We start from the raw sequence: 67,514 nt of genomic DNA on the forward strand, positions 1-67,514 counted from the left end.
CAAAGAAAGAGAAAAACACACGCGATATAGTACACAAAGGGGAGAAACCATAAAAAATACAGACACACAAATAAAGACAGAAGCTGAGAGAGGAGGGAGCCGGCACCTGGAAAGCAAGATGTTAACAGCTGCAGAGGGGGTGGGGGAAGCAGAAGAGCTGAGGGAGGGGAGGAGGAAACAAAGGCCAAGGAACCAGAGAGCTCAGGACCAGACCCCTCCCAGCATGTGTCTTCAGGCTGTCCCTGACTTCAAGCAGGAGGGTTTTGAGTGAAAGCATTTGTGAGCTTTCTGTCTTTACCTCCCCTACCCCTGCTAGCGGAAGAGCCCCCCAGTCCCGCGTGGCAGGCTCATCACACCAGCTGACCCCTCTGCTTTTGTCTGGCTTGCCCCCATGCCCCTCCACAGGTCACCCTCAAGGCTTGGGGAGCAGCGTGACATGTCCGCAGGCTGTAATGGGCTCCCGTCTGCAAGCACGCATGACATGGGCAGCAGCCCTCCACACCAGGGCTCCCGCTTCCTTCCAAAGGTGGAGGCTGCCTGGGGGGCCTCTTACTCTAACAGAGCGCATGCCCCGTGGCAGCCCACCTAAGCACAGACCCCCTGCACTCGGTCCTCCATTTTCCCCAGGCTGCCGGTGCTGCATCCATCCCACTAGCTCTGCAGCCCTTTAGTGGAGACAAAAGGAAGGCAAAACAGCCGGGCTCCAGACTCCTCCAGCACACTGAGAGGCAACAGTCCTGGGAGAAGAGTTATGAGCGATGATGAGCTCACCTGAATGAGTGCCATGCAGACGTCCCCCCTGACACACTGGAGGGAAACAAAAACCAAGACACAGTTGTTTTAGGAGTGGGAGCGTGGGTGTCAAAACCCTGGAGCTGCGCCTTGCGCAGGCTCTAGGCAGAGACAAAGTGGCGTGAGGGTGAGAGAACTAGGAAAGGGAAGGGAAGGGGGCAAACAGTCCCAGGCTTCAGAGGTGGGAAATAAATAATGTCCAGAAGGGGCTGGCTCTGAAGTGGACCAAATGGCTCTCCTGTCCCATGTTTATGGGGTCATGGACCATTAAACCAGCCAACCTACAGATGTCTTCATAAGACTTTACGAGATTAGACTGGGGAGACCCTATAACTCAGCAGCAAGAAGGGAAAATAAGAGGGGAAATTGCAGACAAGAGATGTGGGAAAGGGCTCAGCCTTCAGGGATGTTCTATCTCGGTGGGAGCAGGTCTATGTTCTGGGACCCCTCTGCCTTCCTCACGGCTCTTCTGTGAGAGTTTCTGCCTGTGTCCATGAGATTTAAAACTGCACCAGGCTTTTACCAATTAGTAAGTTACTTATATATTTCCCTCTTAATCCAACTTCCAGTTGCTCCCCTCTGCCACCCCATGCAGACACATCACGTTCCTGACCCACAATCAACAGATCATCAGAGAAATAGTTTCTTTGGTATTTGTGAAGCAAACCAGAAAAGATAATAAAATAGCTCTATTTGCAAGCTCACATATACCGGGATTTTTAAGCCTGATTTAGATTGTCAGTGTGGTTTTCCACAAATTCTAATGACCAGGAGCTGACTCTTCCGGGGTCTCTGGGTTACTGAAGGTTAGTATTTATTCTCTGAGCCCCTGGCAGCAGAGAGGAGTGCAGAGACCAGGAAGGCACAGTCTGACCAGGTTAAGGAACAGACTAGGAACAGGAAACACGGTCTCTTACTACCTCAGGTTTGCGCCACCCTGTGGCAAGTCAGAGACCAACAACTGTTAGAAGAAAGCCCTTGTTCTGGAAGTCTCAGGGCTCTTTCAGAAAGGCACATGTGACAACTGGCTGACATTCCAGGGACCAAATTAAGGAAGGGTGTCAGACCCACATTTTCAAACCACCACTCAGGATCCGTATTTGAAAAGCAACCATTTATTAGAACCAATACAAGAGTATGAAAAGAGGGAAAAGAGGAGGGTGGAAGGGGGGGAGAGAATGAGGTCTGCATCAATGTCAGTTGTGGAAACACATAAATTGCCTACTTTTAAACATTTACATTTAAAAGGCGAACATATATATATATCACTTACCCTAAAAAAAATTAAAAAATGAAAAGCCGACATGTTTGGCTGAACTAAAACCAAGAAACACAACCAAAACTCCCCCACAAACCAAAAAGGTCCATAGAGAATTCAATTTCCCATTTTTCCACTTAGAAATCTGGCTACTAAATGTGATGTGTTTTGCTATTCAGGATGGGGCAGAGTACGCAAAGATGCCCAGCCTCTCAGTCTCTCTCCCATCCCATCCTGTGGGAAAGGGCGGCAAGGCTGCTGGGCCATGGGTAAATCAACTCCTGGCTACTTGGCAGGAAGTCAGACTGTGCTCTCTCCATCCTCCAGAACACCACAGAACTACCTGGTGCCACCAGAGCTGGGGAACAGAGCAAGTCCATAAAGCACGGAGAACCAGAATGTGACTGCAGCAAGGGGCCAGGACCTTGTGCTTTTGAATGGGTTACACGTCTAGGGCCAAAGAGAAGGAAAGGAAAAAGAGCCCTGTTGGGAAGAGGAGCTGGCTGAGCCCACATTTGGGCAAATAGGAATAAGTGTCCAAACTTTTCCCAAACCAGAGGGAAAAACAGGTCAAAGTCAGGTTCAGATTGTGGACACTGAGAAAAGATGACAAATGAGTACAGTTAAGTTGGATGAAGCTTTAAGAGTGTTAAACATCTCTCTAGAAAAAAATTTTCCCAAGGTGGCTCTTTTTTGGTAGGGGAAGGAGAAAGTGGTTATGTTTATTGAGCCAGCTTGTTCCTATGGAGAGGCAAGGGGTGCAGTGACTCAGTTTGGTGGGGGTAGGGGGAGGACATGATAAAAGCAATGATATAAATTAAGCCCACTGTATTCACTTTGCTCCTGAGACAGCTGAAGTCTGTTCCAATCCCATGGGGAATGGGACCTTAATTCCCAACCTGCAGAAAGAAACAAGCAGTAGCATCCCTGCCTCATAGTTCCCTAATCCAATGCTCTTGGGTCTGAAACAGCCTCTCTTCGTGGATGCAAGACATGGAAAATACTAAGTGCCTTCCCCCGTAACATCCTATGTCTGGACTATCAAGACTCCAACATTCACAAAAACACTGTCAACATCTGAACTAGCAGCTTTGATGAGGGGTGGGGGGCAGAGAACTTGCCGAGGTCACTAGGAGTTCCAACCTTGGGACAGCTCAGTGAGGAAAGCCTATGTCAGGTCTAGACTTTAGACTTCGGCTAAAGTATTCTACCAACTTTGATTTACAATGCCTCACAACACCCCTGTGAGGTAGGTCAGTATCATCAACCCCATTTGACAGATGGGGAACTGAGGCATTGAAAGGAGTGACTTGCCCAAGGTCAGCCATTATGAGTCAGATGAGGTTGGCACACATAGTCAGCATCCACTCAACTCTTGTTTCACTCCCTAGGGCACCCTACTTCTTGGAGTGCATGTGCAAGCAAAAGGAAGTCAGCAGGTACACGTCACTCTGCAAATTAGAGGAACTCAACCAACCCATGAGTATTAACACAGGGCCTATGATTTATCTGGCATAATGTAAGGAACACTGGAAACACAGACTGCTTCTAAAAATCATGTGTTAATGGATGTTTTGCAAATAAAATTACATTTTAAGCATTAAGGGCATGAATTCTTCTGTAAAGAAATACTTTATCATAAGAGGTGAGGGAGTAAGTCATACTGATTTTCCAAAGTTCTATACTGAGTAACTCCTATTCCTAAGCCCTAAAATCCAAGAACAAGACCTCATTTGAGCAAGAACCTTTGTCCCCAGTGGTGGTCTTGGTAGTGCTCTAAGCTGCAAGGTCGGAGGAGGGGGCTCAAGGTTAGCAACCAGCAATGGTGGCCGCAGCACTCTGTCCAGGCTAAGCCAGGCGGCAGGATCTGGCCACCAGACACCCTCTTGCTGCCGCCTGTTCCCCCCCTCAACGCCCACAAGGCAGCATCTTTCCAGCCTTTCTGCGCCAGCCCAACTGCAGGAGTTGGCAGGATCTTCATGAATGGTTCTGGAGAATAAGGATATAAAAAGTGACCCCTAGTTTTCCATTCAGAGAGAGGGGATGAAGTGTTCTCTAAAACTAGTTGTAAGACTCTTGTAATATTCTTTAACATCCCGACAGGCGCGTAACTCTTGGATGAAATCAAGCTTGAAAGAAAGAACACCTTCCCCACCTCTGAACTTACAACTGGACTTCGGTAGTAATCATTATGACCCTTCTCCTAAAACTAGGGGGAAAAAACTAAAACCACAGTCAGTCCTAGCTTAGAATCACATCCTAAAGCTACCAGAAACTGCAACACACGGACTTGAGCTTTAAAAGCCCTGTGACACAATCTTCTCAGGTCTCCTTGAAGAACCTCCAGGCAGGAAGCCCCTCTCTTCCTCTGTACCCCCTCGCAATAGCCAGAGCAGCACAACTCTACATACATCAGAAAGTCAAAGAATGATTTGCCAACACACAGTATAATGCCCGCCAGGGATGCTCTCATTCCAGGAAGGACCAACTATCCCGAGACCTAAATATTAACCTTTTTTCACTGACTGCTGATCACAATGGACAAGTCCAGGTGAGGATAACGTTCAAGACATTAAAATAACAAAGACTGTTCAAGTTCAGTCTGTTTGGAATTCCTCAAAAAGTGTGATGAATTAGCCACTGGAACATAGATCAACTGAGGGTCACACCTGCCAATGCCAGGGGACATCTCTCTCTGACACACTCTGACACACACACACACACACACAAACAGAATGGCAAGATAAAAAGTTCATTGCATTCAATTTAGCCTAATTTCTTGATAATAGTTTCCTATTAGATTTTCCGATTAATACTGATGGCTCTTACCTAGGCTGTGATAATTAGGTTTTGATCTATTGTGACATTAATGATCACAATCAGTTGACTTTGAAATTGTCTTAATTAATGGCTCTTCCCTCTTCAGCTGCCTCCAGTGCAGGTTCTGTCCCCTCCCCCAACCATCTTGTTTTAACTCTTTTTCTTACTGATCCCAGAGACAAATACCATTAAGGATCACTTTCTTCCCATAAGCCAAGATTTTAAACTATTTTAAAACATTTCTCTGACAGAACAACAATATGAGATGATGAAATGAGGATCAGGATGAAAAGGCAAGAGAACATGCTGTCAGGACATAAAAAAAAATTTCATGCCAGAAAACAACCAAAGTCAAGCATGATGTTAAAGAGTGGCAATGACAAGCTGAAGCTAACTCTAAACAGACAAGATGAGGTAGTTTAAAATTCAAGAAATCCAGCGCAAGCACAAAGAAATTAGAATTGTTTTATGAAGCTATCCACAGAACCTTCACATTTTAACTTTCCAGAACAATTACTCTTCATTCCTGGGAATTCTGACTTCCAAAGTTAGTCAACTCTGTGGTTACACAGTTCAGAATTAAGAAACTTCTTAAAGTCAAACGTTTCTTAGCAGGGCTGGGCCTCCCTCTAGCCTTCCCTAGACTGCTTAAATCTGAAACGCCAGGGTATGTGCACTTTCAGGAGAGGTTTTCACATAGCTGACACATGACTGCCTAGAAATCACCACCTTGCAGTGCTGAATAAAACTACACTGTACACAGTAGATGCTCACGTGTTAAGACCTGCACCCCCAAGCCTTCTTTTGAGCAAATCCCTTGTCACTGAAAAGTATGTCCTCTGTTTAAGGCTTAAAGCCAACCTCATGTTAATTTTTCCAAAAGGGATGAGAAACTGAAAAAGGTGTGAGCAACTCTGATAAAATGTCCGAGAGGAATAAATGTTATAGAACCCATGATAATGTAACACCACAGAACTGTATCTGCAACACAGATAATACTTTCCACAGGCAAGGATTAACTAGACCATTAAATACTTTGGCAAAGAGCCCACAACAGGGATCAAAATGAGGGGCTCTCAATCCCCACTCACCTGTTATTTTCTCTCTAAGCAACAGCACTGCTAACCAACCTTCAGTTATCCTTATTTTCTAGAATAAAACAAGCCCTTGTTGTAGTCCATCTATGGCCAGTTAGCTCAATTCATCCAAGGTCCAGGTCTACGCCCTTGTGAACCATCACCCTCCTACTGTCCCCCCACAGAAATGTGTACCCAACTGCAGCATTTACTACACTGAACTATTAACAGTCAGTTCATCCCACATCAGTATGAAAGTTTTTTGAGGTCAGGGACTGTATCTTCTTGTACTTTGTACCTCCAAAACCAAAAAAAATGCTTGTGGAGTAAAATGAATGTTGATGCATACTAAGATGGCCGCCGTATGGACAGCTCAATACAAATCCACCACTATTAATTGGGTGGGGACACTGAATTCTGAACATATCGTATACTACTGGGTGCAAGGCTGCTAACATCTGTTTTTGAAAATGTAACTTTTATGATTAGCCAAAAAGCCAGCATGAAACTAGAATACACTGGATCGAAACCATTCGTCTCTCCACCTAGCCATAGGTATGCTTGCTTGGCCATCTGATTACAAAGGTATAGACCTCCACACTACAATTTTTCATCTTAAAACCTAAACCAAAAGGATGGAATCACAGATGCAAAATGAGCTTTTCCTTTGACCTCACTGGTGAGAAACAACTTCTACATTTCAAATCTAATGCCCTAACCCAGCCTGGGGTTCTCATGTCATTGGAAGGCAGTATTTTAGGCCCTCAAACTCAAACCCTAAGGGCAAAGACAAGTGCTCCCCAGCCCAGACACAGGATGGATTCCTCTGACTCCTACTGTACTTTCAGTGAGCTGGACTAAACACAGATCCAAAAAATGGCATGATGAAAATGCCAAGTACCTTCCAAAATGCCCTAGGATCTGACCTGAACAGCAGGAAAATGGACTGTAGGGTAGCCACAGAACAAGAATGAAGAGAGTTAAGAATAACCTAACTGTTCAAGTTATGGACACAGGACTAACCTGCATCATGAACAAAGAGCAGTACACAGATATGGCTGGGAGACAGCCAAGGACCACCTAGACTTGTATTAAGGAACCACCACAGGCTCAAATGCTCCCTTGGGCAGACTAAAACTGGACTGTGGGAGGAAAAATGATATGGCTCTCTCCAGGTTAAAAATGGGTGCTTTCATCAGGGCTGATGTACCTAACGGCTAATCCTAACATGAGGGTACTGGCCCAGTGCAGGACTCAAAAAGCAGATACAATGACCTTGGTAAACTCTGCTCTGCTACCTCCTATGGAAAGGGAGATCCTTGAACATTGATTACTAAAAGAAATTCAGCATTAGAAAGATGTTTTGGAAGAAGACTAAATAAATACAGCAAAAATGTGCTTCGAACACCATAGACCTAGATGTTTAAGAGTGCTTAGCCCATGGCTACGAACTCTTCTGAGGAGAAAGCCCCATAAGGACAGATTTCCATTTGAGTTTGCAAGGGCCAGGAGAGCTGCTCAGAACTAACAAATGCCAGAGACACAAGGCAGGCATCTGGTTTCCTTTCTTCTGAGGGCTAAAGCCAGAGCTGGCCTCTGGTTCCCTAGATTCCTACAGAAGCAGTTGTGGGTAGGCAGGGAGAAAACAACTGTTCTGGCAGCATTCAGTACAAGATCATGATTCAGTAAACTATGAACAGAAAAGATGGAGTGAAAAGTGAGATATTAAAAAGCTGACTAGTAGATGGTACTTCCTTTGCTAAAAGAAAATCACATGTTGATGAATGTTTTAAATATTACCTATAACCACAGCAAACACGTGCCCCAGCTTTTTTAGGACCAATCTCAGCACCAACTAATTCTGTTGTTTTCTTTGTTCGCATGTTGATTTTGGTCTGAAACACAGTCACTGTAGTTTACATGCCCACTGCCCCTGGGAGACACAAACCGGCTCTGTGGACAAGCTGTCATTTTCTCCACCTGCAAATCAACAGGCCCAGATTACCTCCTCGGGGGCTCTGGCCTACTTCTATCTTATTCTTGTCTATTCTAATTATATCCTTGGCTACTTGTATGACAAATCTGTTTCCTGACTATCCTTTCTTTCTTTCAGATGCCCATCAGATTAAGTACTAACCAACTGTCAATTATCTAGCACTCGATCTAGGCCTTGAATTCTTTCAGAGTAAAGAAAGATGGAGATTAAAAACTCCTACCCACTTGAGGTATGGGTTAGGAGTTCTCACCCAATCACATTACCATTCAGAAGGATTTTCCTGGGTGACTTAAACCAAAAGCTTCATTGTTCCAGTCTGTCATGTCACTGCAGCAACAGCTGTCTTCTCAACTGTGCAGTGTAATTTTTGACATAATTTATACAAGCACACAGAATTCAATCAGCAGCTGAGCAGGAAAGCAATGGTAACAAATGCTATGAATGGGTATATGATTTGCATATTATTCAGCTCATCTGTGGACTGGAGCAATCTATCCATTCCCCTGATTACTCTGAATAATCTAGAAATGGCTGACTGCTCCTGGCCAGAAAGCTATATGTTTTAAAAATCAAAAGCAACAACAAAAAAAACCCCTCAATGGCTGGTGAAATCTAGAGTTAAGGCTAGTTCAAGCATTTATTCTTAATTCCTCAGCTTTGGACTGGGACACGGATGCTCATAACCCTGCTATCTCCTTACTTTTAGTCTTGATCCTCTAGCCAACCCCCACCCCCAACTAAAAGAAAATGGCTAAAGAGAAATAGGGTATTTCTTGGGGGGAAAAGGATGGAAGGATAAGATTAGGTAATAATCTCTCAATATAATGGCAAGGCAGAAAGAAGCAAAAGGAAAATACTCTGAACAGGGACAGGTGGTTGTTGTCAACATGCTAATGCCAGGACCTGTCACTCTGAGGCGATAGTCTTCCACAGAAACGTATTTTTAAAATACAACAAAGAGTTTAAGGGTGGAAAAAGGGAAGAGCAGTAATCCTTTGGGGACTCTTGGTGGCAAATCCAAGAGTCAACAAAGCAAGAAATTTATGACTACAAACGCTATGAATATTTAAAATTGATACTGTGGCCGATGGCTCCCCTCCAAGAATTCCCCACAGATAATAATGGCATGAAGGGGAAACTTGGGTCCACTGAGAAGTGAGGGTCAGGTCTGAAGCCTCTTTGGTACCAGGAATGCTTTGGGAGGCCACAAAAGCCGGCAGGGCTGGAGGGTGCCTAGCACCTTGGCACAAGCAAGCACCAGGCAGTCACTCACACCTACATATATAGTCCAAATGTGAGAGATGGAGGAAAAAATACATATATAAGGTGATCATAAAGACAACTGTATCCTACCCCAACATCCTCGTGTACGAATAGCTAAAAATCTCCACAGTTCATAATTTGTCATTTTAGGACAGACTACACCACCTTGCAGAAGCAGAATCAGGGATTGCTATGAAACAAGGCCAAAAGTCCTGGGGCTGAGAGTGTCTTGACAAATCTGAGTGTAACATTTCAAGTTCTCCAAGGAACGGAGCTATTCTGCGAGGATGAGTGGAGACGAACAGCAGAGGGTGGCCCAGATGACCACACCAGGAACCCTGTCTTCTACTGGGTAGAGCTGAATGAGGCTGGGAAAGCCCCAACAGGTAGGCAGTTGCTACTGGCTTTTTTAAAAAGATGGGAACATCTTTTCCATCCCAACATCTCAAAACAAAAGCTAGCTGGTCATCAACAGGTTTAAGAACCAAAGCAAGAAACCAAAACTCATCATCATTGTAACAAAATCCCCCAATCTAAAAAGCAACCAACCCTGAAAAGATCAAGACTCTAAGGTGATTAAAAAGTTAAAACTCATCTTGAGGTCACAGGGAAGCAGAAGGAAGAGATGAGGGCAAAGGAAAATATTGTGGGAATTACACACAGTATGTAAATGCCTGGTCTTCACAGAGAGACACTTATCATGAATCAGACCATCAGTTATGTTACAAGAGAACCAATACCAACATTTCTCCTGTGGAGCACAGTGATAAGCACATTTTTTATGGATGTGTTTAGGATAGAAGGGGGTGGGCAGAAGGGAGAGGAGGCAGGGAGGTGAATGTATTATATACAAAGAGAAATGACAGAGACCACCCCCTCCTTTAGCTCTTTGCTGTTTCTTTCTCTTTGTTTTCCGCATCCTCCGGATATGCGTGCCACGTCAGTCTCTCTTCATAAAATGCTATCACAATCTGTGGACATTTGACATTCGCTTCTTTTGCAAGAACCAGGTCTGCTTCATCTGTGTCTTTCCTGGAAAGAGAGAATATGAGACTTAGAATGAGAGGAAGTGAGAGTGAGAGAGAATCTACCTAAACCAAAGTTTATATTGTTATGAGTTTAACCGACTTGATTTCCTCTCCGTCTTGCTCGGAGAAGGACCCTAACAGCTCAATATTTTCTAGGAGAAATTCAAGTGAATAAATTATCAGTGAGTATCATTTAACTACCACATCAGACAGAACCAGAAGTCTTCAGCTAGAACTTAGATGGAAAACATAGCAGGCTTAATCAAAAGGCTGAAAATGAAGTTATAGAAATTTTCTCCCATAATTTTGATTTGTAGGTACTGAGTGAACACAATCAAACCTACACTCAGTCCTATTGATTATGCACAGAATGTTCAATCCAGTTTCCGGATCATCTGACTGAAAGGGTCTTAACCTTCCTCATCTTGTGGCCTTTTAAACACTCATCCTTTCAGTGAGAACTATGGATTGGAATAATAAGAAAACAGAAACTCAAGTCTACAACAGTATTCACATATGGGGAAATAAGAGAGAATGTAAAATCTAGTCACTAAAGTGAAATGTAGGAATTAGCTGCAAATTTCAATTATCCAAGTTACAAAGGCTCTACTACCATATATAACAAAAAAAAATCTAGCAAATCCCTTAACCAGTATTCCAAATTGAGGGAAAAAAAAAAGTATCTTAAATTAAAATTCCACTGAGATTTGAGCAAAGACAACTACCTCCCTTTCGAGAAAACTGAGACGTTTAATTCATAGAAGTTAAGTATTATAAGTGAGGAGGAGGAGGGGAAAACACACAGCTCGGAGCAGACACTCAAATTTGGACTGTGGTGGGAAAAAAAGCTAGTTAGTATGTGAATGTAAATTGTAAGTAACACATATGGCTGAGTGGGAAAAAGAGTCAGTACAGCTCCTTATTTCTGACAGAGTATAATGATTCTTCAAATCGAGGCTTCTGGGTAATTTACCAGCAAAATTTCGATCAGATAAAATATTAAACCTTTTGATTCTACAACTTTAAAGTAAATTAGCTTCCTCAGTGGCAATGCAGCATGAAGCCTCTATTTAGAGACCGAATTTAAATCACAAGCCCAGAACACTTGGAAACAGAGAGACAGTGAGGGCCACACCATAAATCTCACCCTGTCTTTAAGAAACCCAATTGAGGGGAAGTAACTACGCTTTCCTCTAAGAGACGCCCCCTCCACCGGATGAAATAACTTACACTTTGGCTAGTATTAGTCTTAATGCTTTTTGTTGAGATTATTCTTCTCTTTAGACATTATTCAGTTGTTCTGATCCTCAGTGATGGCAGAAAGCCTCACTCAACTCCTATCTTATGGCCACAGGCTCATGGTCTGACGGTAAATGATTCAGAACTGTGTAAATAAATGGTTAGGTCATGTCTATATGTTTCCTACCTCAAAACTATCTTAGGTACTGGGGCTAAAATAATTTCGCTTAACACCAAAGCCTGAGAATGTCTTAAATCTACTTCCAACCACAATTTCTATTAATACTAACAGGTGATACTAGCCAAAGATCCTTGATAATCAAAATTCTTAGTTGGGGAATACTCCATCTTCCCTCCCTATCTTCCATACAAATTCAAGCCACCAGCAAAGAAGACAACTGTACAGTGAGGCCCAATCTCTCTCACCATTTCATTAGGAACATTAAATCGCCACAGGAATCTGTTGCCCCAATGATCTTTTCTGGTTCCAGTCCTCTCTCAAAGCCTCGAGCGATATCATTGCTCTGCTATAAACAGAAGATAAAGAAAGGTTACAGCTTAAAAAAAGAAAGCAAAACAAAAAAACTTGTTTCTCAGTTCAACAAAGCACAATCTAAGTTCATTTTTGTCACCAATTCAAAGAATTCTTACAACTTAAGAAATACAGTAGTGGGCCAGCCAGTGACAGTGATGCCAAGAAATATTTTTGTAAGAAGATGCAGTTGTTCTTCCATACTCCTTCAAGGATTAGAAGCAGCCCTTAAAACTTGTTCATAGCCCTTAAGATATTCTGGAGGCATCACCTAAGAACTCTAACTCTCTAATCTCCTTGATATTATGAACTGATACCCCTAAATTGTTGCTTCTGAGATAATAAACAAGTCCATGCTTATCTGAACTAAAGCCTTTTTCATTTTACAAACTTCAAATATACCACCTCTCAATCTTAATTTTCTTAGACATTTAATTTACCTTATCACTGACCAATATATATATATACTTTTTAACACTGACCAATATTTTTAATACTTCTTTTCACACAGTTGTCTATACTGATGAAAGAACAGAGGTAAGAATCATTCAAGGCAGTACCATAAAACAGATTTCCTTCAGAGCTCACATACTACAATACCCACACACTTGGGAGAAGAGGCCCTAGTCTGTGCTTATCCCCTCCTGATGTGGATGAGTTGTTAGCACTACAGAACAGAACTGGACAATGACTTAAAACAAACTGGCAATTTTCTTGAAGATTATTCAAAATGCAATCATGCCACTGAGACAAGGCGCAGAGTCCGATTCGGGTGTGCTGGCACTGCTAAGCACAAAACAGTGACATTTTAAACAAACCAGGTAATTTTAAAAACCTTATTATGGAACATTATGCAAACTTATCTAGTGGCAACATAAAAAAGATTTAGTAAGACTGCCCAAATGAACTAAATCTCCGATGTCTGATTTTCATAATAAAATCTCTTTGATCTGACATTCACCCTGCTTTTTTCTGAGAGATACAAAGTATTCAGGATCCAGGTGGTCCCCAAAGATACCAGAACCCACACTGGGAAGGAAATTCCATCCACGGATCAGGGGAGATACTGACTCAAAAACACAGCCTCTTTTGGGGGCGCTTAAGGGGAGGAGGTTCCCAGATGTGCACACAGCTGCTCACAGCTGGAATGCTGGCGCATGAACTGAGTCGTAAATCATAGCTGGCGGCTGAAAACAGTTTGCCACATAGAGAGGGAAGGGAAGAAAAATGTTCAAGCTGCTGAAAAGGAGCCGAGGCGAGGAAAATGCTAAAATCATCACACAGGCAGTAATCTTAAATCAGGCATAATGCCGACTAACAAATTTCTTCTGCAGTGGTCTAAAGAAAGAAATGCAATCCCCTCCTGTACCTTTAATACATACAATCACCTATCTTCCCAGCTATCTACCTGACAGCCGCCAGCACTGCTGAGAATGCTGCCAGGGGCCCCAGGTGAACATTACAAAGGACGTGTGGGGGTTGTTTTCAAGGTCAGCAGCAACAGAACCTGGCCTAGGAATGAAACTCTCTATGTTGGCTAGCAGGTCTAAAGCCAGACTGCTCCTTTTTGAAAAGGACAGAAACCTTAGGTTGAGGAAATACACACTGTATGTCACAAATGGCTAGTCACAAGTCTTCTGCTGTGCTGTTTTTTGGTCTCTTTACTTAGTTAGAAAATGAATCAAATGCAAAAAGCCAGAATACAAAGGACTAACAAAAAGGAAATAGAAAGAAAGAACCAAGTCTTAGCTCCTTAGAGAAGGCACTCTCAAATTCCTTATCAGTACACTATATCATAATGATATACACACCTCACCAGAATAGAGTGGTTTTAAAAGTAAGGTTGTAAAAAATAAAATTAATCAGGGAAACAGACAAACACAAACCTAGAGTCCACTTCCACCTGCAGCCTCCAATCTTTCACTTACTCAATTCTTTTTGGAACACTGATCTCCCATTTTCTCTATCACTTGTGTCAGTCTTTTAAAATTCTGTGCCTAGGTCCAACTCACAGAAATCTGAATTTAACCAGTCTGGGGTGAATCTTGGATACTGGGTCTTTTTAAAAATCCCCCCGCCCTACCTTGATGACTCTAATGTGTAGCCAGGGCTGAGAATGAACATTCTGGAAAGATGGGTATCAAGCAGAATGAAGATAAACAGAGATGCTTATGGCAGTGATGCTAGAAGATTCAGAAGTGGACTTGTGCTTTTATTTTATTAAACGTTAAGGGTATGATACATGCTTCACCACAAAAGTCTTCATAACCTTGAAATAAATGAAAGGAATGGAAGCTGGGAGGGGGAATGTGTGTGTCTGTGTGTGTACAAAGATGAAAAAGATACAGATGAAAAAAGAAAGGCAAGAATAGTGCTTATACGAGTTACTTAAGAATTAATGATCAGAAGAACTAAAGCAACTACATCAAATCAAAATTTCATAAGCATACTTTTCAAACTGAACAATAAAGATTCAAAGGGAAGATAAAAATTAATTTATTTAGAAAATGCAGAAATAATAGAATCAAAAGAGAATACACATGCCACTGAGCTGTATGTTTTAAAATGGTTAACTGTGGGGCGCCTCGGTGAGTTGAGCATCCGACTCTTGGTTTTGGTTCAGGTTGTGATCTCAGGATCTTGAGATCAAGCCCCACGTTGGGCTCCGTGTTCAGGTGGAGTCTGCTTTTGACTCTATCCCGTTCCCCTCTGCCCTTCCCCAATAACTTGCACACGCGCTCTCTAATAAATTTTTTTTTTAAAGATTTTATTTATTTATTCGACAGAGATCACAAGTAGGCAGAGAGGCAGACAGAGAGAAAGGGAGAAATAGGCTTCTGGCTAAGCAGAGAGCCCGATGCAGGGCTTGATCCCAGGACCTGGGATCATGACCTGAGCTGAAGGCAGAGGCTTTAACCCACTGAGCCACCCAGGCGCCCCTCTAATAAATCTTTTAAAAAATAAAAAAGTAAAAAATAAAATGGTTGTGTGTTATGTGAATTTCACATCAATTTTAAAAAAGGAATATAAAAGTTTGAAAATAAGTGCTATCTTTGAAACAAAAGGAAGAAAGACTTAGTAAACTTTTTTTTAAAAAAAGATTTTATTTATGTATTTGAGGCTTAACCCACTGAGCCACCCAGGTGCTCCAAGAAGTACTAAACTTTTTAAAGCCATTTTCTACCCTTAAAAACTTCACCAAGTCCCTCCCTTGCTAAGATAACTTAGCTGCCCATTTATGGAGAAGAGAGGGAGTAGCTGCTGTTTTACAGGGTCTTAATTTTGCCACTTTAATACAATTCAGTGAAATATACAGTACATTTCTCATTCAGCCATGAGGGGGCGCTATAGTTAATCAACACACCTCCCCGGAAGCTCTTTTGTTCAACAATTTACCTTGCAGGCCATCATTAGAACAGAAACCACCAAAATACCACTTGGGGAGTAAGGAGAGTCCAGCAAGAGGCAAAAACAATTGTGGAAAAAGCGGGGAAAGAAGCTTACCTCTCTCTTTTTTTTGGATTTGATATCATCAGCATTGTTCGAGAAATTGGATTTCCTCTTGTTACTTTCTGACTTCTCCCTGGGTTTGTTGTTTTCACCCTCCTTCATCTTCTTATACTTTTTCATAAACTCAGAAATTAGCTCAGGGCAATCCAAATTTTTCTCAGGTTCCCAAGTATTGTGCTCCCTGGGCACAAAGAATTCAAAAAAAAAAAAAAAAAAAGAAAAGAATGAGGAGGGGAAAAAAACCAGTGCTTTCTTTTAAAGAGTAGGCAAAATGAAAAACAAAACAAAACAAAAACAAAAACCTACACTTAAAAGAGATAACAAATTTGATCCTAGGAATCTTGGTAACAGAAATGAAAAAATATATCCACAAAGAAACTTGAAATTCCTTGTAGCAGCATTTCAATAGCCAAAGACAGAAAACAATTCAAATGTCCATCAATTTGTGAATGGATGAATAAATGTGGTACATTTATAAAGGAGAATACTATTCGGCAACAAAAGGTACACAATACTAATTAATACATGCCACAACATGAAAGAACCTCAAAAATAATATGCTAAGAAACCAGATACAAAAGACTATATATTGTCTGATTCCATTTATATGAAATGTAGGAAAGACACATTTAGAGACAAAATGTGGGATTGAGATTAACTATAAATGAGCTCAAGAGAATCTGGGGAAATTATGGGAGTATCTTAAACTGGAGTGTGGTAATGGTTGACAACTCTATGAATTTACTAAAATTCACTGAATTGTAAACTTTCAATGAATGAATTTTATAATATCTAAATGATACCTCAAAAGTTTTTTAAAACTCAAAATATGAATTCTGCTTTATAAAATGTGATTTCATATAATCGTCTATGCAAATCCTGAGAGAATAATGTAACAAAGCATGCATCCCCAGTTTACACTATCTTTAACATGTTACTTACATTCTGAACAAATGTCAATAAATTATTTCAAGATTGGAAGTACTGCAAGATTTTTATTAAGAAAAAAGGTAGTATAAGGGCTTAAATCATTAGAATATAGGTGAACAGTAAGAAGACGACTCAGAAGTGGGATTGGAGTACATTAATTCAATGTTGTGGAATCAAGTCTACTGTTACCAGGCAGTCAAAACACATTTTTATATTAACAAAAAACAAATATTAATATTAATATTTTAAAAAAACCGAATAACTGAATCTAACTAAACTTGAGTCAAGGGAGTCCTATTATGAGGAAAACAGTTATTATTCACAAAGTTGTTCTCTATTCCTGGCAGGGGTTTCAGAAAACCAAACTACCAACTACATTATAGGCTTATGGAATCAAATCATGAGATGTACCTCCATAGGAAAAACCAGACCAGGCATCCTCTTCACTCCTAGCCAGTGGCAGAAGTTCTTTTGGTTAAATAGTAAGGACTAGTTTATATTAAAGTATATCTGGAAATGTATCATAGAAACAGTTTCTACAATCCTTTCATTGACCTGGGTAAAAATTATTTAATGTATATATTATCCATTTAAAATATTTTGGTTTTCAAATACGGTATCTTTAGATGGGCGTGGTTTGAACACACACCATAATTAGACTCGAAGGAGAATAATGGAAAAATATGGTATTTACTCTAGATTTAAAACTTTCTGCAAAAAGAGCTTGAAAATGAGACAAGATTTATTTCAAAATCATTTGACCTAAAACTAGAAAAGCCTCTCCTTCTTGGTTCTTCAGCAAAAGGCAAAAAAACCAAAAACCCCACCTCATATAGTAACTTTCCCCCAAACCCACAAACCACATAGTTTCTTCTAGGATACCAAAAGAAATTAAGACACCAAAAGCAAGAGGTGTGCCAACACTGAACACAAGCAAGCAGACTTGGAGGGAGAGGAGCAAATCTCTATGGATAACAAGGAAAGACAGTCCTATAATGGGATAATCTTTTCCTACCATATTGGTATTGCTGCTTCTACAACAACCAATCTCCACCCAAAAGACAGCATGGTATAATTTAAAAAGAGCCTAGGCATTAGGGCCAAAGAAATCTGATACTAGGATCCTTGTGCCAGCACTTATCAGTTATGCCATCTTCGGCAAATAGCTTCGCTAACTTCCTCAACTATAAACTGAAAATACCTCTAAAGGCTGTTATGAGAATGAAAGAAAACACATGAAGTAGAAGAATCTGACCACTGCCCAACATGGAGTAGGTACTTAGTTAGCTAATGCTAACAGGGCAAAATTTGTTTTAGTCTTTTAATGAAATCCTGGGCACTTCTGAGAAAGTAAGGATAAGTGCTTTAATCCATCCACCTCAAACTTCCTTTCCCTCTTTAATCTATTAAGTTACCAGTAACTCAAATACAGACAGTCTCACGAACCTTCGAAATGACCAACAACTTCAAATGGTGATTCAATGAGCCCAATAGACACCCTTAAAATCTTTCAATGTTATTTTAATTCCTATTTCTAGGTCTCTCAAACTCATAATTTCTCAACTCTAAAGGATGTGGTGAGATCACTCCTCTTCAGAAATATGGAGGACATACTCTGATTGCTGTGCTACCCCCATTTCATGCTCTCTGTGCTAGAGATCCTAAGCATCCTGTAGTGCATGCACTGTCCCACTTAAAACGCCAAAAGTGCTCCAAATGAGAAATGCTGACTTATGTAGTAAAATAACCTTAGGTATGTTCTAAAGGCTCCTGATTCAGACCTTTGTCCAAAAGTACCATCAAAATTTAGTAACATTATATGTACTTATATGTACCATTTAGTACATATAAGTCCTACATGTTAAAGCTGTGATGTTCAATGTGCTAACTACTAGCCACATGTGGCTAACTGAACACTTGAAATATGACTAGTCTGAACTGAGATGTGCTATAAAATGTAAAATACACAAGATTTTTAAGACTCAGCATGAAAAAAGTAATGTAAAATATATTTTTATACTATTAATGTTGAAAAAGCATTTTGATACACTGTTAGATAAATTACTAAAATTTCTTTTGGGGTGCCTGGGTGGCTCAGTGGGTTAAGCCGCTGCCTCGGGCTCAGGTCATGGTCTCAGGGTCCTGGGATCGAGCCCCACATCGGGCTCTCTGCTCAGCAAGGAGCTTGCTTCCCCCTTTCTCTCTGCCTACTGTGATCTCTCTCTCTGTCAAATAAATAAATAAAATCTTTTTTAAAAAAATTTCTTTAATGTGGCCACCAGAAATGTAGAATTCCCCATGTGCCTTGCATTATATTTCTATTCCAAGCCACTCCAAGAAGCCTGTACCAGTTCCTACCAGTGCACTGGGTTCTGGAAAATCCATTCTTTGTTATCAGTCATCCTGAGGAAGAGAATTAATCAAAAACTGAGGCAAAATGTCTAACAATTACACATATTTTACCTTTCAAGCTACCTCCTCTGTGCTTCAATGTGTCTAGTTGTGTTTATTCCAAGGAAAAAGAATAATCACCTTTAGCACTTCAGCTTAAAACCAGTTATTTCCTAACAGACATTCTAGTCAATACTTCAGTATCGTTCTTAAAGCTCATTGGAAAAAAAAAAAAGGTTTTTTAAGGTCTTCAAAAAAACAGTAACAAAAAGCCAGACAGATTTTAAAGTATTAATTGCAGAAACTAGGTGGTATGTATCTGAGTGTTCAATTTCTTTTGCCTAAGCTGTAGATTTGAAATTAAAAAAATAAAAATTGGGAGGGAAAAAAATGTTGCCTCAGATTTAAGTTTCTCATTAAGAGGAGTCCTTCACTCTAGGTCACTTGTGAGATCCAAGGATCATTCTGGAAAGCTATGGGCTATGGAATGGATGACTTTTGTTTCAATGTATATATCTTAGCTTAGTTATACCCAAAAGAACACTAATAGTAGCAGTTTATACTTTTTTTAAAAGAAGATTTTATTTTTATTTTTAAGTAATCTCTACACCCATCATGGGGCTCGAATTCACAATCTCAAGATCAAGAGTCACATGCTGTACCAACTGGGCCAGCCCTAATAATAGTTTATATTTACACTGATCTTACCTGTCGGTCTCTACATATACCCAACATCTATTTCCTCTTCCTACTGTATTGAGGAGGGAAAAGATAACTAAACCAAGGTCAACCAGCTCATAAGTGGTGGAACAAGAATCTGGACCTAAGCAATCTGGCTCCTCATCTAAGCACCTAACCAATTCATTATACTATCTCTCAAAAGCATTATCATTAGAACACCAGCTCGAAGGGAGAGACTAGTTTATTGCTGTGTCTTCTGACTCTTAGGAGGGGTGCAGGTGAGGAGAGAAAAAGACGAAGATGGCAGTGGCTCATGGAGAAGGAAACCAAAGGTGTCCACCTCTGCAGAGTGCTAAGGCCTAAAGAATACACTTACTCAGAAAAGCCTTTCCATTTCAGTAGATATTCCACTTGCCCCTTAACTACACGCCTGTCTAGCACCTTCTCGACAACATACTCCTCCTCATCCTCTGAAGAAGAACTGTCAGCTGTCCGCTTGGTTTTCTTTCCCATGTTGCACGCGGTTCCACCTGAAGGACTAAGGCCACCGGGTTCCTGCAAAGAGGAAGGACAAAATGATCGAAAGCCATGCAAGGAATTAAAACTTTGTCTTTTCTTGATGGAATGCAGAGGGGATAACACAAAGTTGCCATGTACCCTTCGCTTGGGTCTTGAAGCATTCTACAGACGGTTCCTAAGAATATAAGGAGAAAATGGTCAATCCCCACTTTCCCGAAAACAACTTTTTCTTCAGCTCACAAGACCAAAATCATTATTATACACACAACTAACTCCTCTAATTTCAGATTCCAAAAGACAAGTGGTGTGGTATGTTACTCCTGGGTACCTCTATAATTGTTAACAAGCCAGGATCTCAAACAAATGCAGAAAACTACCAGTTAAATGAACAGTGACAAAATTAAAACCTTACCTTTAAGGTGAATAAGGTTCTTGATAAAAATGAAAAAAGAAAAGCCCCAAAATGTAACCTTCCCCTGCTTTGAGGATCTTGACTAGTCTCTTGGCAGCACAAAAAGGCCTGCTCAGGCATCTTTCTCCACTGTCTTCAGCGACTTGGTATATCTTTCCCTCAAACAAACTGAGCTTGTCCCTAGAGCGTCCATCAGTTCACAAAAGCAAGGCTGGCATCTCAGATACATGAAGCCTTTTTTTTCCACTTAGGGATGGTAGATAGGCAAGAACAACAACAAACATTTTTAGTCCAAAAACTAAAAAAATTCGGTAATTCTCATGGCTCAACTAATCCAAATGGTTAAGGAGGTACCTCTCTTAACTGGAGTTGACTTTGGGCCAAAGGAAGAAGAGGAGGAAAAAGAAGTCTGGCCCCAAACTCACATCAACACGAAGCCTCAAAACACAGAAGAACCATTCATAGGCCCAAGGAAAGCTGAAGCAGAGCAACACAAATGGAAATTGAGTTAAGCTCAGAAATATGCACACCAGGGGGTACTCAACACAGATCTAGTTTTTAAAATTCCCACATTGTTGTTTCCATAATCACTTTTAAGAATTCTTTAACCAAGTTAAATTGTGCCTACAGTCTGGATTATAACTGTTTTCTTAGCTGAACTCCATTTTCATTCTTCCGTAATTCTTAAAAGATTTTTTTTCAGCACTCTCTAAAAATATTTCCATCCTGACTAGAAGACATCTCCCAGGAACAGGGAAGGCCACTACTAATCTCAGAATTGTGTTCAAGTCAAGTAACATAAAAAGTTGCATTTATCAATTTACTTCAAGTTAGCAAAATTTAAGGAATTATTCCAAGAACATCTAGTTGGAAACCGTATCTCCAGAACCTATTAGCAATAAATAGGTCTGCCTACCCAAAAAACTGTCTGTACCCATTACTCCCCTATAAAAAAAAAAACTTAAGATTTTATTAAAGTACTTTATTCAGAAGAGGGGATGGAGGGGGAGAATGTAGATAGGAGTTTAAAAATATTTTTCCCATGAATTTAGAAGAGAGTCCTAAGCTTCAAGAAAAAAAAAAATCTTATTTATTTAAAATACAAACAGCCTCCGATCTCACCAGAGACAGGAAATGTCATATTCCAGGGAGAGTACACCACCCCCACCCCCACTCACCTTGGAATTTCCGGGAGCTGAGCAGTTTAGGTCAGAGCGCCGGGGTTAAAACCAGCCCCGGGTAAGATGCATGCAGTTAAGCATTGTGGCTATGGCCTCCCCTGCCTCACGAGGAAAAACAAGGATTTACATATGTGTTCTTCAGTTTGAGGGAGGAAAGAGGAAAATCTCCCTTTATACCTTCATGCAGAAGAGGTGCCCCAAAGGTAGAAGATGAATGGGGGTTCCCTCCTTTACCTACCGGATCGCCCCAGTTCTTTCTTTCCCTCTGGGCTAACAGGAGGGGCCTCCCCTCCCAGGTCTGGGGCTTGGCGGGCTGGCAGCTCCCCCGCCCCCACCCAGCTGCCTGGGAGCCACTGCGCAGCTGTCCCAGCCCGTTGCCATGGCAACTGGCAGCAGTACTAGACTGGGGGGGGGTGCGGAGAGGCAAATGGAAAAGTTAAAAGGCTTAACTTTCCTTTTCAGTGAAGACTGGGTGGAGAAGTTGGAAGGTACTCTCCTGGCCTCAAAGCGAAGGCATTCAGAACTCACGGGAATTGATTCTTGGGTTTTAAACCCCAAACCTGTGCTTATTGCTCTAAGAGCACCGGGAATTAATCAATAGCATTTTAAGATCATCTAACAGGATTATAGCTCAACTGGAAGGGGGAGGGGGAAAAGCTAGGTCGCTCTACAACAGGATCAGTACAAACCCCTCACCCCTAACCCAGCACAGCAGAAACACTTTAAATAAGGCCTTTTCTACCATCTGTCACTGAACAGTTAATTAAAATTGCTTGGGGGAATGCGGGATAACAGAAAGGGGGGAAGGGAAGTATTTCAAAATACTCTACAACTTTCCTTCTTTGAGGGATTATTAGATACAGAAACAGAATCCAGACACTTGAAGCACTACCAAAGAACCTATCCATTGAAATTACAAGTAGAAAAAAATGTAATCCTTAAGTAGTTTTTAAAGAGGACAGCAGTCCAGCCACAACCATTATTGTTTCATTAAAACCACTTTTGGGGGGGGGCGGTGCCTGAGTGGCTCAGTGGGTTAAGCCTTGGCCTTTGGCCGATCGGGTCATGGTCCCAGGGTCCTGGGATGGCGCCCCTCCTGGGGCTCTCTGCTCAGCGGGGGGCCTGCTTCTCCCTCTCTCTGCCTGCCTTTCTGCCTATCTGTGATCTCTGTCAAATAAAATCTAAACAAAAAACAAAAAACACTTTTTGGGGTGCCTGGGTGGCTCAGTCAGTCAGTTAAGCATCTGCCTTCGGCTCAGATCATGACTTCAGAGTCCTGGGATCAAGCTCTGCACAGGGCTCCCTTGCTCAGCGGGAAGTCTGCTTCTCTCTCTCCCTTTACTCCCCGCCCCTTATTCCAGCTACTACTCTCTGCTCTCTCAAATAAATAAAATGTTTAAAAAAAAAAACTTTCCATTAATTGTTATTGTAATATTATGAAACAAATTTTTAAATAATTACTACCCACCCAAAGCATTACTATATAGTAATTTAAAACTCCATATATCAATAATCCCTAATACTTGGAAAAAAGATTGCAATAAAGAAGAGAGCTACTTAGAGATAGCAGTCCCATAAAGTTTCTTTTCTCCTGGCCCTAAAGACCATTTTGGAGAGCTCCAAAGCCTTCCCTCTGCTTTAGGATTCTGGTCTTTAAGACAGCTTTAGGCAGTTGTCATAGGAGAGTAAGAAAAAGGGACAATCAAAAGCAAAGACCCCAACTGAGGAAAAGGTGGAGAACAGTGATTATTTTAGTTATCAAACAGAAGAAATTATAGGATATGAGAGTAGACAGTTTTTAACTACAGAAGATTTCCTCAAATTTGAATATACCTGTCAGAAAAATCTCTGGGTATTAAAAGGCCTTTTTGGACTCTTCCTAACTTTTTAATACTTTTGTAGTTAAGGGATATAAAAACAATGGAAAGGAATTAGATCAGGGTTCTCACTGTGTGATCAACTTGCCATGTATGATCTCGAGTAAATAATTTGAGACCTAACCTCAGAATCACTAAAATGGGCCAAATCCCCACTGCCTACCTCTTGGGAAACAGTGAGTTTAAATAGAGACCAAAGAGCTGGTAAGTCCCCCAAAGAGAAGCTTTTGTAAAAATATAGGGCCAAATTCAACAGCAGCAGGAAATATGTGACCTTCCAAATTCCTAAGCCGGTAAACCTTATCACATGCAGTAACTCCTGCAGCTCAAAATGTTAGTAGACAGCAAGAAAGAAGAGGGACTATCTTTGTTAACTAGGTATGGGTATGGGTAAACTAATAAAGCTTCAGAGAACAAGGTACATTCTCTCTTAAAGGCAAAATACTTAGTCTTACTCCCTAACACTCAGAAAAGCACTGGAAATGGCAATATAAAAAGACTAACAGTAATTCTGTGAAGAGATAAAGGAAAAAATGACAGCAACATTATTATTTTAGTGAAACCTTTCAGGAAAAAAAAAAAAGTGAAATCAACAAGGAAAAGGACAAAAATATTCTGGTGTCTACCCCCTTCCTAAAACATCCGGAAATAATGTCAGATCAATCTCTTCCTTTCCCCTCTTCAAGAACTGCCTAAAGGGCACTCAGCTAAGGTCCCTTTCTCTTTGGGAAATGGGTTTTGTAACAGCTGACAAATCAAATTGGGCCTGATGCCAGAAGTCAGAGTCCAACCATAATATTCTGTAAAGAATGGCACGCAACTGTCTTGTAAATCTCTGGGACAGTCACAGATCAGAAGCTGGCAAGGATGACGACATAGTTCTGATGGAATGTGTCTTATCTTAACCTTGAAGTTACAGATCTGCTCAGGAGCAGCAGTAAGAAATGAGAAATGCACTCAGACATCGGAGGGGACATAATTTTCTTTTAGACAGTGCGACCCAGTGTATTAGGGTCAAATGAAACACAAAGCCAGACGGACAATTTAAGGGCTAGAGCCTGTACCAGATAAAGCATCAAGACTGGTGGTTCACGCTGAGCTTGAGAAGGGAGCGTTCGAGTATGAGAAATGAGGCATGGCTGGCAGGATGATGGAGTGATTAAGGTAGAATCCCGATACCATGACGAAGGAAGAGAGGATGAGCCTCTGAGTGCAACCCTATCCTTGTGGAAATCTCCATAGGAAGGGGTGAGCAGCTTCTCAAGTTTCTAAAGTCTTTCAGACGTAACAGCTCTCGGCCCTTTTGTAACGACACAGAGTGACTCTCTGGTAAAGGCATCAACAACTACACATAGATTCTGGCAATTTAACTGCCCATCAGGACATGAGAAAAGAGCAGGCCCCACCAACCGTTCATATCAACGACACAAGGCAAATTTACCTTATAGGCCTCTGAGTGCTGGGCAAAAAATCCCCTAAACCAGGGATCTGGTGAGAAGTCAGCCTTGGAAAAACATCAAAGAGCACTGTGGTCAGGCACAGGCAGAACCCACATTCCAAGTCGATGACAGACTTCTTTAACAGATAAATCTTACGGGAGGGGGGTGGGAAGGAAGAGGTGAGGAAGTGAAGCAGAAAGAGGACCAAAAAACTCCACTCGCTATAAAGGTTTTTAGAAAAAATATGTAAGAAACTGTAAGTCCCCAGAAGTTAGAGAAGCCATTAGAGAAAACTGGGGCAATCCAGAACAGAGGGAATGGTTAGCTATTTCCATTGGTCAATCCTGGATTCACAGAATCGCCCACATAGGGTTTCTGGGTTCTGTTTGTCCAGTTTAGGCTCTGCTCTAGTCCCTCCAGTCACTACTTGGCAATGCCAGCTGTCTTGGTGGCTTTTCTTAGATCTTGGTGTAGCACATTTTATTTTCATCACTACTTACGAGCAAAAGTATATATACAACAAAATTCTAAATCTTTCTCTGAGCTTGCTTTGTTATTTTTAAAAAAGTAATGAAGAACCAAATGGTAAACTGCCTCACTGAACCACCCACTGAACTATCTGGAGGTGTTAGTCAGGCTAAATGTCAAAACACATCATCAGTGAGCTCTCTCTTCATTTTAGAGTTTCTTTTTTCTTCCCCCACCCCAAAGATTTTATATGTACATAATCTCTACACCCAACGTGGGGCTCAAACTTACAATCCCAGGATAAAGAGTCTCATGCTTTACCGACTGAGCCAACAAGGCACCCCTATTATAGAGTTCCAATATAAAATCTGTAAGCCCAGTAAGAAGGTAAAATTCTCCAGAAAGAAAGACTCCAGAAAGAGGGGAAAGGAGTGAGGGCATAGGCAAAGCTCCGTATCACATGTATTAATTAAATATGCTGCTGATGGGTGACTTCAGTTGGCCCAGGCTTGAGAAATTCCCATTTCTCCCCAAAGGGCTTTGGGAAAGTTAGTGGCTTAAGTGAAGATTTGATTGTCAGCTGCAGCACTGTCTTGAAGGCATCCTCTATATAGCCTTATTGTAATAAATAAAACAGATGAAAAGAAACCAAATTTACAAAACCGTTTTAATCTGGTCTGTATTCTTTGTTCTTTATGGATCTAGAAGCACCAATGATTTTAAGTTTGTAACACATTCAGCATAAAACTAAAATACCCTCCATAAAGATGTTTTCTTCCACTAGATTTATGATTTCCAAAGTATTAGCCATGTGGCATTTTAAGAAAAACACTGCATAGAGATACACATTACAGCTGTCCTGGCTGTCTCAGGTTTTGTTAAATGGGCTGATAACTATCACCCCACCTCCACCAAAAGCCCATGAGCACCCAATTCAAGAGGAGTTAAAAGCTTTTTAAATGTCTATTTAAGAGACTGGATTAAGAAAGAGTTGAGGAGGAAGATTAACTGTGGTCGTTAACACCCATATCATTAACAAGCCACATATAGACAACACAAACTTTATTAATAGAAAGGAGTGTGGAGAGAGGAACTGCTCTCCGTTTGGCTAGCACAACTCCAGTTTGTGAATCTTTAAAAATCAGGCCAAGGCACTGCCTCATCCAGTCACAGAATTATTCCGGGGCAAAGTATCCTGTTTGTTGATTATCTAAGCCTCCTGCTCCAGTGAGCAAGGGAGTAAAGGGCCTTTTGTTCTTTTAGATTAAAACATATACATTATAAATAGAGATAAAGGCTGCCTTATAAATTTTACTCAGCTGTAGTCTCCTCCAAGCTCTGATCACCATTAAAAAAAAAAAATGAATGTGTAAGATAGCAATTCTCAGAACTGCTTGAAGTTATCAGTCTAGTTCACCGGCATATTTGTAAGTAACACACAAATTCTTGATATCTCATTACAAGATCACAATCCCACAAAATAATTTTACATGGTATTTTTTTTTCCTTTATTAAAATCTACTGAATTTCTTCTCTCAAGTGTCAGTCCTCTTTAAATTTCGTTAGGCCACACCTAAACCCATCACTGGGCAAGGTTAGATATGCAATTGTTCCAAGATTTATGAGAAAGTAGAATTTGGCACCACTATGGGCAAATGTCTTCCAGATGGTGCTTTCCAACAACTCTGTCCTTGTAATGTACTGAACTCCCCTTAAGGCACCACAGTCCCAGGTGGGTGTTACTCTGACACCCACTCCTCTCTTAATTAAATGGAATAAAGCATGAACTAGTAGATCCAGTCACCTTTCATGACGAACCTGGCAATTTCACCATAAATAAATCTTAAGAAAAATGGGTTATAGCAATGTTGGAATAGTTACTATGAATCTTGGGTTCTTACATATCACTTTGGCAGAGCATATTCACAAAATATGGAAGGGTTAAAGGAGAACCGAAGTATCCACCCCCAACTAAAGTAACAGTCATATTTTTCAAACAGCCATAAAATTAAGACACGGTGCTTATCTGGCATCATCCAGCTTGCACAGATTTTGGACATCAGCAGCTTAAGGGTTACCAAGACCCCTTCAGGTTATTCTAACAAATCCTCTATTTTAAGAAAAAGCCTCTGCTATTACCAGACAATTTATACTCTCTCACAGCCTTAGTTTAGAGAAGACATTCAAGAGACATAAAAATTAATTTGCATAACCATAAACTAAAAACTCTAAAATATCTCTAATTTAACTGTTGAGATGAGATTATAATTTAAGTCAATATGCTAAAATCTGATTAATACATGCTGACAAAAAGGAGTTTTTATATAATTGGAGTTAGAAACGTATCTCAGACTGTAAAACTTCATGGAGTAAAAGCATTCCTTCAACATATGGCATAATTTTGTGCTTTGCCATTACCTTGGTATATTAGCAACATGAATTATATTGAAGTCATAGCCTACAATTTAGATAAATAAAATCAAGGCAGTATTGAACTTTTTCCCATCCATGCAACAGTATCCTTGGCAGCTCCTTGGCCATCTATTATGATCCTGACCAATTTCTCTCCGTGGCAATTTAAAAGCTGTAAAAAAATACATAATGGGTGATGACAGGAGAAACAAACCCACACTAGAAATTATTGAACCTTGTAGGTCTTTGCAAGTGTCTCTATTGACATTTAAGTGTGAGTTACTATGCCACAATATCATAAAAGTGTGTTTTACACTTCAGATATATTGATAGTTAAATGCAAAGAAAGGCCACCACCAGATTAACGGCTAAAAGGGATAGCCAATCTCAGACCACCCAGCTCTTCCACTGAGCATTCTGATGTGTTCCTTAAACCAAATAAGATGTTTCTTTTTATCCAGTTCCAACTGCAATCCTAATTTAAATCCTATGCCGAAGGGATGATTAATATTGCAGTTCTGATCCTCGTTCTGCCATATTTATTGAGGGCTTGATAAGTGTCAAGCATTGCATGGGCACAGAGTCTAACCCAGTCTTCAATTTAAGGGCTGAGGATTTTAAGTTTCTCCTTGAAGTCAGCACTGGTTAGTCCTGTCCCCAAAGGCTGTTACAAAAAAGCTACTGAAGGGGCAGCTTGTTAACAGTAGTAATATGAGGACTAGGAATAAAGAGATGTGGTCCTCTCCCAGTTTGATAACTTAAAGTTCAAACTAAACAGTTCAGTTCATCTTAACGGTGTTATTTGCCCTACTTATTTCATAGGTCTGCTGCAAAGGGAAGAAAAAAAACCTGGACAACACTTTTAAAAATATAAATGGGGTGTCTGGCTGGCTCAGTTGGTGGAGCATGTGACTCATGATCTCAGGGTTGAGTTTGAGCCCCACCTTGGGTGTAGAGATTAAGAACAAAAACTTGAGGGCGCCTGGGTGGCTCAGTGGGTTAAGCCGCTGCCTTCGGCTCAGGGCATGATCTCAGGCTCCTGGGATCGAGTCCCGCATCGGGCTCTCTGCTCAGCAGGGAGCCTGCTTCCCTCTCTGCCTGCCTCTCCATCTACTTGTGATTTCTCTCTGTCAAATAAATAAATAAAATCTTTAAAAAAAAAAAAAAAAAGAATAAAATCTTGATGGGGTGCCTGGGTGGCTCAGATGGTTAGGCGTTTGCATTCAGCTCAGGTCATGATCCCAGAGTCCTGGTATCGAGCCCCACACTGGGCTCCCTGCTCAGCGGAGAGCCTGCTTCGCCTTCTCCCTCTGCTGCTCCCATTGCTTGTGTTCCCTCTCTCGCTATCTTACTCTGTCAAATGAATAAATAAAATCTCTTAAAAAAAAAGAAAAAGAATAAAATCTTGGAGACTTTGTAGCTCAGTCTTTAAGCGGCTGCCTTTCGCTCAGGTCATGATCCCAGTGTCTTGGGATTGATACGTCGGGCTCCCTGCTCAGTGGGGAGCCTGCTTCTCCCTCTCCCACTCCCTTTGCTTGTCTCCCCTCTCTCAAGGTCTCTATCCCTCTCTGTGTCATATAAATAAATAAAATCTTAAAAAAAAAAAGGAGTAAAATCTTGGGGCGCCTTGGTGGCTCAGTTGGTTTAGCGTCTGACTCTTGATTTTGACTCAGGTCATGATCTCAGGGTCTGGGGATAGAGCCCCGAATCAGGTTCCATGCTCAGAAGGGAGTGTGCTTGAGATTCTTTCTCTCCCTCTCCCTCTGTGCTCCCCTGCCCCACAGGCTCATTCTCTCTCTAGAATAAATAAATCTTCAGGAAAAAAATCTTAAATATATAAATGTACACACACACAGAAATAGAAGCTTGCCTGATAACAGATGATGTTAAAAATAATGAATGCTGGGGCACCTGGGTGGCTCAGTGGGTTAAAGCCTCTGCCGTTGGCTCAGGTCATGATTCCAGGGTCCTGGGATTGAGCCCCACATCGGGCTCTCTGCTTAGCAGGGATCCTGCTTCCTCCTTTCTCTCTGCCTGCCTCTCTGCCTACTAGTAATCTGTCAAATAAATAAACTCTTTAAAAAAAAAAAATAATGAATGCTTTGGTAATTGTTCCTCTCTCACCTATTTTCTGGAAGTTTGTAGAATTGATATTACCTCTTCTTAAAGGAAGGGGGATGGGGAGAAGGTCCGGTGAAACCTGCCAGTGAAGCCATTCAGACCTGGAGCTTTCACTGGGGGGGGAACACTTTCAACTACAAATGTTACTTCTTTAATAAATATGGAGCTAGTGAGGTTCTGTATTTCTTCTGAAGTGAACTTTGGCAGTTTACTTTTCAAGGACGTGATTCAATTCATCTAAGACACTGAATGCACTGGCATAATTGTTCATAATAGTCCCTTAGTACTTTTTCACTGTCTCTAGGATGAGTAGTGATATTCCTTCTCTTATTCCTGATATTGGTCATTTGTGTCTCCTCCCCACCCCCAATCAGACTTGCTTGGTTTATTAATTTTATTGATCTTTTCGAAAACCAACTTTCGAAAGTTGCTCAAGTTTCGAAAGTGGCTCAGTCATTAAGCGCCTGCCTTCAACTCAGGCCATGATCCCAGGCTCCTGGGGTTGAGCCCCACATCTGGCTCCCTGTTGAACAGGGAGCCTGCTTCTCCCTCTCCCACTGTCCCTGCTTGTGTTCCCTCACTGTGTTTCTCTCTGTCAAATAAATAAATAAAATCTTTTAAAAAATTAAAAATAAATTAAAAAAAAACCCAACTTTGATTTTCATTGATTTTCTCTATTTTTGTTTTATACTTTACCAACTACCTTCTGTTTTTATCTTTAGTATTTTCTTTCTTCTGCTTAATTTGAATTTAACTTACTCTTTTTTTCCTAGGTTCTTAAGGTAGAAATGTAGGTCACTGACTAGATCTTTCTGCTTTTTATCTGAAGCATTTAATACTATAAAATTCCCTTTAAGCACTGTCTTAGTTATATCCCACAAATTTTAAGGTCATGTCATCGTTTTTATCCAGTTCAAAATCTTTCCTAATTTTGTGATGTCTTTGATCCATGGGTTACTTAGAAACGTGTTAATATAGTTATAATGTATATATTTCAATTCCACTGTTTTTCTTTCATTTATTTTCAAGTTTTATTATTAGTTATGTAAAATTTAGGGTTCTTGTGTCTTCGTGATGAATTGATCCCTTTATCATCTAACCAGGCTTTGGCTATCTGCCCTACCTACCTCATGTCTGTTAGGGGAAAAAAACAAGAAAAAAACTCTTTGGAAAGTATACGGCAAACAGAAGGTAAGATATCTGATAACAGAGGAAGTTAAAATAACTTTAATAAATTTTCTGAACTATCTGTAAGTTATATCTATGCTTGTCTCCAAGTACTCATATAAATGCAGTTTGCCAATGTTTTATCAGATCCCTAGATATAATTTATTGTTGTGAAATACTGAACAAATTAGCAGTATATTACCCTCCACAACTCCCTGTGAGGTAAGTGAGTCTTACTGATTTAGGGATGAGAAAGAAGGTACATGGAGTTCAAGGATCTGTCGCAGAAACCAAACCTAAGATAGATTTCCCAGCCTGTTGGTTGACCTCTTTAGCAGGGCACTTTATTCCGACATAATTATGCCTGCTGACTCAGATATGAACTTGCTTTATTCTAAGAAATGAAGATTATAATCAGAGAAAAACTTGAATTCAATTTGGTTCCTCCTCCTCTCCATGTAATAATAAGAGTGTACTAAAAATTTGACCTTTGAATAGTGCCTTCAACACCACCATCTCAATCCCACATTTTCTAAGTGTTGTTTCTAGCAATGGAGTATGATCGAACAGGCACTCAGTAAAGTCTGAAGAGTATGACTGCATGTGAAAAATTGTAGAACCAGCTTCACAATCTAGTTTCATGTAGAAAAATCTGTCAGTGTTTTTGACAAACTACTCTTCCTGGAAAGGAAATCCAGACTATACAGTCCACAGCCTCAGTAGGATGAGTGTGAAAAACGGCCCAACCTGTCCATTAATACCTTTTTTTTTGAAAACCACACACAATTAATAAATTTGTTACCTTATGTTAATACCCCAAGGATCTGACAGCCAACCAACAAGTCAATCAATAATCTCTCCCTCAAATCCTAGGCAAAGGCCTCCACTGGCCCAAAATACTAGAATGAGTTCTTTGCTCACATTTAAAATCACTGGCTTCAAAAAACAAACTCCAAGACAATTCAGGAGTCATTTCATCAAAGTCTTTGGTCTAGAAAGCTGTTGGCAATCACCTTTCCAATTCTTTCCATGTAAGATGAAGAAACTAGGGGTGGCGCCTGGGTGGCTCAGTGGGTTAAGCCGCTGCCTTCGGCTCAGGTCATGATCTCAGAGTCCTGGGATCGAGCCCCGCATCGGGCTCTCTGCTCAGCAGGGAGCCTGCTTCCTCCTCTCTCTCTGCCTGCCTCTCTGCCTGCTTGTGATCTCTCTCTGTCAAATAAATAAATAAAATCTTTAAAATAAATAAATAAATAAATAAATAAGATGAAGAAACTAGGGACCAAGGAGGGCAAATGGCTCAACCAAGGTTATATCAGTAGTTAATGACAGAAGAGGGAAAAGAATCTAGGTTTCCTGAGCTTTTTTCCCCACTTGCCTCTCATTTTTCAAATAACTTTTTCTTGGAGCACCTAGGTGACTCAGTCCGTTAAGCGTCCAACTCTTGATTTCAGCTCAGGTCATGATCTCAGGGTAGTAAGATAGAGCCCAGGGTCAGGTTCCACGATGGGTATGAAACTGCTTAAGATTCTCTCTCTCCCTTGCCCCTCTTCTCTCTCAAAAATAAATAAGTAACTTTTTCTTGGGGGGTGTGTGTGGCTCAATTATGTCTCCGGCTCAGGTCTTGATCCTGGGGTTGTGGGATCAAGCCCCACATCCAGCTCCAGCCTGCTTCTCCCTCTCCCTCTCCCACTAACCCCTGCTTGTGTGTGCGCTAGTGGAGTAAGTAAAATAAAATCTTTAAAAATAATTTTTTCTTGGGGCACCTGGGTGGCTCAGTGGGTTAAAACCTCTGCCTTCAGCTCAGGTCATGATCCCAGGGTCCTGGAATAGAGCCCTGCATCGGGCTCTCTGCTCAGCAAGGGGCCTGCTTTCCCCCACTCCCTCCCCCCACCTGCTTCTCTGCCTACTGTGATCTCTGTCTGTCAAATAAATAAAATCTTTTAAAAAATAATAATTTTTTCTTGAAACCAAAAAGACAAATCACTTAAAGAACTTTTTCCTTATTTTAGAAAATTTTACTTATTGGAGAGAAGGAAAGTGTGAGCACACAGTGCACAAGTGGACATGAGCTAGAGGGAGAGAATCTGAAACAGATTCCCACTCAGGACTCCTTCACAAGACTCCAGATCATGAAAACCAAGAGTCGGCAGTCTAACCGACTTTACTAAGCCAGCCAGGTGCCCTATAACTTTTTATTTTGTGAACTAGGTAAAATTTATGGATAAGGGTTAGAGAACTAGGGTGTAGTGGCCTGCATGGTGCCCCCCACAAAAGATAACCAAGTCCTAATCTCTTGAAATTATGAACATTACTTTATATGGCAAAAGATGCGAAAGGAAAAATGTATCCTAGAGTATCTGGTTGGCTCTTAAACACAATCACATCCATCCTTATGACAGGCAGAGACACAGAGAAGACAAAGAAGAGAAAGCTGGGAGAGGTGAGGCTGACAGCCACCAGAAGCTGGAAGAGGCAATTAAGGGACTCTACTTTAGGGCCTCCAGAGGGGGCTCAACACCTTTATTATAGACTTCTGACCTCCAGAATTTTAAGTATAAATACCTGTTGTTTGAAGCCACTAAGTCTGCAGTAATTTGGGCTAGCAGCCACAGGAGACTATTACACAGGGGACGTAAAATATTTTTAAAATCATAAACTGGATATATATAAACCCAATTACTGATCCAAAAAGAATTGTACTTCAAGTAACCCAAAGAATGCCTAAAACCTTTAAATCCCTCATTTCAAAGGGTAAACTGAGGCAAACAGAGAATGTAACTTACCCTACAAAATACTGGCAGATCAGGAAGACAAACTCCGCAAGGTCTAATATTTACATAGCTGCTAACAAGAACAGTGTAGGTTTTTCCCCAAACATGATAGCTGATAGAGCTCCTGGACAGACTAAACATAGGCACCAGTTGTCACTGTGGGTGTTCTGCCAACACAAGTGTAAAGTTGTCATCAGAAATGAATATGTGGCTTCGAGTAGCTTACAGAAATTCAACAAAGCTGTATCTTGGATTCTGCACAAGCCAACTCTTCTCAGGATGACCTGGACTCTTTCCCATTAGTACAATGATCAGCTAAAAGGCATCCTTTATAAGGAGGAAAGGAAAATCAAACTTTATGTCAGAGAAAAAAGATTTAATTGCTCAGAATTCAAGTTCATGAATAATGTGTAAATAGCAGCCATACTGAGTCAGTTACAAGTGGTATCTCACATTGTAATTTACTACTTTTTTTTTTTTTAAAGATTTTTATTTATTTATTTGACAGAGGGAGAAGAAGGGAGAGAAAGGGAGACAGCAAGAACAAGCAAGGGGAATGGCAGGCAAAGGAGAAGCAGGCTCCCATCTTAGTAAGGAGCCCAATGTGGGGCTCGATACCAGGAGACTGGGATCATGACCTGCGCCAAAGGCAGCCGCTTAACTGACTGAGCTACCCAGGAGCCCCTGTAATCTACTACTTTTAAAATCAATATCCACAGCACACAGCTTTAATCCAATTTCACGTAAGGTAACTGAAAATAAAAACAGACAAAGCAAGGGGTGCCTGGGTGGCTCAGTGGGTTAAAGCCTCTGCCTTCGGCTCCGGTCATGATCCCAGGGTTCTGCTCAGCAGGGAGCCTGCTTCCTCCCCTCTCTCTGCCTGCCTCTCTGCCTACCTGTGATCTGTCTGTCAAATAAATAAATATTAAAAAAAAAAAAAAAAACTACCAAAACCTTCCCAGATATATAAAAATCCAGCCTCTGCAGAGTAATGTTCTCTTTTTCCTTTTTTGCCCCAACCATTATCCTGCTCACCTACTATCCAGATAGCTGTCTACTTACTGGTTTTCAGACAGACCAGTGAAGATGTGTCCTTTAATAAACACTAATCCCTTTTAGTAAACACTAATCCTTTTAGGTTTGGCAGTAATAATATATCCTTTAAAAAAAAAAAAAAGACTTATTCATTTGAGAGAGAGAGAGAGAACATGAGCAGGGGAGAGAGGAAGGAAGAGGGGAAAGCACACTCAGCAGGGAGCCTGATGTGGGGCTCAATCCCAGGACCCCAGGATCACAACATGAGCTGAAGACAATCTGAGCCACCCAGGTGTCCCAGCAATAATATAATATATCCTTAAGTTGTAAGCACAAGTACTTGAAATTTAATTTTGTAACAAAGGCTAAACATCTGGTCCTGTTAACAGACCAGTATAAATGAACCAAACCAGGTTCTCCAAAGGCAAGTCAGTCAGTCCAAATTTAAGATTTTCAATATACCTGGGTAGCTCAGTCAGTTAAGCATTCAACTTCTGATTTTGGCTCGGGTCATGATCTCAGGGTCCTGGGATTGAGCCCCGCATCTGGATCTAAGAATTCTCTCCCTCTCCTACTCTCTGCCCCCGCCAGCCCCTGGCTCCTGCACACAAGCGTGCACATTCTCCCTCTCTCTCAAATACAGTAAATCTTTTTTTTCTTTTTAAGATTATTTATTTCACAGAGAGAGAGAGAGATCACAAGTAGGCAGTGAGGCAGACTGGGGGTGAGGGGAAGCAGGCTCCCTGCTGAGCAGAGAGCCTGATGCAGGGCTCAATCCTGGGCTTGATCCCTGGACCCAGACATCATGACCTGAGCTGAAGGCAGAGGCTTAACCCACTGAGCCACCCACGCACCTCTCAAATAAAGTAAATCTTAAGGGGAAAAAAAAAAGTTTTCAATGTGATAGTCTCAGAATATCAATGAAAAATTAACCCACTAAAATTTCCCTACCAGAGAGAAATGTTCATCAGACATATTAACTCTAACGCTGTAAGAGAATTCACAAAAAAGCAATGTGTACTTGCATACCATAGTAAACCAAGAAGCTTATGTTGAAATCTTTCAAATTAAAATAATCAAATAAAGGGTCATGGTTAATTTGTTTATAAATCCAAGGAGCTGGGGCTAGAGATGGGTGGAATCCATTCAGAGTACTCTAAGACGACATGATTTACCTATTCTTCAGATCAGTTTTCTTTTTTCCCCTATCTGTGGTCTAAACACAGCCACGAAACCACCAAAAACCGACCTGCATTTTTAAAAAAATGAAAATGTACTGTAGATGAGAAAGTACCAGACTGCTTTGCACATATATTCATATAGTGAAACTTATTTCCATATATGTACGGGGTCAATGTAAATGTGTATCTTAGCAAGGGTCAAGATCAAAAGTCTGAGACACATTTATCCAAAGAATTCCAGGAAAGGAAAGGCTTAAAGGAGGAGAAAATCTAATAAGCATCTAATGCAAAGTCCACCTCTGTCCAAAACACATTTGCCATTATTTTAGGCAGCCAAACAAACACAGGATGCAATCGTGTTTAGAGTGCAAGAAATGGTAAAAACTTAATTAAATTCTCCTTTTATCCAATGGAGTGATGATCTCTCTACTTCTGAAGAGATAACCGTTAGGATTTAGTGATCCATTTATCAAAGGCTACTTCCTAGACACTTCACCCATCTTCTCCCTCCAATTTCCAATTACTAAAATAAAAGATTTTGACAAGATAATCAACTCCAGCATCTGTCATGTTACTTATTTATTTTTATAAGTTTATTTAAGTAATTTCTACACCCAATGTGGGGCTTAAACCTATGACCCAGAGATCAAGAATCACATGTTCCTCCGCTGAGCCATGCAGGAACCCCCAGCATCTGTCACTTTAAATCAATGGTTTTCTTCTCTCTCTCTCTCTCTTTTTTTAGTTTATTTTTTTTAGTAATCTCCACACCTAACGTGAGGCTTAAAGTCACCACCCTGAGATCAAGAGTCACATGCTCCCCCAACCAAGCCAGCCAAGCACCCCTACATCAATAGTTTTCGAGTGATTTTGCACCACCACCACTGACACCCCGAGGGCATCTGGCAACGTGTAGAGGCATTCTAATAAGTCACAAATGGGGGTGAGGGAAGAGGTGAGAGGCATATATTAGCTCAAAACATCAATAATGCTGCAAGAAACCCTATAGATCAAGATTGTATTCCTTTTGAACCTAAATAAATTAGGGACAAATAACCTTAATCTAGAGTCCTTTAGTTCTTATAAACTCAGCAGAAGCAGCTGCATTATTACCATACCTACAAACAGTTTTTAATGATACGAAACTGATTTGTCCTCTTGCAAGTGTCAGAGATCACAGAAATCTCTCCTCTGTTCATTTTAAGAGCAAGTAAAATTAACTTTCTTTTGTACAATGTCACAAAGGTCTGTAATCAGAAGTGTACTTCATATATAGTTGAACTTACAGTATTTAAACATTTTTCTATTAACTTTAAGTCAGTGAACAAGAGAGCAATTTAGATTCTGACAAAGCCATCATGTAATGAAAATTTCTTTATTTTTATAAAACATCTTCAAATCAGCTCAGTGGTTGTTACCAACAGGTGATTACAATGTCTGTAAAACACTTTGAAGGAAATATAATCAAGGCAATGGAATAATCCAGGTGATGGCTGACTCCTCCTGTCCCTACCACCCTAAATACCACCCTTGTTAAGCAACTTATCAAAATTCAGGCATCCTTAAAGGAAGGGCAGAAAGAAGGTTTAGAAACTCTCTTTAAAGGTGTAAAGAAAGATATACATAGGGGGAAAGTTCCTCAAAGAAGAGACTAAGATAAAAGCATTGAGACACAAATATTGCTTATAAAGTCCTTAGCACAATGTCTCCCTAGCAAGTACTAAATACACACAAAAAAATTATCTTTAAAAATTTGTATTTTTATCCGGAGGATCACCTTAGTTCTTTGGAAAAACAGCACCTTCTCCAGGTGTAAGGATAAAAGAGAATATGAGAAGCAGGTGATTATGACTGGAAACACAAAAGCTGACTTTTTCATTTTTAGTCACAAATTACAATCCCTGAAAGACTTAAACATTAGAGATCCAACGTCCTAGATCTCAGTCTCTCCCTAAAGATAACACACTTTAGTGTGTAGACTTCCAAAACTTTTTCTATGGATTTACAAATATCTATTTGTCCGTAGAAACCTGCATCATTATGTAGATTTTTCTTGGGCGCCTTTCCACGACACTAGAGATTTATCCTTTTGGTTCAAACATTGCAAGTCAGTCGTCCTAAAGAAGTGAGTTCCCAAAGACCTATCCTGCCCCTCTCTAAACCAAAAAACTGAGGGTTGCTGGACCGGAGGGGAGGGGGGGGCTGGATGATGCACAATGGGGGAGTGTATGTGCTATGCCGAGTGCTGTGAATTGTTTAAGACTGATGAATCACACACCTGTACCCCTGAAACAAATACATTATATGATAATTTAAAAAAAAAAACCTAAAAAGTGTGAAGTGGTGAGAAGTAACGATATGGGGGGGATGCCGAATTCGAAGCAACACAGGAGCAAACTTATAGTTTCCCTACCAGAAAGCTATGTGGATGGGAGCCTAAAGACTTCGTTAGAGAAGTCACTGTGAATAAAATACGTGCCCGCCGCGCCATCACAGACATTGAATCCTCGTCACAACCCCAAATTTAAGACCTTCCTCTTCTAGAACGCTGATTGGACGACCTGCGCGAGCGCTTTCCGTAGGGTACCCGCCTACTGGCTCCAAATTTGGTCCATCCATTTAGCCGCCCGACTCCTGCATTCCCCATTAGAGTCAACCCGCTGCCTCTTGGAGGAGCCCAACCTACCGCGCGCTCCGTGCTCATTGGCTTAGGGAGACGCTGCTCAGGAGCGGAAAACCCGCCTCCCACATTCCGATGGCCCAAGGACCGATCAGTCGGCAGCTAAAAGTAGAGCCAATTGGCCCATACAGAAGCCAGTCAAACTCTCCGGCTGCAACGCTCCACAGAACTTACAGGAATAAAACATCCCGCCCCTGTTCTTCCATTGGTTGGCCGAACCCACCGCTCCCCCTTCACTAGCCCCCACCCCGCGGTCCATTCATTTCACACAATAACGGACCCAATTGGAGTCAGTTCAAGACCTAGTATGGGTAGGCAAGACTATCCGCCACTTACCCGGAATCGAGACCGATCACTCACGCTAATGTCTTCCCTGATCCTCTGTGGTGAGGCCGGACCACAAGACACCACGGCCGCCGCCTTCTGCGCAACGCCAACCGCCCGCCAAAACGGATCCTTCCTTGCGCCTGCGCGACCAATCCTGGGACTGAACCCTTTCTCCGCCCATTACGCCTGCGCAAAACGAGGCACAACTCCCGCCACTACGCAGGCGCTGTAGATTCGCCGCGTCTCCCGCCCGCCATTTCACGTGCTCCAAGCGCCAAGCGGAACTTCTTAATGCGCCTGCGTAAACTCGCCATTTTACTACACATGCGCTCAGCAGGCGGTCGTTGCAAAAAAAAAAAAAAAAGTCACCTGATAACTTCTTTCCTAATACATCGTATTAGCTGTGCTTTGTCAAGTGAGTTGAACGTAATTTCGGGCCATGAAGGATTAAAAATTTACTTAAATACTTTAGGTACATTCAAATATGAATGATGGGTTGGCGAGCCAATCACACTAGTTAAGGGTAATATTACTCGGGAACCAATGGCCCCTAAGGGGTGGAGACTACGTAGAACGCCCAAACGGATGACGTTATACAGCAATGCGGGACTACAGACCAATAGCAGGGGGAAGCTATTGTAAATATCCAATCAGAGATACTCAGGGGCGGAGTCTACCAATGCCTAAAGCGAGGAGGCGGGATAAAAAAGCGAGGCCGAAGGTAGGCTGGCAGATACGTTCGTTAGGTTACTCCTTTCTGCCTGTGGACGCCGCCGAGTAAGCATCGTTAAAGTCTCCCCTCCCACCGCCGTCATGTCTAAGTCAGAGGTGAGTAACACGCTGTCTCCAATCTCATTTTCTTCCTCGCTCCTTCCTGAGTTCTGTAGGATGTAGCCTCTTGGGTTGCTCGCGCCAGCTCCTACGGCAGTTCTTCGGTTTCTGCCAGGGCCTACCCCTCCCAAAGTTCAGGTCGCCATTTTGTCCTCGTCGTCGCCATGAGGCCGCCGTCCTGCAACATTTGGTTATCACGCCAGGCTTGCCCCTCCTGGCAAAACAGTTAGGCACATTCGATTGGTTTTGTTTTACCTCGTCACAGGGGGCGAGTTTTCTAAAGAACAGCTATAGTTCCTTGCTGGTTATGTATTTTTTTAGCCTAGTCCTTTTGTTGCGCGTGCGTCGGAGGGACAGTAGAGACGCATGCGCTCGTGGTTCCCAGCCCCCACATACGTCTCCACTAATGGGGAGAAGCACGTGGCTTGCTGTGACCCGAAGGAACAATAAGGGCTACGTAACGTTGCTGCCTAGTTTTGCGGTTCCTAACTGAAAGGTGTCTGGCGTTATAGCCCATATGTAACGAGTTTTTCCCCTGCTGCTAGTCTCCCAAAGAGCCTGAACAGCTGCGAAAGCTCTTCATCGGAGGTCTGAGCTTTGAAACAACCGATGAGAGTCTGAGGAGCCATTTTGAGCAATGGGGAACACTTACGGACTGTGTGGTAAGACTTGGGAGAGACAAAAGGCCAGTAGAACTAGTCCGTTTACTTGGACTATTTTGTTGTAATTACTGTGCTTATGAAGATTGTTAACAGGATTGTGGTTGAAAATAATTTGGCAAGGGAAGGTGTGGTTTTACCTAATTAGAAGGTACTAGTTAATTTAGATTAGATGGGTAGTGGGAAACGGGAGGACTTCGCATAAAGGGCTGAAAGAATTTATTACGTTACCCGGGATAGAAATGACCAGGGGTTCAGGGGTTTTACTGTGTATTAAATGAGTTAACATTTCAGGTAATGAGAGATCCGAACACCAAGCGCTCCAGAGGCTTTGGGTTTGTCACCTATGCCACTGTGGAGGAGGTGGATGCAGCCATGAATGCAAGGCCACACAAGGTGGATGGAAGAGTTGTGGAACCAAAGAGGGCTGTCTCAAGAGAAGTGAGTGATACTTTTTCCTGCCTCTGACGATTTAGAAGTGTGTCACTAAGTGCATTTCCCATTTGGGGTTCTTAACACACTTTAGTGATCTTTGTTAAGGTTACTTTTGCTGATACAAGAAACTTAATTGGGCTTTTTCTATTAGGATTCTCAAAGACCTGGTGCCCACTTAACTGTGAAAAAGATTTTTGTTGGTGGCATTAAAGAAGACACTGAAGAACATCATCTAAGAGATTATTTCGAACAGTATGGGAAAATCGAAGTGATTGAGATCATGACTGACCGAGGCAGTGGCAAAAAGAGGGGTTTTGCTTTTGTAACATTTGATGACCATGATTCTGTAGACAAGATTGTCAGTAAGTATCAGGGGCATGCTCTTTGCTAGGGGTTCTGAAGTCCACATTCTGTTCAAAGCCCTGAGATCGTGTTTTTTCGGTAATTTTTTAGTTCAAAAATACCATACTGTGAATGGCCACAACTGTGAAGTAAGGAAAGCGCTCTCTAAGCAAGAGATGGCTAGTGCTTCATCCAGCCAAAGAGGTGGGTTTATTTGATAATTCTTACAGACAGCTAAATAATTTAATCTGTATGACTTAAGCTTTAAAACTTATCTTTAAAGGTCGAAGTGGTTCTGGAAACTTTGGTGGTGGTCGTGGAGGTGGTTTTGGTGGGAATGACAACTTTGGTCGCGGAGGAAACTTCAGTGGTCGAGGTATGTGTGGTTATAGTTTACCACTAAGAATTAATAGTGAGCCTTGTGGTTCAGTTATCCCTAAAGTTAAATTTTATCTAAGTGTAGTTCTGGCTTCTCAACTAACCAGAAGGTTAAATCTTGAGTATAAAATTAAGGGCATAAATTGTGTATAATTTATATACTTTAAAAAGTAGTTTAAAATTCTGTTTTGTTTTGTTTTTTTTTTTTTCCAGGTGGCTTTGGTGGCAGTCGAGGTGGTGGTGGATATGGTGGCAGTGGGGATGGCTATAACGGATTTGGTAATGATGGTAAGTTTAAGGAGTATATAGGTGAACTTTCCTTTGGCAACCTTTAGACTAGGTTAGTAAACTAGTGCATGACAAGCTTAGCTCTGATAACAAACAGCATGCGGTGTGCAGGCTTTTAGGCATTACATTTGCACAGGTTTTGATTGTTGAATACTTTTGTCTTATTGAGAAGAATTGTATTCTTGTAGGTGGTTATGGAGGAGGCGGCCCTGGTTACTCTGGAGGAAGCAGAGGCTATGGAAGTGGTGGACAGGGTTATGGAAACCAGGGCAGTGGCTATGGCGGGAGTGGCAGCTATGACAGCTATAACAACGGAGGAGGCGGAGGCGGCTATGGCGGTGGTAGTGGTAGGTATCCAGTGATCCAAGTACTTGGTGCAACAGCTAGATTAGCCCTTTAGAGTTTACGCCCATAAGGGGATTTGATGCTCTTAAAAGCATTATGTGGTACAGTGCATGGTATTCTTTTTTAATGGGCTTGCTAATGCTACCTCCTCCTAGCTTTAAGCTGGGGCCGCCTCACTCCCAAGATAGATAGATGGTTAAGTGGATAGCGGTGTCTTTAATCAGAATTAGATTAGCTTCTAGCAGGATTTAATATTTCAACTCCTTTGGGATCTTAGGCACTTAGTTGATATATCCAGCATGTGTTTGTAGTGCCCTTGATAGGTAGTAGCCTTCAAAGGCTCTAGATCATCCATCTGTTAACCCCATGGTAAGTTGGGTAAACCTTCTTAAAGTGTAGTGGATTACTCAGCTGAGTGCCTTGCCCAGAAAAGGATGAAACAGATAATCAAACGTTGGAGTCATCAGTTTGGGAGGAAGGCAAGCAGAACATGCAGCTTTTTTGGCTCTGAGGACTAAATAGAATTCACAATTGCCATCTTCAAGTAGCATATAAAGGCCCTCTTCTCATTCCTAGGAAGCAACTTTGGAGGTGGTGGAAGCTATAATGATTTTGGCAATTACAACAATCAATCCTCAAATTTTGGACCCATGAAAGGAGGCAATTTTGGAGGCAGAAGCTCTGGCCCTTATGGTGGTGGAGGCCAATACTTCGCCAAACCACGAAACCAAGGTACCGTATATATGCAGTGTTGGAAGTGCTAGTTACCTGTAGCTAGTTCTAGCAAAAAATACTAATTTTTAGGTAATGTTTGTATAGTAGTTAAACACTGACAATTCAAAGCTTTTAGGTATATGCAGTCAAATTGGGAAAGTCAAGTGAGCTCAAACTCTGGAAAATATGGACATCTGTTGCCCCCAGTATAAAAAATTTTGTTGGCACTTCCAAAGATTAACAGGGACATACTCTCTTCTTAGGTGGCTATGGTGGTTCCAGCAGCAGCAGCAGCTATGGCAGTGGCAGAAGGTTTTAATTACTGCCAGGTAAGTAAACAACTTTTTATCTTACAAGTTAATTTTTGTAAATGATAATGAACCCAGTAACCCTAATGTAGCTGAGCAGTGCAAAGTAGTTAACATTATAATTGGAGTAAAATTTTGAATATTAAGTTAATATTCAGATCAGCAAAATTTGTGGGAAACAAAACTTGCTATTGGATTGTAGCCTTGAGTCTTAATATGTTTAGATTAACAACTTTATTCCATATTGTTCAACAGGAAACAAAGCTTAGCAGGAGAGGAGAGCCAGAGAAGTGACAGGGAAGCTACAGGTTACAACAGATTTGTGAACTCAGCCAAGCACAGTGGTGGCAGGGCCTAGCTGCTACAAAGAAGACATGTTTTAGACAATACTCATGTGTATGGGCAAAAAAACTCGAGGACTGTATTTGTGACTAATTGTATAACAGGTTATTTTAGTTTCTGTTCTGTGGAAAGTGTAAAGCATTCCAACAAAGGGTTTTAATGTAGATTTTTTTTTTTTTTTTTTTTGCACCCATGCTGTTGATTGCTAAATGTAATAGTCTGATCATGACGCTGAATAAATGTGTCTTTTTTTTAAATGTGCTGTGTAAAGTTAGTCTACTCTGAAGCCATCTTGGTATACTACCCCAACAGTGTGAAGTTAGAATTCCTTCAGGGTGATGCCAGGTTCCATTCGAAATTTATTTGCAACCTGCTTGGGCACAGAAGCCATTGTCTCCACAAACCTTGGTGTAGTTGAACTGACAGTTAATGTGTTGTGACCTGGAGTTCACCATTAAAAGGTCACCCAAGCAAAGTCCTGGAGTTTATTTGGTTATTAATATGATTGTTGGCACATCCTATGCAATATATCTAAATTGAATTATGGTATCAGATAAAACTATAGATGGGATTAAAGCTTGTGTATCATCCATTATCATGTGTAATCAATAAACGATTTAATATTCTCTTGAATGGAATGACAACTGTATGGATTTGGGACTGGCAGAGCTTTGGACTTCCCTACCCACTACCCCTCATAATGTTGAATGCTTCTATCACAATTCAAGTTCAAAACTCTGCCAGAGAATAGAAACCAGCTGCTGGCTAATGCCACCCCATAAGTCCACAGATTTAGAAGTGTTTGGGAGACCTTTTTAAACTGACCAGCACCAGTAAGAATATCTTATTTTTAATACAAAAATAGGCTTACATTAAAGGAAAACAGCAGTTTTACTTGGTTCTGGTGGGTGGGTCCCTAATAGAGGTTTATAGATTAACCATACTATTGAATCTGTTTGGACATTAAAATTATGGAGATGGTGAGGAACCTTATTATATTCATGTTAACTGCAGTTTTCCTTTAAATATGGTACATCACACAACCATCCTAAAATGTTAATTGTATAGAAAATGATTTTTATTTAAAGCCTTTTACAGTTACTTAATATCCACTCATTGTTATTTGTTACATAGGTTCTTTTGAGCCCTCCCTTGGTACCCTCAATTTCAGTGCCATTGTACCTGGTAGCATAGAGAATTGTTTATCACTAGGACTGTGTATTCCATCCCGTGGGTGTGTTACTTGGAAGTTTGGGGAGGCGGGTGGTGGGGGTGGAGGGGAGGTGGGTGGGAAAGCATGGTTGATAGTTCCATGAGTTTGATATTGGCTGAGTTTGCAATGGCAGGTGGAACCTTAACTATTGAGGGAGTTTGCAGATACCTCAGGATTCGTGACAATGCCTTGTAAAGATCCAGGAGAGATGTTCAGCTACTAGGAACTGCTAGCAAGTATAGCGCGAATGGCTCCGAGCTCAGACACTCTACAGCTGAGAGTAGACACTTGTGGTATGTGGAGTACAGATAAGCCAGGGACAGGCCACGGAGGGAGTGAAGTTTCAGTGACCATCGCAAGAAAGGAGGCAGACAAGAGTAAGGCACACCTGACTCTTAGGACTAGCAGTCAGAACCAGGAGGAAAGGTTTTATTGCTATGCTGGTAGGTAAGAACAGATTTTACTTCCATCCATATAGTGTTACCTAAAATCCAGTTTTCTGTTACATTTTTCTTAATGTATTGAGCCAATACTAGCCCAGTTAAGCTGAACTTGGTTTTTCTGGAGATCAGTTGCTTTAAATTGACACCCTAGACTTGGCTCCCAAATGAAGGAAGTAAACACTAATTCTTCTATGACAATATATTTTTGCCCTTTAATTTTGATTTATTTCATGCCTTCCTTTAATCCATTTCCTTAAAACAATGGCTCAAAGTAATGCATTAGAATCTTCCCCGAAACATGGTGGGAGGGAGGGTGGACCATTAATTTTGGCGGGTGGGGGGATTTACCCGGAGCTGGGACTTGGTCTCAGAAAAGCTAGTTCTAAAGGTTGTTTACTTTTCTAGGGAGGAGTCTGCTACTCCAGGCTAATCAACTCTCTTTAAAAAAACAAAACAAAAAAAAATACAAAAAAAATACAAAAAAATCAGAAACTCATCTGTCCAAATTTATGGCTAAAAGGTAAGCTTTTTATGAACTTGATCAGCAAAAGTGCTTGGTATTACCAAAGTAGAGAATGACAAGCTGCCTAAGAACCAAAAAAAAAAATGGGATCTCATAGTCTACCATTTTGCCCACAAAATACCTAAAGCGGTTGAATTCCCAGTAAACAGAATTGCAGAATCTTTCAAGTGCGTATGTAGACACTTCATAACTTTTTTCTTTCTTTCTCTCTTGCAGCAACATCCTTCCTTAATGAGGACAACCTTTATCTGAGCCACTGCCCCTCATTTTCACTGCCATGGGGTTATTAGCTGCTATGCAGCTTGAATTAATCATTCAGTTTTATGAATGGACTTTTTAATAAAATGCTTTTAACTTGGTTCTGTTTCACTTTTTTCCTTTCATGATAATGATAAATCAATTTTTTAGTGGAGTTGGAAGTCCTTCCCCTTCATTCCTTAACTTACGCTTCCTTGGATCCTTGGATCCTTCTAAATGAACAAGTAAAATAAGTATGTTAAAGGTGGGCCAATGTAAACATGTTAAAATTACAGGTTGAAATTGAGATTCAGGGGGAACAATTAGGTTGTTGGGAGTGCTTCTCCCCCCCACCCCACCTCTCCCCAAACTAAATAGTGAATGATGACTTATTTGGCCTTTAGGAATGCAAGTGGTTCTATAAACGTAGTAATACGTAAAATTTATCCCATCAGCAGCATGGTTTAGTGAAATGAAACTGGCTCTTGCTGGCCCACTTAGAAGTAAGCTGTTAACTGTTCCACAAGCCTTTATTGGCCAGCTATCTCTGGCTTCCAAAAAATCTGGAACCAGGTAAAGCTTACTGGAGGGGAAGAACAAGTTTTTCAGAAGTAACTCCAAAATTTGGGAGCTGTAATTAAATCCCCCAGCAAATGCTTGAACTTTAATCATCTTCAAGAGAAGATCCAGCCTCAATTTTCAGCTAATAGAAGGGGTAGGAAGGTGTAAATGTATATGCAGTTTCCATTGCTGTGATTTTAATTATCACATGTTGCTTGAAGTTACTAGAACAGGTTTCACGGTCATGGCTTAGAAGGAGGGCAACTCAGGCCACCAGTGTGCAAAACATTGCTGTTGAAAAAAAAATGGAGTCCTGCATCTGTCGTGTATTTTGCTACATGCTTTACAAATACAAGGTTGATGGTAAGTTATATAATTTTAGATGATTACCTGTTGCAAGTTTTTGCAACCTCTAGAATAGAACCTAGGTCATACTCCAAAGCTGTTCCACCTTTTGCTTTAGTTAGGTATTAAGTTGTTTGTATGGTCTTGACCTGCTGCAGTTTTATCTGTGGGATGGGGGCATTTTTCCCCATTTAAAATCCAGTGCCTAGAACTGTACTAGAACCTAGGTACTCAGCGTTGGGTACGGGTCAAATTTTGCCTCAGAATTACCACTTGGGAGCTTCCTTACTTAGAAGTGAAATCTTAACTGATGTCCCTTAGGTGAACAAGTTTCTGAACGGGTAATCCCAGGCACTGCCCTTCACAACTTGATTCTGCATTTTCAATTTCTCGAGAAAGTTGACAAGGCGTCTGTTTTCAGATCTATTAGGAATCAGAAGCTTTAAACTTTTCGTTCCCTAACCCAGCTTCGAGACCACATTTCTGAGAATCTTTAAGTGTAAAGACTCCATACCACTTTGATAATCATCTGCTTTTCATAGCTCACAGCTATTTGTGTAGAGCATCTATCAGAACTCGAAAGTAAGTTTTCATTGTTGGAGCTAGTAAAGTTGAGTAGAAGTGTAAATAGAAGTAAAATACCCGCAAAGAGGTAATTTGTGTTAATTCAGTCACTGGGAAGATCAGGAACCACCCAACTCCATCCAGGGAGATGAAGTAGTGTCTGAGAAGTTTGATGGGACTTCAATGTGATAAAGGATTCTAGAACTTAATGCATTCACTTCAAGAAAGTAAGAGACCTAGATCTTTGAAGATCTAGAAAAGGGATGGCCTGAAATGAAGATTGGATAGTGTGTCTAATGTAACCAAGGAGAAGAGTTCACCAAAAGGCATAACCTACTCCACAGGAGAGCAGGTTTTGCCCAGACTCGGGTATGAAGTCCCTCGAAACTAATGTCCAGTCAAATGCTCTCCAATCAAGAGCATCTCTGTCTTCTGAGAGAGCTCTGGCACATCAGGATGAGGACATCCTATATTAGTAGGCAGGAGGGAGAGAACAGAAAAAAGGCCTGGGGGCATTCTAGACTTTTCTGTGTTCCAAAGACTGACAAAGGAGAGGTCTAAACCTCAGCAACCTTGCACAGAGAGGTAGCCAGTGCTGCCAGCAATCCCTGCTCTGTAAATAATGGGCCACCAGGGAGGGTGGGCCTCCCTGGTGATTCCTCAGATCACCCATGATCTCGGGCTCTGAAAAAGGAAATAAAGGTGGTAAATCACACTGCTCAAGCCCAAATTTCTTGTGTATCTCTCATACAAAGTTGTTGGGGAAAGAAACAAGCTTGGCAGGATTCCCTTCCCGCCACTAACAAGCACTAAACTCAGTACTGAGCTTCATCACTCTCTTGAGAAGGAAGACACAGTGGAAGGCTATTTGTGTAGAGCATTTTATAGACCAAAGCTCAAACAAGAGGTGGAGGTTGGAGACCTAGGAAGCTGAATCATGGAAAAGAGATTCCAACCTCCCCTCATACACTTGTCTCAAGGCAAGCCTTACTGAATACACCTTGGGTCCTCCAAATGCCAGGTTTCCCATTGTCACCTTCTGGTCTGGAGAACCCAGCTTCTTCTGGGGAGAACATTTATCAGAAGGGAATAAAGGAAATCTCCATCACCAGTCCCACCCCTCTGGGCCAGCTTAGTCTGTGGCCTCCATCTTGGTCCCCCGGGGCACCAGGAAGATGGCCCCATCAGCAGCCTGTTGGAGAGCATACTCTTCAGGGGAGTAGCTGTTGCCCGCTTCATCCCGCAGGTGCTGGAAAATGTCACAGTACAGCTCCGTCAGCTGTTGGCGCATGACCTCCAGGGTCCTGTCAGCCTCCCCTCTGGCCCGGAGAAGTCGTTCCCGCTCACTGCCCAGCCGCTCCAGTTCCCGCTCCAACTGCACAATGGTCTCCAACTTTCTCTTGCGACAGTTCTGGGCGGCCACCTTGTTTTTGCCCCGCCGTCGGATGTCCCGGACTAAGGCCAGCTGGCTCTCCGTCAGTGGGTATCGTGCCAACAGCTCGTTAAAGTCATCTACCGGCAAGTTGACAATCTTGTCCGTCGGGAAGGGAATCTTCATAGCCAGGGCCCGACGCTCATCCCGACTCCCCGCCTCCCCCCGTGCAGTGGACTTGGCCCGCACCGGGCCTGAAGAGGGTTCTAAGGCTAAGGGGTTCTCCGCAGGTGGCAAGGCATAGTTAGGGTGGGCCAAAGAGTTGGGCATAAGTGAATAGGGGTACTCCACTGGGTACATCTCTACGTACTCACTGCGCCGCCGACCAGCCTCTGTCCCCTCCAGCTCAAGAGATTCAGCGTCACTATAGTTGAGGGATAATCCTGAGTCGGATTCTGGGTCTTCTTGGGGCTTGGGGGGCCCCGCTGGCAGACCAATGTCCAGGAGAGCCAAGGGGTCTGGGAGGGGCTCACTGAGCAGGCTCGAGAGGGTCAGTGGCTTGGAGACTGGGATGGCCATGTTGCCATAGGAGTATGAAGGCTCTGGGACCTGAGATGTGGGTGCTGGAAGCTCATAAGGTGGTGGAGGAAGGGCGAAGCCAGCATCTGGGTGAATTGAGCAGGGGCAGTAAGTTGGGGGTGGTGGGGGCCCAGGATATGGGGCTGGGGCTGGGGCCTCAAATGATGTTTCACTTGGAGCGTTTAGGCCCTGCAAGAAAAGACAAAGAGGTTTTGGAGACAGCCTGAGGGACAGAAACCAGCTCTTTCTCCAGAAGAAGCTGGGTCCTTCTGAAAGACACAGTGAGATAACAGGGGAACAGAAAAGTGCTAAAAATCATTCAAAGCTTCTTGTAAGGTTGTGGTGAAGCTATTTCAATCAGAAAGCTGCTTAAACAGGAATGGAAGTCACTGAACTCAGACTTGGGAAAGGACTATCTAAGGCTGCAACAATATAGAATCTCCTCCTCCTCAGGAGAAGTTCTTATTGGGTTGAAGTGGCACTTCTTCCTTTAGTTCCTTCAGGAAGACAAGAAGTTGTTATCTATGATGACCGCCCCCTCCCCAAACCCTTTCCTGCTGTGGTTATCTAGGGTCAAAGGGTCAAATTCAGACCCTGGCCATCCCCTGGGTTCCCAGCAGAGGGAGCTGCTGAGCAGGAGGAGGGCTCAGGGCAGATCTTGAGGACCCAGGCATTGCAACAGGGGAGAAAAGAGGGGTGGGGTCAGTGGGCAGAGCCAGGTCTGGGGGCTGAGGCACCTTGGGGAGCCAGCACAAGCTCTACCCTCTCCTCTTCAGTCCCTCTTTCCCTGCCCAGGTGCCGAGAGGAGGAGAGAACATGTTGGAAAACAGGGCCCCCAACCCACATGGAGGAGACACCATGCTCCAGCCTAGATGGGACAAAGGCATCATTGTTAGACCAACAGACACCCCTTTGTCCAACTAGCAGGAGGCGAGGACCCTGTCATAGTCTGACCCACCCCCCCTTCTCCAGGCCCCTGAATTACCGCTCTGCTACCTGAGGGAAAGGGGCCCAGCATCTGAAGACAGGGGGAGGAAATGAGGGAAGAAGATGGGCAGGATTGGAGGAGAGGAGTTCAGAAGGGAAGAAGGTGAGAAAAGAAAGGCGGGGCAGAAGGTGGGATAGAGAGATGTGAGCAGTGTGGCTGCCCAGAGAGCTTATACTCCCAGTCAGATCCTTTCTTCCCCACCACTCCTTTCCCCTGCTCTTCCACACCCTTTTCCCCTTCATATTCTGGTCTTCCTTCCAGATCTCCCTCCTACTCCAGCCCATCCTTTTCCAGTGCCTGGAACATTCCCTGCTTGCTCCAGCCCCCTGCCTCAGGTCCCAGCCAGACTCTGTATTTTTCTGCTCTTCCTTTTCCCAGGTGCCCCCGACCCTGCTCACCTGCAGCTCAGTGATGGACATGATCTCTTGCCAAGTCAACTCCATCTCACCCAGCTCCAGAGCGGGTAACTGTGTCACCCTGTTCCTGCTCTGCTGGGGAGGACACGGGGGCATCCTACTGGGCCAGGGCCTGGTCCCGGGTCCCCAAAGCCCAAAAGGCCCCAGCAACCTGTGTCAAAGGAGAAAGAGGTTTAAAAAAAGATCTAGGTTAAAGCATGTCCCGCTAGGGGCCAGCAACTTTGTCCTGCCTCCATGGAGATCTCCCAGCAGCCTCAGCTGAGAGAAGGAGAGGCTTCATGCCCTCAGCTCTGTTGTCCTCATCAACCAACTCCTTATGCTACAAAGGCTTTCCCTGCCATGTGATCTCCACCTCACCTGCTGTGGCTGTAGTCAGGTCCTTTGGGAGCCCAGTAGGTCTTTACCTACTTTTTCAGACAAGGTGCCTTCCCTTTCCCCTTCTTCTTGCTCCCCAAAACTGTATCAGCGTGCAGGGAAGAAGTCACATCTTCTGGGGTTGTTTTTCCCCCATTTTCTGGGGCAATTCTAGGGATCACTCCTGCTTTCCCCCTCGGTCCTCAGTTTTCCTCCTCTGTCTCATCCTCCAAGGTTGAGAGTAAGTACTTCGGGATCCCCAAGGAGCATGTTGTGGGAAGAGCCAAGCAGATAGCCCCTCCCCTTCTCTGAGATACGGCCCAGGCCTGGTGGCTGATAGCAGTTCTGCCTTCTCCTCCTATCCTGACTCTGGGCTCCCCTGCTTGAGCCTGATAAGAGGTTTATCAGCTGGAGGCAGCAGAGGAGGAATGGTCTCTGGAGACACTGGACCTCTGTCCTATGGCCCTACAGGGTCATCCTGGCCATACCCCAACCCAAACCACCAGGCTTCCAAGGTTCTTAAGGGCATACAACAACCATAGCAAAAGCTTATTAAGCACTGTCAAGAGCTATACTGATGTTTTACAAGAATTAGTTTGAGAATGATTTTCACAAAGATTCTATAGGGTCCATTCAGAAATTGAGACTCAACCCTATAAAGAGCCGGCATACATCTGGAATGTCTACTAGCCGACTCTGCTAGCAGGCAGCAGCCTCTCAGACACCTTCCCATCCCACTCCTGAGTCTCCAGACTCCAAGCCTCTCCTGGCGGTTCACCTCAGTCAGTTCATCCTGTGATATCTCTTTTCTTCTGGGGGAGTATCTCTTTGGAGTCTTAAAAACACAGTCCCCTTCAGCACCCCCACCCATGTTTGATCTGGGCTCTAGCTGCCAGTCAGCCACAGAGCAGCCATGTGAGGCTGGGCAAAGCTGTCACACTGCTCTGAGCTTCTGTTTCCTCATTTATAAAACTAGGGAGTTGGAGAAGTCGAACTCGAGGTCCCTTTCTGCTTGGGCAGCTTACAGTTCTCAGCAAACCCTCACCCCTGTCTTCATCTTCTCCCTTCTATCTGCCCCTCTCCTCATCCCACCTCCCTATTCCTTAATACCCATCTCCCTGCACCTGCTCCCCCAGCCTTCAACAAGAGAAGACAAGTAGATATCACAGGGACCTCCCAATATCTTCTGGCCAGACACAGCACCCCACCCCTACCATATAAGTAAAGGCAGGCAGGCTGGGAGAGGGAGACACTTAGAAAAGAACAGAGGCCAGGACTGGATGACCTCAAATTGCATGACCTTAGATCACTACAAGGATGGCCTATCACAGCTATCCAATACGAAATCCACTCTTTGACTTAATCCAAAATTAGTAAGGACTGCAAATTATCTTTTGGAAGGAGGATCTCCCTAGCTCTTGCCCCCTGCCCCTTTGTTATACTGCCATCCCTAGAGCTGGGAGCTGGTGTAGGCCCAGGAGCTTGGCCCGTGGGCAAAGTGGGTGGGGTGTTTATGTCTGCCCAGGATGCCATTTCAACACCGGAACCCCACCCTCCCCCACCCAGGTTTGGGAGGAAATTGCCCAAAGGCAAAGTGAATGGAGAAGGGGGTTAGGGGGCAGGGACAATGACTCTTGCCTCATAGTCCTTCACACCGTACCCCCCACCCCACCCCAACTTTGTCCCTCCTTGTATCTTCCTGGATCTGACTCGTAGGTGCAGTGCAAAGATCCTGCCCTAGGAGGCAGGAGACCAGGTTCTCTGGCCTTCCAAAAGCATGACTTTGGTCAAATCAGTTCCCCATTCAGTCTCTTCCATCAAATGGAGATGGGACCAGAGAAGTTCCATGCTGCAGAAGGCAGTACACGGCATCTAGCTCAGGGAGTCACAAACCTGATTATGCACCGAATTCACCTGTCGTACTTCTAAAATCACAGGCTCCTGTCAGTATCCCCGCCCCTCCAAGGCCCACTGAATTGAATTCATAAGTGCGGGTACCCAGCAAGCAGCATTTTAACAAGTGCCCTAGTGTTTCTGATGCCAGAGGCCCATCCCACCTTGAAAAATGCTAAACTAGTCCAACCATATGTATTTACAGGAAAGAACACAAAGCCAGAAAAGAGCCTGGCAAATGATCTCCAGACGCAGGCTTCAGACCCAGGCTAGGCTGGGTTCTAGGCTGTCCTGGTCTCTAAAACTAGAATATCAGCCCCTCCTCATGCACCTTTGGGACAGGGAAATGAGAATCCAGAAGGGTCCCTGTGGGAGGCAGGAGGTCGGAGAAGAGGGAGTTGATGAGAATCTCTAGATCAACTAGTTCCAACCACCTCTCTGGGGCAGTGGCAAGCTTGCACCGGGCCAAAAGGGAATAGTATGGTTTCCCCTAGATAGTCAGTGGTTGTTGGTGGTCTATACACCAGGCATAGGCCCCTCTGGACCTTAGGAGCCTACCTTTCTAAGGATGGGCCTGGGGGCCTGGGTGACTTGGACTGGGAGCTAGTGATATAGAGTAGGGAGGACGGCGTAGTCAGAATTGACTCCAACGAAACGTCACAGAGGATGCAGAAACAACAGCTCTTGGGAGACTAGAGCAGGCCTCCCTGTGTCCCTTTTGCTTTACAATAAACAGTTCCCACTTTCCAGTTTAACCTGCACTTTGAAGTCACACAGCCCTCTTCCTCCCTACCAACATGTACCAGGTAGGACTGGCGCCATCTCCAGAGGCTATAATCCATCCTCCTTACTCTGATCCTTAATCTGATGGTGCTCCCCAGAAAGCTCTTATCACAGTCTCTGAGTACTCACAGAATGACACACACGCTTTATATTCAAGAATTCAAGATGAGGACCATTTGTGGGGGTGCCTTGATGGAGAGAACGAGAGAAGGCGCTTGCCTCTGGGATCCTGTTCTGAGGTTTAGTAGGTCAACCCACCTCTCCCTGTGTCAACAGGAGCAGTGAAAAGATGGGGAAGTATCAGGGAAACCTGGGGTGTGAAGTGGCAGGTGAGCAAGCTATTTAGAAATATTAGAAACCATCCCCAAAGAGGGAGAGAGACATAGAGGTGAAATAGAGAAACAGAACAGAGGAAACCGGAAGAGAGAAGGAGAGTTGATCAGAGTGAGATTTAGTTTCCTGAGGACATACACAACTCAAACAGGTGAATGGGAACAAGGCAGAAAGGAACAAGTTTCTGTTATCCTCATTCGGTCCTAGAAACCAAACGCCAGTCATTTGGGGGTCAATGACTAGAGAATCCCAGCCCCAGCAGATCTGTTACCTCCCCTCTTCTCTTCCACTGCTACCCAGCCTCCTACTTTCCCAGCTGCTAAGATTTCCAGTCCGAAGGAACTGTACCGGGGTAGGATGCCTTGTTCTCCCTGTCAGTTCTAGTGAGCTCAAATGCCCAGGCCCAGAAGGAGCAAAGGAGGCAAGACCTCAACAGCTCTGCACCCACCATCCCATCCTTCTGCAGAGCTTCTCACCCATCCAGGTATCCAGGCATCCAGGCATCCAGGGTCTCCAGTTCCTCACCTTCCCCCAAATCCTCCCAGCTGGCCAGTCAGGGCAGCATGATGGAATTGAGTAAAGGAAAGGGGGGTACCATAGGCCTAAGATTTTGTTGGCTACCCCCCCTGGGGGGGGTCACCCTCCTGCTGAAGGGTTACTCGGGGTCACCCCCACCCCCTCAAAGGGGCCTCAGAGGATGACTGTCTGGTCCCCACCTACATACAGCCTCTCACCCAAGAATCTCAAGAGTGCTCAATAAGCCATCTAGGTTCTCTCCCAGATGAATTCCCAGAGATGTCTAATTCCCAAGCCAGGGGCAGCCAGGGAAGGCCCAAGTTCTCCTGCGGGTGTGCGGAAAGTTGGTCATTTTCTCCCTCTGCCCCTTCCACCTCCCCAGCTCGCCCGTGGGATCCCACTGAAATCTACCTCCCACCCCGCCCCTCAGGCACCTGTGGCAGGGTCCGAGCTGGGCGAGGAGAGAGATGTGGCTCCCGTTGCTGTCTCTGGGGAGGCTGGGCCTGCGCTGACACCTCCCGGGTGAGGATCCCTGCTACCTCTGGAAACAGGGGAAGGCCGCGCCCCGCCCCCGGGCCATTTCTGAGCGCCGAGTGTGGAGGCTCGGCCTGAGCACGGGGAGCGCCTGGTGGCGCACCAGCCTCCTCTCTGAAGACCTCGGCCTGAGCTCTCCGTCCTTCCTCCAGCCCTCCCCTCTCCCCGTGGCCCTCCTCTCCTCCTGCCCCTTCTGGCCAAGAGAGGAAACTTGAGCCCGGTGTGGTTTCTGCCCACACCCCGCCCCCCACCTTGCTCCCGGCCAGCGGGGGCACACATGGCTTCCAGCGCCTCTCAGCCCTCCTTCCGAGACCAGGAGTCCGGCCAGGCCTGCGTTTCTCCCTTGCATAGGATGAAATCCAACCTAGTGGCCCACTCCAAGGTGACCTCTAAACTTCATACAAGTCTAACCTCCTTCCTTCTGCCCCCTAACTCTCTTAGGGACAGGGAAACTGAGTCATAGCTGCTGAAGATAGGGACCCAATGTCTAATGTCCCAGCTGTTAAGGCAAGTGGGCTTTTAGGGCATTGCTTTTATTTAAGGAAAGCCTCCGGTCTGGGAGAGAGGGAGGGGAGCTATTTTGGGGAGGAGGGGCAGTGGCTGCTTTGATGTGTCCTTTCACCTGTAGCCTTCTCCCCTCCCCCAGCAGCCTCAGATGTCCTAGGACAAAGGCCTCTTTCTTGGCCAGGTTTGTTGTCAGTGTGTGAGGGGAGTTAGATGTGCACAGGGCACCCAGCAGCGACAGTATTCACCTCTCTTAAAGGGGGCCCTGGGTGCCCTTTGTCCTCCTTTCTTCCAGGCAGGGCATCCCAAACACAGGGCAGCCTCATCCTCTGGACGGGCCAGCACATGTCTTAGGATATCGGGTTGATCCCCCAGCACCCACAGCAGCTCTTTCTCAGAGCAGGAAGTACCCCCCAGAAGTTGCTCCATCATCCCTTGGTCTCCAATGCACAATCCAAGACCCAGGCCAAACAGATCTCTCTCCAGAGACCACAGGAGTCTTGTTTCCTTCTAGTTTCCCGTTAGTGGCTCTCAGCTGTAAGGAAAGTCCTTCCCATGTCTAGCTTCAGTCCTTACAGCTGCAGCTTAAAACTTTTTCTCTATTTTTTTCTTTGTATAATAGTTCAAGTTCTATTGGAAATAATTAAAGACAGGGAGGCAGATGGGTGTCACCCCAAGGCAGAGCTGGCACCCAACCAACATTCTCTGATAAGATCATGTTCACTGGGGGTGCCTGGGTGGCTCAGTGGGTTAAAGCCTCTGCCTTCGGCTCGGGTCATGGTCTCAGGGTCCTGGGATCGAGCCCCGCATCGGGCTCTCCGCTCAGCGGGGAACCTGCTTCCTCCTCTCTCTCTGCCTGACTACTTGTGATCTCTGTCTCTCAAATAAATAAATAAAATCTAAAAAAAAAAAAAAAAAGTTTATGTTCACTGTTAAGATACTGAAAATATTCTGTCCCAGTTCATAAAGAATAGCTGCTGGGAGTCCTCCTCCAAGTGTTCCCCGCCCTTACACCCCTACATCAGCACTACATTTCTCCCTTGGGACCTTCCACAACCAGCAACACAACCAAGCAACTCAAGAGGCAGTTTGATATGGCTTCCTGGCAGCTTGTGTCTGTGCGGGGGTTGGGAGGCTGGGGGTCAGGGGAGGATGAGGAGGTGGGTGTTGATCAACCCCCACACTACACCCATGATTAAACACTTTGGATTCTGGCTCTATTCCAGGAGATCATGATTCTATATGCATGATCCTTGTGGGACAGGAGGGGACCCATGGCTTCATGGCATGTTACCTGTGGGTTCAGAATCTCTTGATGACCTGGGCATGAATCTAGGTCACATACCTGGAATCTGGGCATTCAGATATAGCTCTCTCAGTGGCATACTTATTCGGGCCCCTCAGAGGGGATGAGGGGTGATGATAGTCACACTTGTGGCTGATTAAATAATGATATCAGGTTACAGCTGGTGAACAAACATTTACTGAATGAAAACTACCAGCTCAGGGCACTGTTGTGGCATGGCAGATACAACTGTGGATAACACAAGCCTCATCATTCATTAATCCATTCAATGAAGATTTATTGAGTGTCTACTATGTTTTATACTCCAGGAACACAAAGATGGATAAGATATAGTCTATGCCCTCACTCACAGTCTAGTTGGGGAATTACACTAATAAAGGTCAATTACACTAATAAAGGTCACCCAGAGCACCTGGGTGGCTCAGTCATTAAGCGTCTGCCTTCAGCTCAGGTCGTGATCCTGGGGTCCTCAGATAGAGCCCCACATTGGGCTCCCTCCTCAGCGGGAAGCCCTTAAAAAAATTAAGGGCTACGAAGTTGAATTTCTGCTTGATGAAATTCAGGAAAGTCTTCACAGAGGAGATGACAATTGATCTGGGCTGTGGAGAATGACTAGGGGTTCACCAGGGAGAGAGAGGAAGAAGGGTATTCCAAGCAAAGATATAAAGGCACAGAGCCATAAAACATAGGGTAATACTTTGGGTCTACTAGGGTGGGGCGTGGGGGTAGGAAGTAGTAGAAGATAAGCCCGGGAAGTTTGGGGCAAGATTGTAAAGAGTCTTGAAAGTCAAGCTAGAGAGGTTATATTTCATCTTGTAAGCAATAGGCATTTACAGAAGTGTCTGAAGCAGTTACTGCTTATTTCGGGGGGACAGACATGAGCAAGTAGGGTGAACTAAGTGAACAGACAGCCTTCACTGAGGCAGCTTGGCCAGCCAGAATTGTCTTTCCCACCTCTCTCCCACTCCCCTCCTATAGGAAAAGGCCATGACTGCCATTCCCACCCTGCATCCTGAGTCCAGAACATGCTTGATAGCCCTCAGGGGTGGGAATGGTTCCTTCAGCCTCCTCTTCTCTGATTCCTGATGTCCAGAGTCAACAGCCTTCTCTCTTCAGTCTCCTTTGTCTGATTTATGATTAGCAGGGGATTAGGTGCCTGGATGGGTTGGATAGTGCCTGTGGCTTGGCAACGCAGGATCCCTAACATTTTCCAATCCCAAGATTCTCCTGCTTTCGGCAAAGGTAGCAAACAAAATGTGGAGAAAAACATGGCAACATGTCTTGACTGTTACACCATTCTCCATTCAGGCTGCTCACCTATTCTCAAAAGTCTGACTTGTCACCTCGATCAATCCACCCTCCCCACCCTGCCCCAACGCATGTGCACACCACCACCAGCATTAGGTCAAGCCACAGGCAATGTTGCCAAACACCCCACTGGGTTATGCAACCAGCTTCCCGAGTAGGGCGGGGTGGGCAGAGGTGGAACCAGGGGAGGGCCGTGGGTCCCAGAGGGAGATGGCTGCATTGTCTGCCTGCCTGCTGGTCTGACCGCAGTGGCCCCAGGGGGCGGGGGCAGGCCTGGCCCTTTATCAGTGCCCTGCAGGGTTGCACCCGCCACCCCCTGGCTTCCTCTCTCAACAGACGGAAAGGGGAGGCAGCCACAGGAGGCAAGGGGAGGGCTGGGTGTTATCCTAGGCACCAGAGCCCGGCGGTTACCCCGGATGGATGGGGGAGGTAGAGGAGGGGGTTTGGGACCTGGGAATAGTTGAGGCCCCTCTTACTAAAGTAAACCGAGGCCCAGGTATTGGAGCCAGATCTCCTAAGCCATCTGCTGACGTTTTTCCTTGTCTTCTAGTTTGGGGAAAGATAGGATTAAAAAAAGTCTTTGAGGAAGTTGCTTTCCAGCGATAAGAATTCCTAAAGGATTTTCTCAGGAGTTGAGGGGAGACTGAGCCCCACTCTCAGACCAAAATTGCTTAGGGCTTAGGGTCCAGGGAGTAGGTAAGACTGAAGATTCCAGACTCTGACTTCTAAGAGTTGTGCCCTGCTAGCAGAGCCTAGCCCTGAACCCAAAATGGATGAAGCCTAACAGATGAGTCCAGAGTAGCCCAGAAGAAATAACCCCTGGGGCTTCATTCTAAATCTCAAAAGAGACATGGGCATGGTGTAGAGCAGAATGAGGGAGGACCAGATCCTGCATCTTGAGACCCAGGCTTGAGTCTTAACCTTTCTTGGCTATGTGGGCTTGGGTAGCCCAACCTTTCTGAGCTTTCTCTCCTCACCTGAAAAATGGAGATGATGATGATGATGATGATGATGATGATACCTATTTAGTGGTGTTGAGAAGATGACAAGAAATCTACAGGAAAGTGAGTCTATTATTATTAGGAGACGGGAGCTTCAAAGCCTGGAGGCCAGAGCCCCTCAGGGGTTTGGGGAATAAGACTAACCTATCTGGAAGCCACACTCATATGTGAGAGACACTTGGAACAGAACTGCAGCCAGCCAGTGGGCAGCCTGACTCGGGGAGACATCCAGGCCTAGGATGCAGCAGTTTGTGGGGGCGCGTGGCAGCCAGACTTCCAGGAACTAGCCCTCAGGCCATGGCTCTCCCACCAGCACTATTGGGCGGGCCCGCTTTAGCCACACAGTGGGCACAGGGCCAGCTTTCTGGGCTTCAGTCACCTTCCAGGAACCCAAACCCCTACCCCCACCTCACCCTGTTGCAATCCTCTGCAGGGCCAGAACTGCTAGGAAGCCCCACCCTCTGCTCCTTGGAGGATGAGACTTGATACATGCCTATTTTTTTTTTAACATTTTTTACAAGATTTTATTTATTTATTTGTCAGACAGTGAGAGAGAGCACAACCAGGGGGAGCGGCAGGCAGAGGGAGAAGCAGGCTCCCTGCTGAGCAAGGAGCCCAAAGCGGGACTTGTTTCCACCACCCTGGGATCATGACCTCAGCTGAAGGCAGATGCTTAACCTACTGAGCCACCTAGGCATCCCTTTAACTTTTTTTTTTTAATTAAGTAAACTCTGTGCCCAACGTGGGGCTTAAACTCACCACCCCAAGACCAAGAGCCACAGGCTCCACCCACTGAATCAACCAGATGCTTGACTATTTACTCCTTCTCACAGCCATCCTGCTCATTCCAGCTTTTTGTCTTTGATCAAGCCACTCCCCTCCACCAGAATGCTCTGCTTGGCCCTTCCTACCAACCCAAGGCAGTACGGAGTAGAAGAGAGATCTGGGTTTGAGGGTCAGCTCAACACACCACTGTGAGTTTAGGCAATTTATTTAAACCTCCTCCTGCCTCAGATTCTCCTAAATGAGCAGAATAGAGCTCCCAACACAAGTGACGGTGGGGGATCAGATGAGGATGTACGTACAGTACTTATGTGGAAAGTCCATGACTGCCAGTTCCTTATACATATCAAATAATTAATAACCTGATTTAAATTTTTTTTTTAAAGATTTTATTTATTTGACAGAGAGAGAGAAATCACAAGTAGGCAGAGAGGCAGGCAGAGAGAGAGAGGGGAGGAAGCAGGCTCCCTGCGGAGCAGAGAGCCTGACATGGGGCTCGATCCCAGGACCCCGGGATCATGACCTGAGCCGAAGGCAGAGGCTTTAACCCACTGAGCCACCCAGGCGCCCCTGATTTAAATGTTTTATTTGCAAATTGAACCATATGATTTTGTGTTTTATTATATTGCCTTGTAATAATGGTGGTATAAACTGTATTGTACAAAACTTGACTCAGGCCCTGTAACACAAAGGCTAAAAGCACAAATGTGATGGGTGCCTGGCTAGCTCGGTTGGTAAAACAGGAGACTTTTGATCTTGGAGTTGTGAGTTCAAGCCCCATACTGGGTGTAGAGATTATGTAAATACATAAAAACTTAGAAAAAAAATCTTAAAAAAAGTTTTTTTAAGAGCATGAATTTTGGAGTCAGAAATGCCTATACTCTGATACTCTGATCACTTTGAGATCACAAGCAAGTTCTTTAATCTCTCCAAGCCTAATTTTACCCACCCAGTAATTTGGGGGATAATAGCAATATTTATGTGTTATTGTGAGAAGTAAATGAGTTTAAAACCAGGTATGTGTGTTTAATTCAGTGACTCAGTGCCTGAGCTATAGTAAGCATTATTAAATGGCACATATATGGCACATCTAATATTATTATTAAAGATATTAAATTATTGCATTAAATTGTTGTTAATGAATAGGTAAACTTATTAAGAAGGATTGCATTTCATATTTTGTCTTTTTTGTGTATACCTCAAGGTGTCCAGTTCTGAGTTTAAATACTGTCACTCAATCAACAAATATTTATAGAGTATTTGCCAAATTGCTAAATTTGGAGGATACCAAGATGATTAAATTGTGATCTTTTGTCTTTAGGCACTCACAAGTCTGATGGGGCAGACACAAGTATAAACAGGTCAGTGAATATGGCCAGTGATGTGAGAATAGATAAATCAGTTTTGGGGGAGTAGAGGCCTGGGTGGCTCAGTCAGTTAAGCATCTATCTTTGGCTCAGGTCATGATCCCAGGGTCCTGAGATTAAGTCCCATCTCGGGCTCCTTGCTCAGCAGGAAGCCTGCTGCTCCCCCTGCTTGTGCTCTTTCTCTCTCTCTCTCTCTCTCTCTCCCCCTCTCTGACAAGTAAATAAATAATAAATTTTTAAAAAAGATTAAAAAACTAGTTTTGGGGGGCACCTGGGTGGCTCAGTGGGTTAAGCCGCTGCCTTCAGCTCAGGTCATGATCTCAGGTCCCTGGGATCGAGTCCCGCATTGGGCTCTCTGCTCAGCAGGGAGCCTGCTTCCCTCCCTCTGTCTCTCTGCCTGCCTCTCTGTCTACTTGTGATCTCTCTCTGTCAAATAAATAAATAAAATCTTTAAAAAAAAATTAGTTTTGGGGGAAACAAAAAAAAGAAGCAACTGTCCCTTGGAAGGCCTCAGAGAGGAGGTAACCTTTCAACTAGTCTTGAAAGATGAAAAAAATATGGATTTCCTAGGAGAAAAATGGGAGACAACATTCTGAGCAGAAGATACGATATATGTAAATGCACAGTTGTGGAGGGAAGCCCTATAAGATTTGACCAGTTATAGTGTATGAGAACCCCAATGTTGTTAAAAGAGGTTTGGGTGGAGAAGAAGTTTCCTGGACCACAGAGTAGGCCTTAGTGAGGAGGTTCAGGGCCCACTCCCCAGGGAGTCTATCTAGTTGCCTATCAAAGTTCTCAGGTAGATGGCTCCCTCCAAGTACTCTGGGGCAAGTTGGGATGTCCTACCCTGGGAAAACTTACAGGGCTTTACTGAGGTTCTTTTAGTCTCTAGGAGTGACCAACTTGGCCAAAACTGACAAGGGGGCTCTCCTCACTGTGATGAGCCTGGGCTCACCTCTGTATAGCACATGGAGACCCCAAATAAAGGGTGGAATTTTCCACATGCCTCTGGGCCCCTTCCCAAAGTCTTCTGCTTTTCAAGTTTCTTCCAAAAAGCCTATCTCCACACCAGGGCCTCATACTTGCCCTGTCAGCAGTTCTTGTCTGTGTTCTCTCTGGTTGCAGCTAAAACCACACTCATAACCTGCTTGCTGTCCCTCTGGCCATATTTTCCCCAAAGAGATCACTTGGCAGAGAATGAGACACCCACAAGGAGGAAGGTGTAGTGCTCCTGACCTCATCTTCCCTCAACTATCAGCTTTCCTTCTCCAGAAACAGAAAAAGAGCGAGATCCATATTGAGGATTGGGGGAGAGCCAGCAGCTCAGTTACCCAGACAAGAAACGAAAAGCAGACTTCATTGTTTCTTACTCCCTGGTGGGAGAAGAGGTGCAAAGAAGAAATAAGGAAAGACCAATGGTTGGAAAAGAAAAAAAATATTAGAACAATTTAGTCCAGATAAAATTCTCCATAACATCCAAGTACCTTAACTTCTGTTCATTATTTTCTGCCTTTTCTTCTCACACCCTAACACCTGTCCTCCCACGCAATTACCTCTTTTCTCTCAATAATCTTTAAACCATTGATACTATCTTTTTATTTTCTTCTTCTTCTTTTTTAAGATTATTTATTTATTTATTTGATAGAGAAAGACACTGCGAGAGAGGGAGCATAAGCAGGGGGAGTGGGAGAGCGAGAAGCAGGCTTCCTGTGAAGCAGGAAGCCAGATGCAGGGCTCCATCCCAGGACCCTGGGATCATGACTTGAGCCAAAGGCAGACACTTAACTGCCTGAGCCACCCAGGCTCCCCTTTATTTTAGTCTTTAAATAACCCACCCCCTCCCCTTATATCTAGAACTATAAATCTGTTCACTTCCTTGCCCCATTTCTCCCTCCACTGAACTTTCCTGAGGGGAAAACAATAAATTCTGGGGCTCCTGGCTGGCTCAGTCTGTAGATCATGTGACTCTTGATCCTAGGGTTGTGAGTTCAAGCCCCATGTTGAGTGTAGAGATTATTTAAGGAAATTTAAAAAAAAAAAAAAAAAAACACAGTTCTGGTTAGATCCAACAATATCGCTTCTCTGTATCTATACCTGGGCAGCTAAATATTGGTAGAGGAAATCACAGATTCTTGCTGACTAGTATCACTTAAATTTATGACCCCAAAACTCAACATTACCTAATACTACACTTCCCTGGTAAATTCTCATTTCTACTCTGCTCAAGACTTGTTTCATACCTTCTCACTTTGAAAATCTCCAACACCCACTCCCCCCCACTTCTCTGTCAGCAGATGACCTCGACTCACATTTCATTGATAAAATAGACACAGCTAAATGGATTGTCTTATTTTTCCAATACTGAATCCACTGTCTTATTTGTGTATATTTCCATATGCTCGGCCTTCTCCCTTATTGAGATGAAAGAAGTATCCCTGCAACTAAGGCCATCCCTTCTCAGTTCTGTGAAAAAATGAGAAAATTTGATTCCTCTGCGTGCATAGCTAAGTTCTGCACCACATACCGCACATCCAGTTCTGCACCACATACAGCAAGGTTGCTCTCTGTACAACTGACTCTTTGGTTCCAGGTCTGAGAAAGAGGCATGAAATAATTCAGAGGTAGGGCTGTATTACAAGATGGCTGTCCTAAGACTTCATCCAGTGGAATTCCCACCCCATTCTCTTAGATGAAAGCAGCAGCTAGATAGCCCCAGGAAGCTTCCTCTTTGTGGTCTTAAGTGTCGTCATAGTCGTATGCTGGGGAGACATTTCCTATACTTCAGAGACAATGTCAGACGGCTATTAGGTCAGAAAGATTCTACCTTCTTCTCTTGTCTCCCCACCACCTGCTTCACTGTCAGAAAGTGCCCCTACTGGGCATCTAAGAATCTTGGTGTCCTTACTAGTCATCTTGTGGAGGGGATGTGCCCGTATCTCCAGGTCATCAGCTGTGGCTGCAGACACCCTTCTGTCTGTAATTCCCCCTGTTTGTGCTGTTTCCCATTCTGTAGAAACCATCAGTGATTGCTTTAGCAAGAGGCAGAGCATGTCCTGGGCTGGGAGTTGGAGCATTTAGCACCTAACTTAGTTGAACTATGAGCAGCCCTGGGTGATGTAAGCACTTTCTAAGTCTTCGTTCCACTCTAGAATGTAAAAACAAAACAACAAAAACTCTCACTACCTCTCCTGAGTCCATGAAAGAAGACTCCTTCCAAGCCTGAGTTGACGGTAGAGCAACAAGAGATAGAAACATTGTTGAGTTTTCTTCTTTAAGAGGATCTGAGCCTCAGTTTGAATGCTGAGAAGTTGATTTTGTCCATTTAATTCACCTTAGGAGAAATCATTTATGCTGACCAAACTCAAAAGAGCATGAAATAAAAGCCATATGGTTGATTTAATGTTCCACATATACCTTATGGTGGCCTAGACAAACCTACTGACCAATCAAAATAATTGACAATTTTGCAAGTCAAATATTATAATTAGAAGGCTGTTTAGTGAACAAGCGAATTAGTTGGATTTTTTTAAATTTTTTTATTTTTTTTAAGATTTTATTCACTTGACAGAGATCACAAGCAGGCAGAGAGGCAGGCAGAGAGAGAGGAGGAAGCAGGCTCCTGCCAGGCAGAGAGCCCGATGTGGGGCTCAATCCCAGGACCCTGGGATCATGACCTGAGCCAAAGGCAGAGGCTTTAACCCACTGGGCCACCCAGGTGCCCCAAGTTGGATAATTTCAATAACTAATAGAACTACATGCATCTTCTTTATAAATATATAAGATACCTGTGTAGGCCAAACTAGGAATCTTCTTTCCTAAATGTCACTGGGGAAATACTGACTTTGTTGTTGTTGGTGGTGGTGGTGGTGGTGGTGGGGAAGGGGGAATTCTATGCAGATTATCTCCCTCTTTTGTGAAGACAAGGTACAATTCAATTGATTGAGTCTCAGCTCCAGCCAAGTTAATATAACTGATTCTGTTTATGTTCACTTCAGCCATTTTGTTATAATTGATTAGGTTAGAGTTTGATTGTGTTAGGGCTCTAGCCATTCTACTTTAAGTGATTAGGCCTGCTAGAGCTTTAGATATATTGATAGAATTATGCTTTCTTGAAGCTATAGCAGGTCATTTGCTTCTTCTACAGATGGCTAATCTTAACCATTATACTCTGACTTTTCATAATTTCACTTGTGGTACACAATCTTTTGGAGGTATTTCCCATTGTTACTAATCTGTGTTCACTATAACCCAAAGATCTGCAATGGTTTCCTAGTTGGTCTTTCTGCCCTTCATCGCTCCTGGAATCCTTCCTACACACATTGTTGTCCAACTAATTGTCTTAAAATTTCTTTCATACAGGGCGCCTGGGTGGCTCAGTGGGTTAAGCCGCTGCCTTCGGCTCGGGTCATGATCTCAGGGTCCTGGGATCGAGTCCCACATCAGGCTTTCTGCTCGGCAGGGAGCCTGCTTCCCTCTCTCTCTCTCTCTGCCCGCCTCTCCATCTACTTGTGATTTCTCTCTGGCAAATAAATAAATAAAATCTTTAATAAAAAAAAAATAATAAAATAAAATAAAATAAAATCTTTAAAAAAAAATTTCTTTCATACAACCTACAAAATAGGAGAAAATACTTGTAACTCATATGTCTGATAACGGTCTAGTATCCAGAGTATATAAGGAACTCTTAGAGCTCAACAACAAAAAGACAAGCAACCCAATTTTTAAAAAATGGATAAATGACTTAAATAGACATTAAAAAAAAAAAAGATTTACAAATGTCCAACAAGTACATAAAAAGATGCTCAGGTCATTAGTCATTAAGGAAATGCAAATCAAAACACCACTTCAAATCAACTAGGATAGTCATTAAAAAAAAAAAAAAAAAAAAAAAAAAAGGAGGGTGCCTGGGTAGCTCAGCCTTTGGCTCAGGTCATAATATTGGAGTCCTGGGATCTAGTCCCACATTGGGCTCCCTGCTCAGTGGGGAGTCTGCTTTTCCCTCTGACCCTTTCCCCTCTTATGCTCTCTCAAGTAAATAAATAATATCTTTAAAAAAAAAAAAAGAAAGAAAGAAAAACAACAAATCTTAGTTATAACGTGGAGAAATTAGAACCCTTGTACTCTGGAAAATAAAAATGGTACAGCTGGTGTGGAAAAGAGCTTGGTGGTTTCTCAAAAAGTCACACATAGAATTAACATATGGCTTAACAATTCCACTCCTAGGAATTTAAACAAAAGAACTGAAAACAGGTACTCAAATGTTTGTAACATGAATGTGCATAGCAGTACTATTCTATCTATAATAACCAGAAGGTGGAAACAACCCAAATGTCCATCCACTGAATGGATAAACAAAACAAGGTACATTAAGCAATGGAACATCACATGGCCATGAAAAGAAATGAAATAATTATCCTTGGTGAGAAATGTATGCATCTTGAAAACATTGTGTTAAGTGAAGGAAACCAGATACAAAATGTCACATACGGTATGACTCCATTTATCTGAAATATCCATAGAGATAGAAAGCGAGTTGGTGGTTGCCAGGGGCCAGAGGGAAGGGAAAATTGGGAATAACTGCTTTATGGGTGTCGGATATTTTTGGGGGGATAATGAAAATGTTTTGGACCTAGATAGAGGTGGTGGTTGTACAACATTGTGAATGTACTTAATACCACTAACCTATATGCTTTAAAATAGCTAATTTGGGGGGTGCCTGAGTGACTCAGTTGTTGAAATGCCTGCCTTCAGCTCAAGTCATGGTTTCCCAGTTCTGGGATGCAACCCCAGGTCCTAGGGTTCCCTGCTCAGCAGAGAGTCTGTTTCTTCCTCTCCTTCTGCCT

At 43.2% G+C, this 67,514-nt stretch overlaps 3 protein-coding genes across 12 annotated transcripts; 1 reads left to right on the top strand and 2 right to left on the bottom strand.

Annotated features, from left to right (window-relative positions):
- Positions 1-1,889: 1,889 nt before the first annotated feature.
- Positions 1,890-39,272, bottom strand: CBX5 (chromobox 5). 5 transcript variants are annotated; one of them, XM_032348460.1, is made up of 5 exons: positions 39,116-39,272; positions 19,893-20,071; positions 15,509-15,695; positions 11,899-11,999; positions 1,890-10,237 (listed from the first exon to the last, which is right to left on the bottom strand). In XM_032348460.1, exons 2-5 carry the CDS (start codon positions 20,027-20,029, stop codon positions 10,087-10,089), a joined length of 576 nt encoding a protein of 191 aa, XP_032204351.1. In that variant the 5' UTR covers positions 20,030-20,071; positions 39,116-39,272; the 3' UTR covers positions 1,890-10,086. The 5 variants fall into 5 exon arrangements, with proteins under 5 accessions (XP_032204351.1, XP_032204350.1, XP_032204349.1 ...); XM_032348459.1 differs by lacking the exon at positions 39,116-39,272 and adding an exon at positions 33,896-34,151 and having other exon boundaries at positions 11,899-11,996; XM_032348458.1 differs by lacking the exon at positions 39,116-39,272 and adding an exon at positions 33,896-34,130.
- A 532-nt stretch (positions 39,273-39,804) lies between these two features.
- On the top strand, positions 39,805-46,285 carry HNRNPA1 (heterogeneous nuclear ribonucleoprotein A1). Of its 3 annotated transcripts, none has more exons than XM_032348451.1 (11): positions 39,805-39,934; positions 40,483-40,599; positions 40,891-41,037; positions 41,183-41,393; positions 41,485-41,577; positions 41,657-41,749; positions 41,965-42,039; positions 42,228-42,386; positions 42,961-43,116; positions 43,362-43,427; positions 46,144-46,285. In XM_032348451.1, exons 1-10 carry the CDS (start codon positions 39,920-39,922, stop codon positions 43,415-43,417), a joined length of 1,122 nt encoding a protein of 373 aa, XP_032204342.1. In that variant the 5' UTR covers positions 39,805-39,919; the 3' UTR covers positions 43,418-43,427; positions 46,144-46,285. The 3 variants fall into 3 exon arrangements, with proteins under 3 accessions (XP_032204342.1, XP_032204341.1, XP_032204343.1); XM_032348450.1 differs by lacking the exon at positions 46,144-46,285 and adding an exon at positions 45,810-45,879; XM_032348452.1 differs by lacking the exons at positions 42,228-42,386; positions 46,144-46,285 and adding an exon at positions 45,810-45,879 and having other exon boundaries at positions 39,806-39,934.
- A 2,213-nt stretch (positions 46,286-48,498) lies between these two features.
- On the bottom strand, positions 48,499-55,590 carry NFE2 (nuclear factor, erythroid 2). Of its 4 annotated transcripts, none has more exons than XM_032348456.1 (4): positions 55,303-55,590; positions 53,440-53,602; positions 50,972-51,140; positions 48,499-49,774 (listed from the first exon to the last, which is right to left on the bottom strand). In XM_032348456.1, the coding sequence occupies exons 3-4, from the start codon at positions 51,083-51,085 to the stop codon at positions 48,767-48,769; spliced, it is 1,122 nt and encodes a 373-aa protein (XP_032204347.1). In that variant the 5' UTR covers positions 51,086-51,140; positions 53,440-53,602; positions 55,303-55,590; the 3' UTR covers positions 48,499-48,766. The 4 variants fall into 4 exon arrangements, with proteins under 4 accessions (XP_032204347.1, XP_032204348.1, XP_032204344.1 ...); XM_032348457.1 differs by lacking the exon at positions 55,303-55,590 and adding an exon at positions 54,149-55,285; XM_032348453.1 differs by lacking the exon at positions 53,440-53,602.
- Between the last annotated feature and the right edge of the window lie 11,924 nt (positions 55,591-67,514).

This window comes from Mustela erminea, chromosome 6, assembly GCF_009829155.1.
Source record: "Mustela erminea isolate mMusErm1 chromosome 6, mMusErm1.Pri, whole genome shotgun sequence".
In the NCBI taxonomy this organism is placed as follows: domain Eukaryota; kingdom Metazoa; phylum Chordata; class Mammalia; order Carnivora; family Mustelidae; genus Mustela; species Mustela erminea.

Excerpts from the sequence above, each read along its gene's own strand:
- NFE2 (XM_032348453.1), bottom strand. The coding sequence starts at position 51,085 with ATGCCCCCGTGTCCTCCCCAGCAGAGCAGGAACAGGGTGACACAGTTA. Across the intron at positions 49,775-50,971 it reads TGTCCATCACTGAGCTGCAG|GGCCTAAACGCTCCAAGTGA; the intron begins GTGAGCAGGGTC and ends CTTTTCTTGCAG.
- CBX5 (XM_032348458.1), bottom strand. The coding sequence starts at position 34,024 with ATGTTTAGTCTGTCCAGGAGCTCTATCAGCTATCATGTTTGGGGAAAA. Across the intron at positions 20,072-33,895 it reads ATCTGCCAGTATTTTGTAGG|GAACCCGGTGGCCTTAGTCC; the intron begins GTAAGTTACATT and ends TCCTCTTTGCAG. Across the intron at positions 10,238-11,898 it reads TTAATGTTCCTAATGAAATG|GAAAGACACAGATGAAGCAG; the intron begins GTGAGAGAGATT and ends CTCTCTTTCCAG.
- HNRNPA1 (XM_032348451.1), top strand. Across the intron at positions 40,600-40,890 it reads GAACACTTACGGACTGTGTG|GTAATGAGAGATCCGAACAC; the intron begins GTAAGACTTGGG and ends TTAACATTTCAG. Across the intron at positions 43,117-43,361 it reads CGCCAAACCACGAAACCAAG|GTGGCTATGGTGGTTCCAGC; the intron begins GTACCGTATATA and ends CTCTCTTCTTAG.